This window comes from Schistocerca nitens, chromosome 4 (genome assembly GCF_023898315.1).
Source record: "Schistocerca nitens isolate TAMUIC-IGC-003100 chromosome 4, iqSchNite1.1, whole genome shotgun sequence".
NCBI lineage: Eukaryota > Metazoa > Arthropoda > Insecta > Orthoptera > Acrididae > Schistocerca > Schistocerca nitens.
This window is the reverse complement of record NC_064617.1, coordinates 467,344,067-467,416,155: the sequence shown is the minus strand read 5'-3', so window position 1 is coordinate 467,416,155 and position 72,089 is coordinate 467,344,067.

Genomic DNA, 72,089 nt, shown 5'->3' with positions numbered 1-72,089 from the left:
TTGAAATGGAGCCAAGTGTAACCTCCCAACAAAGATAATGTTTAATAATAATGCAAAATGGAGCCAAGCTTAAACTCCCCACAAAATTGATAAATGAAAATTAACCAAAAACACACAATAATATCAATTAATTAATGAACCATGAACGAAATGTAACCTCCCAAAAGAAATAATAATATATGGTAAATTTTATAAGGACAGCAGCGCTGACCTTCGGCCCTGTATTCTGAATAACAAAAGCAAAATTTCTTACCTCAATAAACTGCAACTATATCTGCTCTTATTTATCGACACAGCTTCGTGCAATGCTGGCGTATATATATATATATATATATATATATATATATATATATATATATATATATATATAATTCTTGGAAGGAATGCATTGGAAATATTCTTTAAATTGAAATGAATGCTTTTTCTTCAAAAGAGTGGAAAAATTCTTTAAATTGAAATGAATACATTTCTTTAAAAGAGTTACTTTATAAAAAAATTATTATTGGGACATTTTTCTGGACAAATTAAATTACAATTAACATACAGTATTAAATATGCGCAAGGCTGCTTCTTTACCTTCTACAACAATACTCATCCTCCAGAGTCCTGACCATAGTCGCGACCAGAGCACACAGCCGACGCATGCCGACTCCCTACTACCGTATCCGACTGACTACTCCTGTCGACTCGCTACTAAAGCTGACCGACTACTACTGCAGACGACTGACTACTCTCGACTCGCGCAGACTAGCGCAGACTGACTTCTACTGTCGACTCGCGCAGACTAGCGCAGACTCGCGACAAGCAACAACTAACGATAAACTACTCTCTCGTCAGAGATTTTGACATGCTTCGCCCATCGCCGGCGAAGCATACACCTTACATAACCCTCCACTGGGGGGGCAAAAATTTGGCAGTGATGGTGAGTCAATTGGACTTGCCCTGAGCAACAAATTTTTCATAATTAATTAACTTTACAATCACAGAATATTTACAGATATACAAGTGCAGAACATGAAATAAAATATAGTGCACACGCACTGAGTACAGACATATCAAGCAATGGCAAAATGTATACACAATGAGTACAAAACATATTAACAAATGGCAAAACTGCACACGCACTGTAGTAGTGAACATATCAGGAAATCACAAATGTATAGGCAACGAGTACAAATCATATTGAGAAATGACAAAAATGCACACGCACTGTAGTTCAGAACATATCAGCAAATCACAAAATGTATAAGCAATAAATATAAATCATGTTAACAAAATGACGAAAGTGCGCGAACTGTAGTACAAAACATATCTGGGAATCACAAAATGTATACGTAATGAGTACAGATGGCATAATGTGCACACGCACTGTAAAACTCTCTAACATTTTTACATCAAATAAACATAATGAGTACAAATCATATTGACAAATGACAAAAGTGCACACGCACTGAAGTTCAGAACATATCTGGGAATCACAACATGTATACACAATGAGTACAAAACATATTAACAAATGGCAAAAGTGCACACGCACTGTAGTTCAGAACATATCAGCAAATCACAAAATGAGTACAAATCATATTAATAAATGACAAAAGTGCACACGCACTGAAGTTCAGAACATATCCGGAAATCACAAAATGAGTACAAATCATATTAACAAATGGCATAGAGTGCACACGCACTGTAAAACTCTCTAGTATTTTTCTACAACAAATGAACATCTCATGGAGTGAAATAAAGTGCACATGCACGATAGAAGTCTTTAGTATTTTTAGGACAACTGACCTTGTTAATAAATGAAATGAAGTGCACACGCACTGTATATGTCTTTTTCATTTTACAAGAATTAGGAAAGGAATGGGAAGGATTGCGTCGTGGTTGTAGCACTTTAGGTTGCACGCAGCTGCACTGAAAGTCCATATCTTTCTACAGAAGCACAACACCAAGTGAGACAATCTGAAGCTCTTTTCCTTGAAGTATTAATCAGTGTAGCCAAGACACTGAAATGTCGTAATAATATTCCATGCTATCATTTTGGTAGTACACTAGGTACACCAAACAGTGGGACCATAATAACATCTCCATCGCTCAAGGTGGTGGACAGCATGTCGTGTCAACACCATGTTCTTGTAAAGTATACCAACGTAGAATTAGTCAAAAAACTAAATATAGTGCTCCATGATCATGAGGATAGAGAGGACAAATGGATATTTCAGTAATTTCTTGTAATTAGGTCAGAAGGTGAAGGACATTAAGTCACATAGTAGTCTTCATTGAGAATGACATTAGTCTAACAACTGATTTGAGTAATTGGTGGCACTCATCGCCCAGTTACTGAACATTTCTGTACCATGTATATAGTATTACAGAATAATGTTCATAAAATTAGCTGAATATAGTAATTATTGGCACTCATTGCCCAGTTACAAACCATCAGAAGTCATCATTCAAAATAGAAGTTAATGAATGGCATAGTATTAACATAATTCACATAATTATAGTAATCATTGGCATCATGGGTAATCTTATTACAATAAACAGTGGCATTCATTGACCAGCTACAAAGCATCATTTTTCTTTGTATTATTAAGAAGTCACTATTGAAAATGAGTTACTTATTGGCATAGCATTTATACATAATTAATAATCATGGGCATCGTAAGTAATCTTATTACAATAAACAGTGGCATTCATTGTCCAGTTACAAAGCATTTTTTTTGTATTATTCAGAAGTCATTATTGAAAATGAGTTAATTATTGGCATAGCATTTATACATAATTAATCTAATTATAGTAATCATTGGCATCATAGCTAATCTTATTACAATAAACAGTGGCATTCATTGGCCAGTTACAAAGCATTTTTTTTTGTATTATTCAGAGGTCATTACTGAAGTGACATACTATTCAGAGCTGATCAGTATTATTCAGAACTCTCTTAAACTAGTAGCATTATTTGGGACTGGTAATTACTTTGTTTGCTTTTGAGTTATTGCTGCAAATGAAGAAGTGTAACGTCATTCGTCATGAGTGAGCTGTAGCAAGGTTATGAAACAAGTAGAGTATATGTGATCACATTTATAAACGACATAGGTTTAATAAACAACTATTTATACCACATTAATTTCATGAATAATTTCTCCTGAAAAATATACAAAATGGACTATGAAACTGAAAGAAGAAACGCATATTATGCTGAAAAGTAGTTAACTTCGAATTAACAGGTAGTGAAATGTGTATAAAATATATATGTTCTCTAGCTGTCCTTTCCAAAACCTTCAGTCATCATACCATACGATATAAAACATACTGTCAAAACGAACTGCAACAAATACTTAAATAACTACATAGCATCTCTTAACTAACAGTAAATATATTAACTTCATCATTATTTTCATCTGCAAAGAAAAACTTCATTATCCATATCACCATAACTCCATTATTATCATCACCTGTAAAGAAAAACTTCATTATCCATAGTAGCATACTCTTCATCATTATTCATCACCATTCATTATCAGCTGCAAAAAAGTCACTTCAATATTCATTATACAACTATTCTTTATTTCTATCACACTTCATCACTAAAACTAAGATGTGTAGTTCTGTCTGACAGTCTGCATCAATCGCATAGTATTCTGAAAGAAAAAATTAGTTAAGACTGCTATTCTACGATGTGTATAGTACTTCATATCAACCGATCAGCGATTGAACTTAACTAAACGCTACCTAGTAACTTACTCTTACATGGCATCCAAGATCAGTGACCTTAAGAGCAGGGAAGGCCTGCTGGTAGGTACATTGCGGAAAAGTGTAAAGGTCTCATTTCATAAAGGACACTTATTCACAAAGTGCAGAGTACTCCTCAAATTCATTAATCATATAACACGTAAAAAATCTTAAAACTATTTCCGTACGATCAAACGTATTAATCTTCATTATACAGCGGGTAGTAGGCTGGATAATTCATGCAACATGGACGCAGATATGGTCACATGCAAAGAGCCAAACGTTCTTGGAATCATCGAAGATGATATTCACTATTTTCTAGACAAAGTTGACCCGTCACAGCTAATTTGTGCTTGATAGTGAAAGGAATCACTACACTCAATCGGAAATAGGACGTATGAAGTGAAATTAAACAGCAGAATCAGCACTTGCGAGAGCCCCATAAAGCTTCTAACAAATGACTTTACAGTTACAGAGAGTTCCTAACCCGAAACATCTGAGCTAATTCCAGTCCAAAATCGCTGTATAAGCGCGCACGGAAGTGGCACATCATACTCATAAAAGATCATCTGAGCGATTGTTCTAATAGTTGTTAACTCTGTACAAAATCGTATCTGCATCGCCTCCGTGTACGTACGCCAGAAAACTTGGAGGGTGCCAACGGATCAATCAAAACGGAGAATTTTTCATCGCAGTCGGACGCCCCCTATAATCATATGACAGATGACGTGACGCCTGTTTACCCATACTCAGAATTTTACACCTTTTCCGTGCCTAAAATTTGAACAAATGCATCCGTCGCGTAGGTCTGAAGTAACCAATCGCAAGGGCGACCGTAACGAAAACACTGACAGATAACGCTCCTGAGTGGCGTCTCAAGCCACATTTGAGGTTTAAACGCATCTGCCGTTCTCAAGCCTCTGGTACGAAGCTGAAGTAAGCAAGTCCACCTTAACTCACTAAGTAGCATGAGTTTGCAATTACACCCACACTCATCCAATCCAGGCATCATCCATACTTAGCACAGTTGGTAACAGGTACAAGGTGTGCTGATTGGTAACAGGTACAAGGTGTGATGAATATCAAATGTAATGAAAATGAAAATTAAACAAACTAAATTTCGGTTCCCACTGTGATCTTCCTCCCTGGAATGAAAAATTATGAGAAGGCACAGGCAGACAATAGACACTCCGCGGAACATGCTAAAACCACTAGAATAACCCTCTTTAAAACATTATTATTTTCTACAAGCGCAGGAACAGAGCTTAAAATTCCTTTATGAAATTACCAAATATGCTTAAAAAGGGATACGTAATATTTTAAGAAACTGTGTACTTTATTTTCGTAATAACTTCATAACGGAAAAAATGATCGTATGGTATTCATTCATGGCTTTTAATACCCCGCCTGGGTATTTCGGCCGCCGAGTTGCACGTCTTTTCAGTTGACTCCACATTGGGCGATATGCGCGTCCTTCATTATGAAATGATGATGAGGACAACACAACACCCACTCCCTGAGGCAACAAACACTTGTTTCCCTTCATTTTGTTCGTTATTGTTCGGTGCATTTGGTCGGGGCGGACTTCACAAGACACTCGTTCAAGTTCATCGTTGGTCCCGTCACACGGGGTTTATTATTATTATTATTATTATTATTATTATTATTACAGAGGGCAGCCAGCCTTCTGACAGAACGCGCTGAGCTACTGTGCCGGATAACGCAGCAGCTTAGGGGCGGATGATAACGTTCTAAAAACATTTTAAAATGGTCCCAAAATTAGTCTTCAGTATCTGTATTCCACATTATGGCAGATGCGATATTTGAGCAGAAGTTATGACTATCGTCAGTAGTAAGACGGTTACTTGAATGGAATGCATTGGAATGTATTACAGTATACAATAAATTTAATTTTGGTTATTACATTTCCCTTGTTGTTTTGTTCAAAAATGGTTCAAATGGCTCTGAGCACTATGGGACTTAACTTGTCATCAGTCCCTAGAACTTAGAACTACTTAAACCTAACTAACCTAAGGACATCACACACATCCATGCCCGAGGCAGGATTCGAACCTGCGGCCGTAGCGGTCGCGCTGTTCCAGACTATAGCGCCTAAAACCGCTCTGCCACCCCGGCCGGCTGTTGTTTTGTATTTACCCAAGAAACATGTTGGTTTATAATTTAAATGTCTTTTGTAAAACTGATTTACTCAATATTGTGTAGACATGAAGCTCATTTTTGTTATTGTTGAAATAATATAGTACATAGCAATGTAAATAGGTCGAGTTAAATATTTTAATAATTTCAATTACTCTCAAATTTTTAATGTCAGCAATTCATGACATCGAAAGTTTTCCACGACTAAATAATAAACATACAGTGCAGCATCACTGCATCATGATGAGGAAATTTCTCGAAATGCTCCTTTCGCGTGTCAGTACTCACAAAGTTTCTCGTAGTTGCGGTCACAGGTTCATACGAGGGAGCTATAGATCTTAAATACAGCAATGCTCAGTGTGCAGATACGTCGTGAAACAGCATTAAAGGCACTGCCATCGGCACATACGGTACAACACGTTCAATGGACGACTTGCTCTAAGGCTGAGCGCCGTGCAAAACGCCCTTAGCTCGGTAATGTTCTGCGCCACAGCTACCACTCAGTTAATGTGGAATGCATGAAAGTTGCAGAGGACACCGCAGGATGAAGAGAGATCGGCCCCCACGCTGCCCTTTTCCCCGTCCTCCACCCACCCGGTCCGTCCCACACCCTCCACCCCCACTGCTGCCGAAATTTCCGGCGGCGAACATCGCGGTGACCGGTAGCGCTTAGCCGAGAGCTGGCCAGTCTTAATCAACCGTCAGCGTTAACGAACTGCGTCATTTGCCATGATATTGTTCCCGTGTAACTTTGTGGTGGCGCTACCCTTGAGGAAATTTAATACAGCGTTCAGGAAATTATGAGCGACGGGCCCTAATAACCAAAACAGGCCAGCGTCAGCAGCGAGATCTTTATCAAGCTTTACCGTGTGCCACTTTCTAAACCCTTCAGCATACCATCATCGGAGACGTTTCTCTGCTGGAGTTAAATGCTATGGTTCGGTGTAAATCGCTTCACATTTCTAGAGACAATCACGGTGCGCCAAACAACAATATTGTGATAATATACAACAAAATAAGGTTATCCTTACCACCTCTTACTCATGACATATGCAAATACTTCATTGTCTTACAACTGAGTACTCGGCGTTGCCCAGGTAAGTACACTGTCGGAAAAAAGTTGGTGCATCGAAAATTAATTAATGTAGAGTAACGAGATTTCTGGAATACATTTGTCTAGGTAAAATATTTAAGTGATTAACATTGCAAGATTGCAGTTTAATGTACGCGCAACATAAGACATTGCAAATGTGAAATGCTGGTACATTATTAATCGGTTAACCGCCAAAATGTTGAACGGAAGCATGCAATCTTGCATGTATTGTTTTGTACAGGTATTGAATTTCAGTTTGTGGGATGGAGTTCCATGTCTGTTGCATTTGGTCGGTCAATACAGAGACTGTGGATACTGTTTGTGAACGACGCTGCAGTCGTCGGTCGATGATGTCCGATATGGGCGCGATTGGGTACATGTTGGGTGAGCATGCAGGCTTGCATCAACGGCATGTGGGCCAGCGTTATTGTGTTGGAAAATACCTCCTCTGTCCATCTGCTCCTCTTATCTCTCTCTGTCCGTTTCCTCCACCCCCCTCCATCCCCTTCCCTATCTATATTCACCACTCCCTTTCTCTGTACATCTCCTCCCTGTTTGTTTCTCTGTCCATCTCCTCTCCTTTCTGCCCATTTCCCACTCCCCCTCTATATCTTGCTGACTCCCCCTCTACCTTAGATCATCATATCTGCCTCTGTCTGTCCATCTCCTTCTTCCCCTATTCTCTCTCCACGTTATTACCACCACACAAACAAAAGGTTGCCTGTTTTTATCCTAAAAGTATTTTTTAACAGGTAGTTACATGCGTACCAAGTTTGGTTGCAATCGAACCAAATATTTAGGAGCAGCTTTTCACCAGTGTCACGGACATTTCACGTATACAAGTTTATTATAAGTTATTCAAGGGAATTCATAAATTCACTGTAACTACGACGCCACAAAACTCACTACTCACAGAGTAAAACTCACGTAGTTTGTAAGGAGGCTGTTTAGGTTTTTTTTTGGTAACGCCACCTCTGTATGAAAATCACTGGCTGTGCTGTGTGCAGCCTGTGGCTGCTTTGCATTGTTGTAATACTCGCCATTGTAGTGTTAGGCAGCTGGCTGTGAACAGCGCGTAGCGTTGCGCAGTTGGAGGTGAGCCGCCAGCAGTGGTGGATGTGGGGAGAGAGATGGCGGAGTTTTGAAATTTGTCATGAACTGCTTGTTTCTTCTCTATTAATATCTTTCATTTGCTAACTATCCCTATCAGTAGTTAGTGCCTTCCATAGTTTAAATCTTGTATTTAGCTGGCAGTAGTGGCGCTTGCTGTATTGCAGTAGTGGGAGTAACCAAGATTTTTGTGAGGTAAGTGATTTGTGAAAAGTACAGGTTAATGTTAGTCAGGGTCATTCTCTTGTAGAGATTATTGAAAGTCACATTGCGTTGCGCTAAAAATATTGTGTGTCAGGTTAAGCACAGTAGTGTACTATTATTGAAAGGGGACGTTTCAAGTTCTCTATTGTTGCAGACGCACTTCAGATTTCTGCCACGAGAGTGCAGACCAGATCATCAAGCTCGCACCAACTGCGCTTTTGAACAGATTAATATAGACATACTGCACTAAACGTGGAAGCACTTGATGATCGACTTGATATCTGATAAATCAGTTGGGGAGTACGTACGGAATGGTTGTAATACGTCAACAAAAAATTTCCCAGTTTTTGTATGTGAGTGCAGAGCCCTGTGACAATATGTAAAATAAAATGGTTACACCAAATCTGTGAAATCGCTTCAATCATTTACAATGACCTTCTATTGAACATATTTAACACGTATTTGTACAGATATTTTACCCGTATCTCTTGCGAATTTCTCTCAGCTGTCTCGTTTCCATGGCGCTCAGTGCTTATGGCGTATTTCCTGCACAGTTTATCGTACAATGATATAATTCTGAAAGTACATCCAGAGAATACTTTCCGTGAAAAATGTTGTGAATAGATTTAGTATTAAGGAAGTAATGTGTTAAAAAGTATTGCTTGAAGCGATAGTCCTACTGCATGAACAGCATGGGGTATGTGAGCTACAAGATATCTCATAAGGGTTTGAAATTGTGCAAGTCACTTACTGCACTTGAGCCATGGTAGGCTTGTGTTGATGCCGTTTTTCTTTTTTCGCATTTTGTCGCCATCGAGTGGCGTCTTATTGCTCCCTCAGTTACTATCTGAATGAGTTGCTCACCTGCCTCCATCAGTGGCAGCAGCAGCATTTATCGATACTAGCACTGCAGCACTTCCTTTGGTGTGGCCGCTATATTTCCCGCCGGCCGCGGTGGTCTAGCGGTTCTAGGCGCTCAGTCAGGAACCGCGCGACTGCTACGGTCGCAGGTTCGAATCCTGCCTCGGGCATGGATGTGTGTGATGTCCTTAGGTTAGTTAGGTTTAAGTAGTTCTAAGTTCTAGGGGACTTATGACCACAGATGTTGAGTCTCATAGTGCTCAGGCCATTTGAACCATTTGAAGCTATATTTCCGTGTTGTGGTGTGTGAGAGGCAGTTGGTCGGTTGCGACGGAGCAGCGAGCAAGTCTCCGCACTGTGCGGCCAGGCCGGGGCCACTGGCGGCGCGCACACGCGGTCGGAGTTGTGTGGCACTAGCTACGAGAGCTGCAAAGTTCGTCGCCCACTGAACCCGCGTACTGGAGTTGAGTAATTAGTGAACCTGTTACGAAACCTCAAATGCTGTGACATCTCTTCGCTGATTGCTGGTTGTTGCTTCCTGGTCTGTTCCCGCAAGCGACAACGTGATGGTGTATGGGAGTCGGCAAAAGTTTGCAGCTGTCTTCCTATATTGTGTTTAACTTTTGAAATGATTATAATTTATTAGTTAAGTGCACCAGCAGTATCTTCTGCCTAATGGCTGTTAAGGTTCCAGTTACCTGCCCTGGTCGTTTGCGTAGTTTTATGGCAGTGTGTTTCCCTCGCCATGTTGATGCTGTCCAGCACAGTGTGTAGTTCGACAGCCTAGTGTAGTTATCCCTTTTTCTTTGAGTGGTTATTGTGCTTTGACTGTGTTTAGACGCCAATTATTAAGACATAGTCTTGCTGCGATCCTCGTCCTCATTGATATTTTTTGTTGTCGCGCTGTTGGTCAGGTGGAAGGGAAATTATTATGTTGTTGGTTGGTTCTTCAGCCGTCCCTGGGTCGTGCTGCCACCCGATTATTTAGTGTTACGCTTGGCTGCCTCTCTCACGTACACTCACCACTGTTTTGTTCATTGTGATTGTGTGTGATTTTATTTTGTCACAAGTACTGTGCCAGGCCTTTAGTCATATATTAATTTTGTCTGTCCTATGTTCAGTATATGGCCTTCAGTCGAACCTTATGTGAAGTATTTTAAGAGAAGGCCTTCAGCCATGTCTTATCCAAATTCTTGTTTGCTCTGTATTTAGGCCTTCAGCCACATCTGTTTTAAAATCTGTGGCTTTCAGCCGTAATTTGTGAATTCCTGTCTGAAAATTTCTCTTTAATTACCTTGAATCCTTAAAAGGGCCTTCAGCCATACTGTGTAATTGCTTATCTTAAGGTTTATCTTTAATTATTTTTAATAATTGTTCGGGCCTTCAGCCATCAAGATATTTCAAGTTTTCTTAAGATGTTTTTCTGTTGTCCTGTGTAAATGCTTGCCTTTAAAGATTGCCTTTTATTATGTTGAAAAATTGTTGGGCTTTCAGCCGAGGAATTAATTTAAATTTTCCTTAATAGGGCTTTCAGCTGAGATTTGTAAATGCTTACCTTTTAAGGACTTGCCTTTGCTGATCTTAAAAATTATTTGTTCCTTTAGCCGAGAAGGTATTTTAATTTTACTTAAGTAAGGCCTTTAGCCATTTGTCCAAAATCCTTGTGTTTTAAAAGGAATTATTTAAACTTTATTACTGAGAAGTTACTTGGGCCTTCAGCCGTGAATTGATCCTTGTTGTTTTAAAGAGAAAACTTTCCATTGGTTTTCGAGGAATAAAGTTGTGTTTTCTTGTGTAACTAACAGTAACTGATCTTGGCCCCTTTCCACAAACTGATCCGCTCTGTCCTGCGAAACACGTTTTCAGCACTCTTTCTCAAATAACTGTTGAAAGTAGTCTAGGTAGTTGTGTGTCGTGAGCTATGCTTCTTCCTGACCCCAGCCCTACCCTTTTGGAGACTAGGTGGTTCTGGCCCCTTTCGAGACATTAAGTGGTATGTGTACCAAGCTATACTAAAATCGATCCTGTGGCTTAGGAGATGTGGAATACACATACGAGGGTGTGTTGAAAAGTAATACCCCCGAATTTTTTATGTGAGAACTCTAAAGGCTTCTTAAATGAAAGAAACGTTCTTAAAATTCTAGATGATTACCTTTCATGTCTACGTATCTACAGCCCTCTGTCGCTAGAGGGTTCCAAATTGTGAAGTGTACCATGACGATGTGTAACGTATCGACGACGGTGCCTGACAGCAGAAAATTTTCATCCATACCCTGAACACCCTCTTGTTCAGCATGGAAATAAGAGAACGCACACAAACACTGCGACCTCCGCTACAATCCGATGTTTTGGCCCAGGAGACGTTTGTTGCAGATGTAATGAATACAGTCTTCCTAACCGTGTAGTATTTTCACTACTCGTCCATTGTTGGATCACATCACAATTGTGGAGGATAATCATCGTATTAGAGAGGAGCGGGATTAAATATTCACCCAGATAATATTCAATGTTTCCGGAAATTAGTTGAAGTGGAAGCCCGAGGTTTCCTTCAAAATTCATGACCCATTTCCTCCTCTATTCTAGGACAACCAGACTGTACTACAAGACAGGATCTTCAATTCTTTGTGTCCCTCCGTCCTTGCTTTTATTGTTAGAATGAATGAGGTTGTCGGCTTCCAGCATACGTATTATACATTTTTCTTATGAGAGAAACAATAATCTGAAACGGAAAAGAGGCAGGTACAACTTTCAATAGCACTGTAAACTTATAACCTCATCGGCCATGACCTTAGATTTTGGGAATGAAAAGTTGGTATCGGCGGTCATTCCTACGTTTTGAGACAAAGAAAGATGAAAATATTGTATTTAAAACTTTGCTGCGATACACCAGAACAATAGGGCTTATAGTGTACATGATGTAAAAGGATTCTAATACGCTATTTGTCCTAGTAATAACCTGTTAACAGGGATTCCTGTTACGAACATTATTTATGAAATGTTAGGGAGGTACATAAATTTACTTTCGTCAGTGCCACAGTGTGTTATTTTATTATTATATCTGAAAATTAAATTAGAAAATTCTTAATACGAGGAGGACAGCTGTGTGAAATTCATAGTCCAAAAATCTGTCATTGCTGCGAATCAGTTCCTCGATTTCTTGGACATGTTCTCCTGTGATCGATGTCGATGTCAATGGCCTTCCTTTGCGATCAGCGTCAATAGCGCCTATGCGGCTGTAGTCGATCTGTTAATACTGCTTCACTGCGGCTGGACGCGACATTACATTTGGCCCATACATCTCCAGAACTTCATAGTGATTCTGTGTCCAATTTAGACGTTTTGTCCACAAGACACATTGTCTTGCATAGTCTTTGGAGTACGTTTCGAGTAGTTGCGCTATTTCCCCCCTCACAATATGATACATTGGTTACCCGAACGGCAGAAAAGTGTGTCTACAGGACATACAGAACATGTACTCTCCTCTGGCAGTGCACTGCTCTTGTTGCTCAATGATGTTAGTATGGGGCGATATGCATAAATTTATTTTTGAAGGTAGGTATAGGCCGGATATAGTCCATTCAACTATACTTTTATAGAACTGCAAAAAGGACTTCCCTCTTTACGTGAAAGAAAGATATGTTTTGCGTGTGGTGCACTGCAAAAATGTGAAACTATTACATACGGGTAATCCACAGCGGAAAGGAATTTTCTGACTTTTATTCGTAGTCGCGGGCAAATGCGTGGCATGGTAAATCCTTGTTGCTGGTGACGCCAGTGGCTTTGGTATTCTGGGGCGTTACCTTATCACACATGCGTCATGTTTGCCATTGACATCGACATCGATCACAGGAGATCATGCCCAGGAAATCGAGGAACTGATTCGCAGCAATCATAGAGTTTTGGACTATGAATCTATGAATTTCACACAGCTGTCCTCCTCGTATCAAGAATTTTCTAATTTAATTTTCAGATATAATAATAAAATAACATACTGTGGCACTGACGTAAGTAAATTTATCTACCTCCCTAACATTTCATAAATAATGTTCGTAAAAGGTATCCCAGTAAACAGGTTATTACTAGGACAAATAGCATATTAGAATCCTTTTACGTCATGTACACTATAAGCCCTATCGTTTTGGTGTATCGGAGCATCGTTTTAAATATAATATTTTAATCTTACTTTATCTCAAAGCAAAGGAGTGACCGCCGATACAAACTTTCTCTCTTCTTGTTGTTCCGTCTTTTCTTTCTCTTGCTTTCTCTCTTGTGAGGGTGAATGCACAGATCTTTGCCGAATGTGGACCCAGTACTACATCGAAACAAAATGAATCGTGGTGTTTGTTAGCGAGCCGTGTAGGCTTGTATCGATTTCTCTTCAGGGCGACTTCCTCTGCTTCGTTTCTCATCTGGTCGTCCTGTGGCACTGCCGCTGCGTCGCGGCCGGTGAGTCGAATTTTCGCGGCGTGCGAGCGTCGTTAGGACAGCACCGGGAGGAAGTTGGGGGTGAGAGCTGATGCGTCGGGTCGACGGTTGGCTGATTGTGCAGCAATTGACCAAAGGCTCCCATCCGCGAGAGGCTGACAGCTACTGGTTTTCCATCGAAAGTGTGTTGCCGCCGCCGTCATTGTATGCCGTCCGTCGAAATGACCTCTTGGTAACAAGCTGTGAGCTGGCGATTCACTGGCAACCTTTTCATTTGCCTGTGTTTTCATTGGGAACGACCGTTGTAGGTCGGTCGGTCGTTCCAGTGAACAACGTGTATTGATTTTTTGGCCGCTTCTCGGTTCTGATTACTTGCAGATCCTCCCCGTTGTTGTACAATGGCTGGTTCAAAAATGGTTCAAATGACTGAGCACTATGAGACTTAACATCTGAGGTCATCAGTCCTCTAGAACTTAGAACTACTTAAACCTAACTAACCTAAGGACATCACACAACTCCATGCCCAAGGCGGGATTCGAAACTGCGACCGTAGCAGTCGCGCGGTTTCGTACAATGACTAGTTTAGTATTGTTTCAGCTGCTTGTGGTATTGTTTTTTGGTGAATCTGTGAACGGCTCCTACTAATAGGAGCCCTTATGGGACAAACGGGGCAATTATTGCGCCGAGTTGCTGAACACTTATTTTATTTGCGTTTTAGAATTACGTTGGCCATCAAATGTGGTGTCCGTTAGCCCTAGCCTCACGGGGAGACGGCTGTCGTGTAGAGGACACTGTCGGACTGTTGAAGAATGCCCTATATTGGTAAGGTACAGTAATTGTATCAAGTGAAATTTCTGAATGAACAGTCAGTCTTCAGGCGGTCCGAGTACTCGATTTGTGGAGGCAACTTATTGTAATTAACTTGGATTAATCTTGCATTTAAATAATACCCTCTTGCTTATTTGTTAGAGGCCTGGGAACAAATAATAGTTTTATTGCAGTTATCTTTGATTATTTCTTGGTCTTAAGTGTTATAATCTTGATTCAGTGTTTGTCATTTTCCTTTAGAAAAAATAGAGGAAACAATTTGCAGAAGGCTCAAGTGGTGCATTATTCTTGTGTTTTACGTGTTTACTGTCCAAGTTGATCTAACACTAATCTCACCGTTGTCACTTCTGCAAGCTGGGCTAGTTGGCAATATTGTATGCTGGCCCAGCTATTGGTTGTCCGATCGGCCAACAACTTGTTTCGGCGTGCCTCATAACTCGGCCGACTTGACGACGGAAGAGAGAGCGGGGGCGGTTCTGAGCAGAGGCCGGTACTAGGACCTCAACTGGACCGCTATTTGGTGCCGAGTTGCGGTTGCAAGTCTTCGGGCACTTAGGTTAAATTCTTATGCTTATTGCGACTCTCTGTCCGCGGTAACTTCCTAATTTTTCATTCCTCGTCAAATTTGCCCTTGCCTCCCTCCCCCTCCCTGAATCAATCCTGTGCGAATACGATGGTTTCAAGCTTCAGACGATTAATAAATTTCACCAAATAGTGTGAGTCAGGAGGAAAGGTACATGCTTTGAGGGGTGATAGTATTAATGATTCTGAACAAAAAACTTCATATGGACGTATGCCCTAAGCCGAATGGTTTCAGAAATAGAACACATTTAATATCACTTTTGTACGTTTTTCTTGAATAACTCGAAAACGGCACCCTCCACAGAAAACGTGTTGCAGTACAAAATTAAATATATTATATTTCCTTCAAAAAGGGCGTTTTTCATTTTCTCTTTTGTCTAGAAATACTGGTTTGTGCGAAGAGAGCCCGAGAATGTTGAAAAACTAGCTCGACTCGCATGCGCTGTAGCTTACGTATTATTGTTGGAGAATTTGAGGTAGCATATTGAGGCAGCAAGTTGAGACGAACAGTTTGATACTGGACACTTGTGGGCTATCAAGTCGGGAAACTGCCTCAAATTGGCCTAAAATACCACGTAAGCCACAGCGCATGCGCGTCGAGTGAGAGTTTCAACATTCTCGCGCTCTCTTCGCTCAAGCCGTTAGTTCTAGAGGAAAAAAAATGAACAGGACCGTTATGTAGGAAATTTAATACAGTTTAATTTTGTACTGTGACACATATTCGCTGGGGGGTTTGGTTTTCGACTTATTCAAGAAAAATGTACAAAAGTGATATTAAAATTGTTCTATAACGGAAACCATTCGGAATAGGGCATACGTCCGTATGAAGGTTTTTGTTCAGAATAACTAATACTATCACCTCTCAAGGCATGTACCTTTCCTCCTGACTCACCCTATGTATATGTTTTGCATCACCCCGGTTGCCAGAACTCCTGAAGACTGACGTTGATTGAGGATGTTGTATCACAGACACGGTTAATTTGACTGCTCAGAGATGTCACTAACGCAGCCCAAAGATTTAAACCATCATGCATGAACAAAGCCTATTAGACTGAGGGGGTTCGACAGCCGATCAGTTCCAGTCATTCCATCAGCAAGGAGATACATGGGTCGTGTTGTCTGTAGTTCAACCATGCCTAGATGGTCAATACCGCGGTTCAATACCATTGTTACATTGTGCCAGGAATGGCTCTCAACAAGGGAAGTGTCCAGGCGTTTCGGAGTGAACCAAAGCGATGTTGTTCAGAGGTGGAGGAGATACAGAGAGACAAGAACTGTCGATGATATGCCTCTCTCAGGCCGCCCCAGGGCTACTACTGTAGCGGATAACCCCTACCAACGGATTATGGCTCGGAGGAACCCTGACAGCAACGCCACCATGTTGAATAATGCTTTTCGTGCAGCCACAGGAAGTCCCGTGTTACGACTCAAACTGTGCGCAATAGGCTGTATGATGCGCAACTTCACTCCCGACGTCCATGGCGAGGTCCATCTTTGCAACCACGATACCATGCAGCGCGGTACAGATGGGCCCAACAACATTCCGAATGGATCGCTCAGGATTGGCATCACGTTCACTTCACCGACAAGTGTCGCATAGGCCCACAACCAGACAATCGTCGGAGACGTGTTTGGAGACAACCCGGTCAGGCTAAACGCCTTAGACACACTCTCCAGCGAGTACAGCAAGGTGGAGGTTCCCTGCTGTCTTGGGGTGGTATTATGTGGGACCGACGTACGCCACTGGTGGTCGTGGAAGGCGACGTAACGGCTGTACGATACGTGAATGCCATCCTCCGACCGATACTGCAACCATATCGCCAGGATATTGGCGAGGCATTCGTCTTCATGGACGACAGTTCGCGCCCCCATCTTGCACATCCTGTGAATTACTTCCTACAGGATACCGACAACGTTCGACTAGCGGCCAGCATGTTCTCCAGAAATGAAGCCCATCGAACATGCCTACAGCAGATTTAAAAGTGCTGTTTATGGACGACGTGACGCACCAATCAATTTGCGGGATCTGCTCCGAATCGCTGTTGAGGAGTAGGACAATATGGACCAAGAGTGCCTTGATGAACTTGTGGTTAGTATGCCACGACGAATACAGGCATTCTTCAGTGTAAGAGGACGTGCTACTGGGTATTAGAAATTACCAATTCATCAAACGTTCAAGCGCCTACAGGTGTGCTTACTGCCACTGTTTTTACATTTGTTGCGTTCCTGGTAGCAAGTACCACGGCCTACCTGTTTTTAAAGGGAGAATGTACTCTCTTAAATTTTTTGGAAGAAAATATCTTGATCTATATCTGGCAGTTTTTTTTTCTTTTAATTTTATTAAAAGGAGATATTTCTGTGCCTTCTGGGCCTCTGTATTGATCTTGACCTTGTTGTAATGCTTAAAAATTTCGAGGTGATTCCTAAGCCTTCGGACAGTCTGTGTTTATTGATTTCATCTTGTAGTGCTCTTTTTTTAAGGTGGATAATTTTTAAAGCAAATCTGAAGCCCTTCAGCCACTCTGTCGTTACTGGTTGTTGTTAACTGCCTTTCCACTTCACTCCGTTGTAAAGGAAAGGTTTAAATGTTCTCACGAAATAAATCTAGATATTGTCAATGACATGTGATACTGAGCTTCAATCTTGGCCCTTCCATGAATTACTGCCGCCACGAAATAAATATTTCAGTTACAAGCAAATAAACAATCACCGAGTCGATAGTGCAGCGTGTATTAGCATATTAAAGAAGGTGATAAAAATACTCAGGCTCAAGTTTACTAGAAACATGCAGAAAGTACTTTCTTTCTCTCAAGCATTGTAACATTGCGCTCAGCAGTATTCTTTAGCCAAGTGCTAACGTCTAGTGAGAACTTGAAATATCGAAAACGATTAACATGCAGAAAGCACACGGTATAAAGAACTTGCCACAATCACGTGTAGTTAATTCCCAGAGATAATATAACGTATACGCTGGATCTGGCATATATGGACCATCAGGACTTACCAGGGTATGAGAACTCTTCGCGAGTTAATATGCTGAGTGGCTGCAAACTGCAAAGCAGCTAACCAACATAAGTGTGATACGAAATATAAGATAATATACTTATTTCGCACGTTCGTTGAATTATGATCAGTCATTTATTTCACACTATCAGCTGACTGTGACATTATCAGCCGGCCGCAGTGGCCGTGCGGTTAAAGGTGCTGCAGTCTGGAAGCGCAAGACCGCTACGGCCGCAGGTTCGAATCCTGCCTCGGGCATGGATGTTTGTGGTGTCCTTGGGTTAGTTAGGTTTAACTAGTTCTAAGTTCTAGGGGACTAATGACCTCAGCAGTTGAGTCCCATAGTGCTCAGAGCCATTTGAACCATTTTTTTTTTTGTGACATTATCAAGTGACTAGTTCTACCATCGTAGTTTTCGCAATCACCCTGCGATGTTGGACTGTCGGTCTCTCTCTCTCTCTCTCTCTCTCTCTCTCTCTCTCTCTCTCTCTCACACACACACACACACACACTTTTTTTCTATTTTCCCACTCCATCTCTGAGGGAGAATGTGGGCTGCGGCAGCTGTAGTTAATACAGCTGTGACACTGGATATTTTTATATTTTGGTTAACGCTTAGTGTGTAGAATGACGAAAAACCTTCCCACGATAAGATATTTGTTGAGACTGTTTAAGACAAGGTACTTTATCCTGTTTTATTTTCTGGCTGGTATATTGATAAATCCTGGTATCATGGAGTCGTATTTTTTTGTGCTGGCTTATGTAATTGTAGTTGATCCGTGAAGAATATAATTAATTATGTCATTAGTTAAAACAGAGTGGTGGAATAAATCTGCTGCAGCTTCTACGCTGAATCGCCAAAGAACGTTGTATAGGCATGTGTATTCAAATACAGATATGTGAACAAGGGGAATACTGCAGTGCTGTCGGCAACGCCTATACAGGGTGTCCCATTTATCTTGACCACCATAAATAACGGTTGGTCCAGATGCAAATTACAGAATGTTTCAAGCAAATGTTCTTTAACCGTCAGGGGGACATCAATCAGCATGATTGCATTACAAAGACGTGAACAGCGGTATGGCTTCTTTAAACCGCACCCTGGATATTTTATTCGGTAGTTCATTTCCTCTCCTATAGACCTACTCAAAAATGTATCACAGTGTACCATTCACTGGAACACAACGTTATTAATTACATAACACAACACTGACATTGAGCCCAGGATCACAGACTCGTCCATTTGCTGTTGTTGTCAGAAAACAAAATGAAAACCATGTAAAAATATAACAAAAAATTGACTTTGACTCTTCTGTACAATTACGTAGGAGTAGAACATTCAAAAGTGCTCATAGTGGTGACCCTGGACACCGATACACTGGAACACTCGTTGAATGAAAGTATTATTTACTGCTTCAAGTGTTGCCTGCTGAAGAGAACTACAAGCCAGCACGATACGTTCCTGCATGTCTTCTGGAGTTGTTGGAATATCGCGATAGGCAACGTCCTTAATGCATCCCCACAGAAAAAAGTCCATGGGATTTAAATCAGGAGACCTAGCAGACCAAGTAACTCTTCCTCCTAGACCAATCTATCTGGCAGGATACCTTCGGTTCAGAACATGACGTGCACGCAAGGCATTATGTGCTGGATATCCATCATGTTGATACCACATAAGTTTTCTGGTTTTTAATGGCACTTCATCCAGAAGAGGAGGAAGAATTCGTCTGGGGAAGTTGGCATACGCTGTGCCGATTAGACTGCAATTGATGAAATAAGGGCCAATAATTGTAGTACCAAGCATCCCATAAAAGACGTTAATTCTCTTACTGACGCTGATGTTCCACCTGCCTAAGCCATCGTTGGCTGTCGCTGGACCAATAATGCATGTTCCTTGTATTTACCTGTCCTTTGTTTGAGAAAGAACAGTCATCGGTAAAGAAGTTCGAGTTGGCGAGGATTTGCTGCTGTGCCCACTGACAGAACTGTACACAATTCTGGAAATCAATCCCATGCCAATCTTGATGCAGGTGTAAATGGTAAGGATGGAACCAGTGACGTGTAAGAATGCGATGTACACAGGGTTTAGGAATGCCAATCTCGTGTTCAAGCTGTCGTGTGCTCACATGTGAATTCATAACAACGGAAGCGAGAACAGTAACTTCGGCAGCCTCGTCTGTGCGAGTGCTACGACGATTGCGTTGCCGTGGGTTGAAACTTCCCGTTTCCTGGAGCGTGCAACCAGACGAGGAAACACCCGTTGGAACGTGGATTCTTGTCAGGATATCACTCTCTGTACAGTTCCGCTGCCTGCGTAGCATTCCGTCTACCTTCAGCAACAACAAATGGTTCAAATGGCTCTGAGCACTATGGGACTTAACATCTGTGGACTTAGAACTACTTAAACCTAACTAGCCTAAGGACATCACACACATCCATGCCCGAGGCAGGATTCGAACCTGCGACCGTAGCGGTCACGCGGTTCCAGACTGAAGCGCCTAGAACCGCACGGCCACACCGACCGGCTCAGCAACAACAACAACAACAACAGCAACAACAACAATAAAAGAAACGTTATGTCGATGCAGTTTGTAGGATGGACAGCCTTTACCGTATGCCTGCTCTACAGATCAGTAATTAAAAGGACTAAACTACTGTATTAAATCTACCTGTGCATGAGGTAACAGTATTGCAGTTACTGTTCTGATAACTTACATTCCACATAGATGAGTAGCAGCTCTACTTTCTCTTCGTTGGTGTACATTCTACTCACACAACTCTTCAACTGACGATAGTTGACGGAATGACGGGTGTGCATTCCACTTATGTTTACATTTGTCCTCTCTCAAAGTCAGCATGTGGAAGTGTCCCATTACCCCGAGTACCTGCACAAAGCGCTGCGAGCGTCAACGTCAATGTTCTGTTATGTAATTAATGACGTTGTGTTTCAGTGAATGATATACTGTGATACATTTTTGAATAGGTCTTTAGGACAGGAAATGCAGTAACGAATATAAAATACAGGGTCCCATTTAAAAATATCATACCGCTGTTAATATCTTTGTAAAAAACAAAGCTACAACGAAGGCAATCATAGTGATTGATGTCCCCCTCATGGCTAAAGAACGTTTTCTTGAAACATTTTGTAAGTTGCATCTGGATAAACAGTTATTTAGGGTGGTCAAGATAAATAGGACATGCTATATAAGACAACAAATGTCTGGCGCAGTTTTTACATCGGTTAGTGCTGCTACAGTGGCAGATTATCAAGATTTAAGTGAGTTTGAAAGTGGTTTTATAGTCGGCACACGAGCGATGGGACACAGCATCTCCGAGGTAGTGATGAAGTGGGGATTTTTCCGGACGACCATTTCACGAGTGTGCCGCGAATATCAGGAATCCGGTTAAACATCAAATCTCAGACATCACCAAGGCCGGCAAAAGATCCTGCAAGAACGGGACCAACGAGGACTGAAAGAATCGTTCAGCGTGACAGAAGTTCAACCCTTCCTCCATTTGCTGCAGATTTCAGTGCTGGGCCATTAACAAGTGTCAGCGTGCGAACCATTTAACTAGGCATCATCGATGTGGGCTTTCGGAGCCGAAGGCCCACTCGTGCACCTTTGATGACAGCACGACAATAAGCTTTACGCCTCGCCTGGGCTAGTCAACACCGACACTGCACCGTTTATGACTGGAAACATGTTGCCTGGGTGGACGAGTCTCGTTTCAGATTGTATCGAACGAATGGACGTGTACCCCCCCGTATGGAGACAACCTCATGAATCCATGGAGCTGCATGTCAGCAGGGGACCGTTCAAGCTGGTGGAAGCTCTGTAATAGTGTGTGGCGTATGCAGCTGGAGTGACATGCATCCCCTGATGCGTCTAGATACGACTCTGACAGGTAACACGTACGTAAGCATCCTGTCTCATCAACTGCATTCATTCCTGTCCCTTGTGCATTCTGCTGGCCACCAAACTCCCCTGACAGGAACTTACAGAGCATAACTGTGATGCCTTGCGAAGTTCTGTTCAGAAGAGATCTCCACCCCCTCATACTCTGATTGAACTTATGGGCAGTTCTGCGAGATTCATGGTTTCAGTTCCCTCCAACACAACTTCGGACATTACTCGAGTCTATACTACGTCGTGTTGCGGCACATCTACATGCTCCCGGGGACCCTACACGATATTAGGCACGTGTACCAGTTTCTTTTGTTCTTCACTGTAGAATGACGTGACCTGGGTATATGTTTCAGGAATTCGGAGTATGCCAGTCGTAACAGACTCGAACGAGATCAATTTTCGACGCTCTTGACTCTTTTAATAATGTTGTATGATTGTAAGTCCTCCTAAACTACTTATCTGATTTCCAAGAGCAAAACCTGGTTGAATTTGTCCGTCTCGCAGCAAAAGGCTGCTATAGCTCCATTTGAAAAATCTTACACCAATATCCCTGCAACTTGTATAAATGGTTCAAATGGCTCTGAGCACTGTGGGACTTAACTTCTGAGGTCATCAGTGCCCTAGAACATAGAACTACTTAAACCTAACTAACCTAAGGACATCACAAACATCCATGCCTGAGACAGGATTCGAACCTGCGACCATAGCGATCGCGCGGTTCCAGACTGTAGCGCCTAGAACCGCTCGGCCACTTCAGCCAGCGCAATTTGTATAGCTATTGAAAGAGACTAAACATCGTTTAGTGAGTACTTACTCTCAGTTCATGTGGAAGAAAACAATGTCAAACGCTTCCGGAAATATTTGATGCGAATAGCTTAGCTGATTGTCTCTCTTTCTGTCACGCTCTCTCTTTGTCTCTCTCATACGCGCACATGCACACACACACACACACACACACACACACACACACACACACACACACAACCGGCCGGTGTGGCCGAGCGGTTCTAGGCGCTTCAGTCTGGAACCGCGCGACCGCTACGGTCGCAGGTTCGAATCCTGCCTCGGGCATGGATGTGTGTGATGTCCTTAGGTTAGTTGGACTTAAGTAGTTCTAAGTTCTAGGAAATGATGACCTCAGATGTCAAGCCCCATAGTGCTCAGAGTCATTTGAACCATTTGAGCCCCCCCCCCCCCCCACACACACACACTCACTCACACAGTATGAGCTATAACTTTATGAATACCTGCTTAGTAGCGTGTTGGTCATCTTCGGAACACAAGAACGCATTACAGTAACAATTCTGTATGTTTCCGGAAGTATGTGGCTGTACCTGGGTACAGCATGTTTGCCTTCGTCATTTTCTATGCTGCCGTTCCCTGAACTGGGTATTTAAAATTGATACATTTGTGTCATCCCACAGAGTTACTATCGTTGTAGCGGAAACACCACGTATATTACATCGTGACTGAACTAAGTGTATGAAACAAAGGTTATTGCCATTGTTAGTGTGATGAATGCAATAGTAAGTACTTTATCGAGCCAGCGGGAAGAGGGGCCATCGTTGGAGGAAACTCTAAAATGTAAGAAAAAGGTACGGGATCGTCACAGTCGGTGTACGACGGACCATCCCACTCTCAGTGACTAGTGCCCAGTATCCTGACGGTCTACGTAAATGAGTGCTTTAGCGACCTTGCGTCAGGTTGGTGTGATTTCACCCAGTCTTCCTGCAGGACAACAGCTGTCGCTCCGCCAGCCGCTACCGAGTAGAGCGAAATTGGCCCTTTGTTTTTCTGCCACGCGCGTGGGCTACAAGTACCCACGCAGCTGCGCGGTGAGCCAGTGTAACGGGCTGCGCTGTTGCTGCGTCCCAGTCCTGCAGAAGCCCAGCACCCGCCCGCGTTTCATTCCACGAAAAGTCAGCAGCACGTGGTGCAAGGATGTAAACTGCACGATATCGTCCACTGGAAAACTAGCAGGCTGACCGAGACAGGCGCCAGCAAAACGTACTGTGAACTGGACATTATGGAGGAGCGGAATTTGTGTCGATCGGTAGCAGACTGCTTTACAAATTTGCAGCATGATCAATAGAGTCACACCAAACCATTGTGATGCAACAATATTCGCGGCACCAGACACTGAGCCTTCCTTGCATGCAAGAAATCAGCCGTCACACAAATAGTCGCCCGCTCAGCGCCAACCTGTCACACCGGAAATCAAAATTCCTAACATTATTACACAATCAACATGAAAAAAATCAAAAGCACCAAAAACGTAAAGAAATCTTCACGATGTTCCTAATCATAGCATTAGGCACAGCTGGCCTTTAAACTGTTTAACAACACCACCAAACCAACGGTCTCGTATCAACATCAAGACACAGAAATTCAGCGTGTTAATGCTTGGGAAGGAAGCTGCAGCAACTGCACGGAGGAGACGTCCCTCTCCAACGAGTCGGCTTCCCAGGGATATTCAGCCACTGTGAACCTTCATCTGTAATACCATCAATGGACAATAATAATAAATACGGGTGTTGACACACTTACGAGGAAAAAAATTTAAATAAACGTGTTTTCGGAATTACGAATTTCTCTGTTTGTTTTATCTGTTTCAGTTTTTCTCAAGCGCCATTTCTGTGTCAAAATTGTTGCTAATGCGTGGTTTAAAAATGTTACATTAACTGTCTAAATGTGATAACAGTAAAAAATGAGAGCTAGCAAAAAACAACATTCAACATTGCACCAATAACATGTCATACATGGTTTTACCTAATCTATAATCTACTCATCTATTACACAATGCTGTCTCATACAACAACGCAATTGTGTCTTATCCTGACACAGAGATCAACAATTAAAAAGTTGGTTAATGCATATATAAATCCGTTTTATTTCCGACGGTTTTGTTGCTAGAAAATTTGTTTGTTACCTATAATGATTACTTATCCAAATGCATGATGTTTTTTAATTCAAAATATTCCAGATACAATCTTCATTTATCCTATTTCATTGGCCACTGTATGAACTGATCAACTGCACAAAATCTGACATGAATCACTATCTGATACCTCTCTGGTGGACTGTTTAATTCAGATCAACCTTAGAAAACTTCTCATCGCAGAACTATTAATTTCGGTGGGCACCAAAACTCCAGTTCATGTCCACAGTGCTGAGTGCTTAGTAACGGGGCGGAGAGGAATTGGGTCAGGTTCTCAATGTTAATTACTAGTTCCGTTTTTAATTTTTTGCTGATACAAAAATTTTCGGTCACTGTTAATCAGCGCTGAAAACGACAATGTATAATAAGTAAATGTAGCGTTAGAAAACATTGTTTTACCAGTCACCTTATTAACTGCCTTCTGTGTTCCACGCTAGCTGAAGGGACGGAGATATCAGCTGCTTAGTGTTGATGAAAGACATTCCTTTCTGTCACTCATATTTGGGGATCATCGCTTCGAATCTAGATAGATTCACCTCCAAGTGGATTTTAAATTTTGCTGGCTACGATAATGAATTACCCCATGTACTACACGTAAGTGTAAGTGTAACACTGCATGAGTTGCGACTGTTGTAGCCATATACCTCCCTCCCTTTTCGATCTCATTACTATTTACATTTGACCATGTATATGATCAGATTTCGGAATAGAAATCAACGTTAGTTACAACAGGAATAGTTGTTGAAAAACAAATTATTTTGCTTTGTCGCAGTCTGCTAGCATGTTTCAATACATTTAAAAACTACAAAAATTATGGCCACAATGTGGGAAAGACCTACATCTATAATCAATTCTCTGTAGTTATAAAACGTAGACGAACGTTAGTGCGATTTCCACACATTTACCGTTTAGCCAACTGTTACTCTCCAAAGCTCCCTCTATTACCATGGAAGTTATTCTCTGACGTCTTGACCCTTCTTCTTGACAGTGTGTTCCAGACATTTCTTTCCTCGCAGATTCTGCTGAGAGCCTTCTCATTTCCTGTCCACCTAATTTTCAAAATTCCTCCATAGTAATGCGTCTCAGACATTCCGAGTTTCTACTATTTCTCTTTTTCTACGGTTTATAACTAACTTCCATTCAGCGTTATGTTCAGGTGGACAGTACCAAAAATTTCTTCGCTAAATTAAGGCCACTGTTTTACTCTAGTAGACTTCTTCTAGTCAGAAATTCCTTCTTTGGCTGTGCTAGTCTACTTTCAATGTCCTTCTTGCTTCCTCTGTTACACGTTCTTTTGATACCAAGTAACAAAATTGTTTCACTTCGTCTGCTTCGCGGTCCCTAATTTTGACTTTAAGTTAGTCGCCAATTTCATTTCTGCTATTTCTCATTACTTTCGTCTATTCAGTTTACTCTCGATTCCTATTCTGTATTCATTAGACTGTTCATTCCAGTCGACACATCCTGTAACTCCTCTTCTGCTTCACTGAGGATATTAATGTCATCCGCAGATCTTATTGTTGACATGATTTCAGCCTTAGTTTTAATCTACTGCTGAATCCATATTTTATTTCCGTCATTCCTTCTGCGATTTTCAGACTGAACGGTAGGGAAGGAAGACTGCTTCCTCGTATCTCTGTTTTACATCCTTTATAATCATATCACTCTGATGTTGGTCTTCTATTCTTATTGTTCCTTCTCGGTTCTTTACGTAATGTATATTACTCAATATTCCTTACAGCTAACAGTTTACTTCCATTTTTCTGAGAATTTCGAACATCATTTTACATCAGAAATATTCTCTGCCTAACTTTGCATAAATGTTGTGTTATCGATCTTCCATTACATTTAATAACAAATCGATTTTACAGGAAATTATTTACAACTTTAAACATCCGTTTTCAACAAAGTTATGACTAAATCGGATTCGATGCATTCACATGAAAATTTCAAGTAAGTTACACATACAGTTACAAACGATAACTACGAAAAGGTGAAAAAAATTATGCTGCTAATGTGTTTCTGACACTGAGTTGTAGTGTTACAGCTCGATAGTACGCACGAATCAATCGAGTCTACAACCTGTAGTGTCTAATGGATACCCGCGATACACACTCTTGATCTGCATGTATCAGTTGTGCCTGAAAATTAAGACAACTGCTCGGAGAACCTCAGACAAATAGTTGACCAGTGCGAGTCGTTGCAAAGATTGCGATATAGAGACCATTGGAAATTTTTCTGCTACATGAAGCCAGAGAAATATTTTGTTTAGTGTCTATGTTGCTGGCAGAACATAGAATCTGATGGAAGATGGGACAAACATGCCTATGAAGTATGAAATTGATGTATACACTTTAATAACACCTGTTACAAGATGAAAGTCGTTCATGAGTACTTCACAATCTTTATTGAAAAGTGCTTCGAATCTAACATCCTCTTTTGCAGATCAGAAAATTTTATGCAAACTTCAGTTGGTTGCAAAACATAATATTGTATAACATTCACATACCGTGCTAGAAATATTAGTTGCTTTACATATTCGTCTCAACTGATTTTGAGGTAGAAAGAATAATGGTAAAAGTGCAGTTACAAACTCGAGATAGCAGAAATACCTTCATTCTTTTTGCATTCAGCAATTTCACTTACTTGTTTGTTCTTCCCCTAAACATTTACTGCGACTACGATATATCGATGGAGCTCCTGTTCGGAATGAAACGTCCGTAGTGATTTTTTTAATGTCCTCAAAGCATAGAAAATTTAAAGTATTAACTAGTCTTAGGTGTAATTTAATTACTTAGTCATGATATTTCGCTATTTATTTTCTACTTTTGATTCTCTTTTACTTTTTACAAAATACATACGAAATTACTAACTGCGACAAGGCACATTCGCTTAGATCTGCTTCCCTCAGAAAAAAAGTGACTATTAAAATACTTCTGCCTTTCCTGCATCGTCTTGCACCCGTATTTGCGTTGGTACGAAAGTTATCTGAGTAGACCAAGTCAGTCCGCAATTGAAAATACATGTGTTCTTGTAATCCCACAGTGTGGAGATTGGTGTAGAAAGCAAGCAAGCAAGAAGGTAGGGACCACAAACGGTGATGCCTTTGTGCCAAGGGGAACCAATTCAACCTTTGTACACAAGTCTTTACAGTATGTGTGTGAATGTCTCGCGAAAATGGCTTGATAGTCTGGCAAACCATGTGAAATTACATATTTTCTTGTAATCCTAGAGTCTGGAGATGGGTTTAACAAGCAAGTAAGCAAGCAGGTAGGGGCCAGAAACAGTAACGCCTATGTGCCGAGGGGAGCTGACCCCGACTTTGCACTACAGTTCAGAGAGTGACTTCGGTCCACTGAGGGCACTCTGGTTATGTTTCGGGAGTGGATGACTGCCTGACCTAGTGGGAAACATCTAGTGTAGCGAGGAGTATATCTACAGTGCATGTGCTGATGCTATCTGTATTCGCCATATATCTACAATTGTCTGGAGATCGATAGCTACATGCATGATTCAAAAGGAATGATTTTGTATGGTAATATGGATTAAATGTTTAGTACATCGATACGGTACAAGGTGATATACGGCAATGTTGTTGATCAGTTTCACACTTTAATATTCAAGCTTCTATTCTCAGTGGCAAAGCAGCGTAATTGAGCAATTGTCTTCCATATTTAACAATATGTAGGTCACTTCTGCAGGATTTAACTGTCAGTGCAATATGGCGATCTGCACAAAATAGTTATGCCACTGAAAGTATCTCCTGCAAATAGAAAGAAGGAGGTGAACAGGGCTTCCACTCTGACAGCATCAGTAATTTCACAGGTAAATTCAGTAAGGGCCAATCAGAATGCTGCATCCATTCACAAGACATCCTTCGTACCAGGAGGTAGGAAGCTCTACATAGCGGTGAGAGCATTTGCGCTTCTGCGACTTATTTGATAGCACGACATCATGATTTCCAGGAAGGGTAACACGTGATGGACGGGGCGCCATTTTAGGACCATCAGGAGGAATTCATTCGGCATTATTCTGTGCTGTATTCGTGAACAGGTTCTGTGAGGACACAAATTTCCATGTGGACAATCTGAGACATCACGAAAGCTCCAACAAAAGCGACTATTAACTATTTATGCAGCACTTTACAATTTTCTGAGAAGTCGACTCGGTTTTAATTTACATAGCCATGTGATGAGAGTATAACATTGAGAATCTTTTAGATGGTGAGTCGCCACATGAACATTTTGCTGTGATGCATCAGCCACACTCGGGAGGTAAACGCGTGCACTGGTAGACACAACTCTCATGTCCTGTTAGGATCGCTAGGAACAATGCATCCTGTGCTATTTTGGGAAGCAATGGAACAGATTTCTATAGCGCGATCTGTGACATAAGTATCCACAAGTAGAGAGGTATCGTGCCAACAAGGGTGAACATGCTCACACAGTGCAGACGGTGACTTGGCTCTTATTTACATATACATGTGATATCAAATGGTTCAAATGGCTCTGAGCACTATGGGACTTAACTGCTGAGGTCATTAGTCCCCTGGACGTAGAACTACTTAAACCTAACTAACATAAGGCTCTGAGCACTATGGGACTTAACTGCTGAGGTCATCAGTCCCCTAGAACTTAGAACTACTTAAACCTAACTAACCTAAAGACATTACACACATCCATGCCCGAGGCAGGATTCGAACCTGCGACCGTAACGGTCAAGCGGTTCCAGACTGAAGTGCCTAGAAGCCCTCGGCACTAGTTCAACCGGACTGATGACGTCAGATTTAAGTCCCATAGTGTTCAGAGCCATTTTTGGAGCATTAGACGTATTATTTTGACCATTTTCCAGTTGTTTGCGTTTCTGTACGTCAGTGTACTGCATTATTTCGACGATATAGGAGTGGTTTTCAGGTCTGTATGCTGTGTACTGCTCTATTTCGGTAATTTACGAGTTGTTTGCGTGTCTGTACATCAGTTTACAGCATTATTTCGACAGTTTACAAATAGCATTGAGGTCTTTAAACTGTGTATTGTGAGCCCAAGCGCATCAGAGGGAGTGTTTTGTATCAGCGGTATAAATACACTACATCAAATTCATCCCAAAATAAATAACGTACAGTCGTTCCTATCCAGAATCCCAGAATAGTCTGAGTCATTTCCTCACCAATTCCTAGGAAGAGGTGGTGGTCAAATGACTTAGGTTAGTGGAGGTAGCCCAAGTGACCTTTTTTTCCTCCATTTTCTTGGGTTAGTGGAGGTAGCTCTGGTGTGTTGCATTGTTCTGCTGGAATTGGAACTTCCCACCATTTTCTGGGGGAGCGGAGAGGGGGATTGGAGGGAGGGGTTAGGTTAGAGGAGGTAGCCCAATTGACCTATTTTCCCATCAAAATTTGAACTTCCCACCATGACGTAATTTCGACATTGCCATATCTGCCGCCTCCATCTTTGAATCGCTATCTTGAATAAATGTAGCAACAATGTAACGTGGGGCCGTACCAAATCTGTTCCGCTACTGCCGAGTGTTCATCAGAGACAAGGGTATCGTCTGGAGTGCCCCAGGGAAGTGTGATGGGACTGCTGTTGTTGTCCAGATACATAAATGGTTTGGTGGGCAGGGTGGGCAGCAATCTACTGTTGTTTACTGATGACGCTGTGGTCTATGGTAAGGAGTCGCAGTTGGGTGAAGATACAAGACGACTTACACAACATTTCAAGCTGATGTAATGAATGGCAGCTAGCTCTAGATGTGGAAAAATGTAAATTAATCCTGATGGGTAGGAAGAACAAATCCGCAATGTTTGTATACATTATTAGTTCTGTCCTGCTTGACGTAGTGAAGTCGTTTAAATATCTGGGCGTTACACAAAATGGACCGAAAATGTGAGTGCTGTGGTAGGCAAGACGAATGGTCGTCTTCGGTTTGTTGTAAGAATTTTAGGGAAGTGTGGTTCAAATGGGTCTGAGCACTATGGGACTTAACATCTGTGGTCATTAGTCCCCTAGAACTTAGAACTACTTAAACCTAACTAACCTAAGGACATCACACACATCCATGCCCGAGGCAGGATTCGAACCTGCGACCGTAGCGGTCGCGCGGCTCCGGACTGAGCGCCTAGAACCGCTAGACCACCGCGGCCGGCTAGGGAAGTGTGGTTCACATTAGAGGAGACCGCGTATTAGGACTCTGGTGCGACCTATTCTTGAGTACTGCTCCAGTGATGGGTATCCGTACCAGGCCGGATTGAGAGAGGACATCGAGGCATTTCAGAGGCGGGCTGCTCAATTGGTTACTGGTAGGTTCGAACAATACATGTCACGCACATGCTTTGGGAACCCAGATGGGGATCCCTGGAGGGAAGGCAAAGTTCATTTCGAGAAACACCGTCGAAAAAATGTAGAAATAAGACATTTGAAGCGGAGTGCCGAACGATTCTACTGCCGCCAACATGCACTGCACGTAAGGACCACGAAGATAAGAGAAATTAGGGCCCGTACGGTCGAACGTAGACAGTCGTTTTTCCCACTCTCCATTTACGTGTGGAATAGGAGAAGGAATCACTAGTAGAGGTATTGTGTTCAATAGAATAATGTACAAAGCCACTAAAATATTCACTGTAGTAATTCAAATGATACTTAGGTTACAAGGTTATCCTTATGACGAATGTTTATTTAAATGAAAAATAAAGTATCTGTAATAGGAGAGTGCCTACGTAAGGGCAAATAAGCAACATATTACTCATTCTGGACCCTGAAATGGTCTGTCCTTATTTTCTGTCCTATGTCACAATGAAGCAGTATGGAAATGTGACATTTCAAAAATAAAATAAATCAATTTACCTAATAGTTTTTCGATATAACTACTAGTAACACTGTCACGAAACGGCTAAAAATTTATCCTTCAGCGAGACTGGATTCTGGAACCAAAGCAGCCCCCACATTACAGGCATAAGAATAACATGTAGTTACAAAATCAAGAAAAACTGCTATGGAGGAAATCATAAGACATCACAGAAAACGTAGGCTCAAAATTCCGTTGAAAATGAAAGTATCGAATGTATGAAGCGCTGCTTGCCGATTCCAGCTTCTGCTAACGCGGAATACGAAGCAGTTGTTATTAGAAAGTGGAACAAGGAATACGAAACACTGACAGTAACGTCTAGAATAAATCACCTTCATGTAAAAATGTCAGTCAGTCCATAAATACTAAAAGAAAGGTAAGTATCATCTACTCGTTATAATTAGAATTTGTTGGCTGCTGATGCTGCGTCAATAAAAGCGAAAAACGACTATATTGAAGAGGTTCTCTACGTGCTGTACACTTAAGACGGAGAGAACCCGAAATAACAACAGGTTCATTAAGATGAGTGTGGTGCTGAGTTTGTATGCATCCTTTTTAATATTAACGATGCTGCTTGGCTACCACAACAGTCATACAAGAATTACTCAGTTCTAATGCGGCATCACAAATGGACAAATTGCGTAGATTTTCCAGAGACTTTCCACAAGCTGCTGAATCATAACGCCAAATTACCACTACATCAGATTATACGCCAAATTAATTTCTATCTGTGAAAGAATTGTTCAACAGTGTGTGAATATCAGCAACAGCATTAACATTCACCCTACACACAACGCAGTTCTAATTTACACCAGTTAAAAAACAGGTTTCCCACAAGGTAATTGACGACAGACACTGAAGTTTTCCCATTAAATTATCTTCTTGCAATGAAAAACAAAGTTTCCTAGCTGTGTTACGTTTTACGCAAGAATTTTTCAGAATTGTTTCATCAAATTTACAAGTAAATATCAAATGAACTGAGCAGGGTAATTTAGTTCCAGTCCCGGAAGTCTGTCGACTGTCACTGAGTCGCCAAATATTTTTCGGATGGCATTTTATATACAAGTGTTTTCTGAGAAAATACAAGTGACTTGTGAAGGTATGTTTTGCTATCTGTGTAACGGGGTTTAATAGAATCATTTCCTTAATCATTGTTTTGTGATGGCGCTAAAACATGCCAAGTACATGTGACACATGTGCCTATTTACTGAAGTAATTAAGGATCGGTATATTTCAGAGCATTGGAAAAAATAATGAAAAAGCTTAATTCCCGAGCAACAATTACATATAGAACCTGTGTAGTGGCTGTGCTTTCAGTTGCGTAGCAGACGATTATTTGTTAAGCAAATACCTGCAGAATTTATGTATTTATCGCAAGAATGAATTCTGTGCCTGTTGCGATGCTAATGAGCTAGCTGTTACATATACTAGACTGAGCAGATCGACATGTTTCTCCCTTATAATGTTAGGAGTTTTTGGCTTCATAAATAGTTTGCTCTTAGGGCTTGTGAAGCAGGATGATACTGGCAGAGCTTAATCGGAATTGTTGGTCATTAGAAGCGACATCGCCACAGCGCCATCTTTACGTAGGTGGACAACATTACTACCACTAATGTCATTCATAACAGGTGGCTAGTCTACCACCACCACATTTTCTGAGCGTCCATGCCATTCTGATCATACAGTTGTAACTATCTTCTACTCGCGATGATTACGATATAATTGCTGCTGACTCTTTGCTACGAAAAGCACCTTCCGATTGAGAACTTCCCTTTCCAGTACGATTCGAATTGTATTATGTACTATTTTCTGCTTGACAATAAAAGAAAATCATATCTGTCTTGCGCTGTCGTCGACATTGCCGTCCCGCCATCATATAAATAAAAACAACACAAATTAATATGACTCTTTTTCTCGACGTAAAGCAACTAAATACCCTGTCTTTGGTGCCTTCATCGGCACTGATTTGTGCCACTTGACAAAGAAAAATAGTTTCATGTTTGTCTAAATATTTTAACCAAATGACGTAAAACTATTAATAGCAGAATTTAGATAAAACTAAATTCTGCTCTCCTTTTTTTCCCTTCGAGAAAGAACAAGACACTCACTTTTCATAAACATTTTCCCCCTAAAAACATGGTAATTCAGTACCGTGTCCAGTTCCCGTCATCCTCTACCACTCCATTTAGCCGCCGGAGAATGTACCAAGTTTCCGAATGAATCTGTTATTCTAAAACTCTTCTCATGCGTCATTAACTGTTTCGGACAGCGCTGTCTTGTTTATCGGTGAAGATCTTCTACAGCTAATAATATTGTCCATCTCTACCCATACGTGGTCTATCGGACTGAGTGCAGCACCGTTGGGAGTCAAGTCCAAGTGCTCAACGTCTCCGTTTGAAACAAGTGTTTTACGTAGTTCGATGTATGGACGGGAGAACGGTTATGACGGAAGACTTCCACCTCCCGAAAGTCTGACGAACAGAAGGACACAATACGTTCTCTAGTATTTCGTAATAATAATAACTAGCTAAAGAACGGTACAGTTGGCATAGAACGGCGCAACCATTTCTGCGAACAAAGTATGTCCCTGAATTTGGACCACTGCTTCTACTAATCAACAAGAAGCATTATAAGTTTTCTTCATCTACCCATGTAGCAGCAACATAATGAGGACGTTAATGGCGATAATGGGAGCCATAATCGCAGTATTTGGTAACTTCACGTTCCTCAATGATATTTATCAAGAAATTTCTTGAAATAGTTAAAATTTCTAAATAGCTTCCTACTGAGGCAGTGATGGCTAATAGCATCTTTACGTTCCACTGACATGTGACTAGCATAATATCCGTGTCAGAAGGCCGCTGATAATTGATCTGTTAATAGAGAACTGAATTTTTGCACCGTGTCTAATTTGTAAGGTAAACGCATCATACGTTCCGACATAATAATGAATATTGCAAATGTGGGCGTCAGTGGTGTGGTTGGTTGATCCCGGGTTTTTAGCTGTGAGCTATGGGTCCGATTCCCACTTCTGACATGTATTTAAAACACTCAACAACAGATCTCCTCCACCTCTTTACTGCCAACTGAAGAACATCAGGTTGCAGCGTAGTTCAGAATCTGCTTTATAAACATTATGTCCATCGCTACCAAATGGGGCAGGTCCGGCTTAGCTTTGGTCATAGCAGAGGCAGAAATCGTCACTAACAGAATCTTTGTCGCCAGTCAGCTTCTTTCACCAGAAACTTTATTTTATTTAATGAGCCAATGGTCAATTAAGGTCACAGGAATCTTATTTTATTTTAACTTGAGACGCTGAAAAATTTAGTACTGGACTGGGATTCGATTCGTATCTCCTCTCTCCTGGTATCTGACTCAAACGGTACCATATAGTTCTATTATTTCGTTGTTCTCCTCTAGGTTCCACGAATGGCACTTACGTAGGTTCGAATCCTGGTGCAGCACAAAAATATCCATGGTTTCATTTCAAGTTCCACCATTTACACGCCGAATTACAAGTGACAAATGATTTTCATTTTCTCATTTTCAATGTGTCTTGACGTGTTGTCAGCAATAACGATAGGTGTCATTATTTGTAGTCAAACATGCACACGTCTTACTACCGGTGAAAAACAATTTGGGGATAGAAAGCAGCGGCGGTAGTTGCCGGGTTCATTCTCGGTCAGGCAAACAAGCTGTATCCTACTTTTAAATTCAGACATCTCACTGATGGTGAAAGAATTCGATTTCTAACGTCGGATTTTACTTAATTAACAATTTCATTACGTAGTGGCGTCCAGTCACCATCACAAATCTTTTTCACTTGAAATTAAGTTAAACGTTTTTAGTGGATATTTAACTGGAAGATAAGAGTCTTGACAGGATTTCAGGCAGAGCACAAAAATTTTCAAGATCAGATTTGCTAACTAATACTGATCAAAACTTCGGTATTTCTCGACTCTTTATGCCCAGTCACCAATGACGAACATTGCTGTGATCTAGTCTCGGTCAAGAACGAAAGCTTTGTTTAGTTACAACGTCTATAGATGTTTGGTTTCAACAGAAATCGAAAAAAAGGTCATCACGTAGAAAGGTCTCGAGTTCGATTCTCGGTCCGGCACATAGTTTTAATCTGCCAGAAGTTTCATGTCAGCTTACAGTCCGCTGCAGAGTTAAAATTTCATTCTGAAAACATCCCCCAGGCTGTGGCTAAGCCATGTATCCGCAGTATCCTTTCTTCCAGGACTTCTAGTTCTGCAAGGTCCGCAGAAGAGCTTCTGTGAAGTTTGGAAGGTAGGAAACGAGGTACTGGCAGAATGGAAGATGTGAGGACTGGTCGTGAGTCATGCTTGGGCAGCTCATATGGTAGAGCACTTGCCCGCGGTAGGCAAAGGTCCCGAGTTCGAGTCTCAGTCCGGCACACAGTTTTAATCTGCCAGGAAGTTTCGGTCATCACGTAGTTTAAATTTCCAACCTGTGCACAGATAGTTGCTCAATCATGAATACAGTGAGATTACTGGTAATACGATGTTCATTTTGAGATTTCCGTAGAGCGCTTGCTGCTGTAAGTTGCATTGCTTTTAACTGTTTAGTTCAATACCTAATTTATGACAAACCACTCGTATTAGGAATGACGTTTTACAGGCGTGGGGAAACCTTTTAAAGAGCAAAAGTACGTCGAATTGTCATGGAAATTCGTGAGTCCAGATACTATCTCAAAATGTCTTGTTATTAAAAATATTTAATTTTGCCTAAAGATTGCTGGAATGATTTATATGACAGAGTTAATTAACTCAAATTCTAATGAGTGTAGTAGTGATTTTGAAATGCCACTTACTGTATAAAATTAGGTTTACAAGCACTAAGGACTGTTTCATCTCTAACGATGCATTTCCTAGTATTTACGACATCATGGTGTTGGTTTACATCTGGATTGAATATCTTAAAGAGCAGTGTTCTCTAGTGACCTCATGTGGTAACCACTTTGTATAGTCACACGATCGCAATGCAGAGAAATTAGAGGCTCTGTAACTACGTTTTGTAGGCTACTTGCAGGTGAGGCGAAACGCAGATCAAGCCGCTTTAGTACTTTTGGGTATGATAATACATTTTGCGAAAAGACCAGAAGCAAAAGATAAGAGAAATTAAGGCTCGCAAAATTAGGATTCGTACGAAGGTACACTACTGGCCATTAAAATTGCTACACCACGAAAATGACGAGCTACAGACACGAAATTTAAGTGACGGAAAGGAGATGCTGTGATATGCAAATGACTAGCTTTTCAGAGCATTCACACAAGGTTAGCGCCGGTGGCGACACCTATAACGTGCTGACATGAGGAAAGTTTCCAACCGATTTCTTATACACAAACAGCAGTTGACCGGCGTTGCCCGGTGAAACGTTGTTGTGATTCCTCGTGTAAGGAGGGAAATACGTACCATCACGTTTCCGACTTCGATAAAGGTCGGATTGTAGACTATCGCGATTGCGGTTTATCGTATCACGACATTGCTGCTCGCGTTGGTCGATTTACAATGACTGTTAGCAGAATTTGTAATCGGTGGGTTCAGGAGGGTGATACGGAACGCCGTGCTGGATCCCAACGGCCTCGTATCACTAACAATCGAGATGACAGGCATCTTATCCGCATGGCTGTAACGGATCGTGCAGCCCCGTCTCGATCCCTGAGTCAACATATGGGAACGTTTGCAAGACAAGAACCATCAGCACGGACAGTTCGACGACGTTTGCAGCAGTATGGGCTATCAGCTCGGAGACCATGGCTGCGGTTAACCTTGACGCTGCATCACAGACAGGAACGCCTGCTATGGTGTACTCAACTACGAACCTGGGTGCACGAATGGCAGAACGTCATTTTTTCTGATGAATCCTGGTTCTGTTTACAGCATCCTGATGGTCACATCCGTGTTTGGCGACATCGCGGTGAACGCACATTGGAATCGTGTATTCGTCATCGCCACTCCAGATCTCTTACCAATTGAAGACGTCTGGTCAATTGTGGCCGAGCAACTGGCTCGTTACAATACGCCAGTCACTACTCTTGATGACCTGTGGTATCTTGTTGAAGCTGCATGGTCAGCTGTACCTGTACACGCCATCCAAGCTCTGTTTGACTCAATGCCCAGGTGTATCAAGGGCGTTATTATGGCTAGAGATGGTTGTTCTGGGTACTGATTTCTCAGGATCTATGCACCCAAATTGCATGAAAATGTAACCACATGTCAGTTCTTGTATAATATATTTGTCCGATGAATACCCGTTTATCATCTGCATTTCTTCTTGGTGTAGCAATTTTAATGGTCAGTAGAGTAAATAGACAGCCGTTTTATTCTCACTCTTTTTGCATGTGGAACAGGAAGGGTAAAGTAGTGGTCCAAGATATCCTCCGCCACTCGCCGTATGATAGGTTGCGGAGTATGTATGTAAATGTAGATGTAGATGCAGGAAATTTTTCTGTGTCTTGGACGTCCCAATACTGTATGGTCTGATGTTGGATGGCGTCTGACATTTAGGGTATTTGTGAATCTCTGCTGTCAATGAATGGTGAAACAATAAAGCAGAGACAGCTTTGTGATTCGTTGCCCAATTTTATTTGCTGAGCAATGTGTCCTGGATTTTGAGTGATTTTGAAGAATAAAGTCTTGTTCCAAAAGGGGCTATACACGCAATTCCCCTATAGAGATTTTGTGCGGAAGAACTGCGAAAAAGAATCTTCTAGCATGATAAAGATACTTCCGATATATGAAGTCATGGAGAAAAAGACCTCTCAGATTTTAAAAAAATTTTAAATGGCATTGATTGTAATATGATATTCACTGTAAAAAAGAGACACAGTAGGTAAAATTTCACTTTTGCATTTAAAGGCACTCGGAAATCCTGACACAACTACAGAAAGCTCACACAAACGTTCACCAGAATTCCAGTCATCATTACAAACGGAAAACAGGAGAGATCAGATTATTGGAGGGCCGTGCTAAAAGAATTCTGGGAGGGTGAGCTGGATAATTTCAGAGAAAACAGCTACTTTCATAGATAATATCTGGAGCTTCTAGTGAAAACAACGAAGTTATCCACCCATTCGTGGAAACAGTCACAGATCGCGTCATCGCGTACCAAGAAGACACGGTATCGACACAGTGTTTAAACCAACAAGAAAGGTGCGTTACTATTTGAGCACTGAAACGGCTCTACGCAAGTCTCTTGCCACGGAAAGAGTATATGAAACTCTAAGCTCATGCGGTTACGTGTACGTAGGACCAAAGAAAACCCTTAACACTGGACTTAACGTCCACAAGAGAAACTGTCATCTGGGAAACACGGATATAAGGGCAGTAGTATATCTCTCACTGAAAGCATAGAACCTTTAAATATATTTCTCCGTCTCTGTGAGTTTAACAAGATCCAATCTTACTGTGTTAACATCTTGACCGAGGCTATAGAAATTGAAAAGCACAAACACAACTTTAAAGGGAAAGTAGAATGATTGGAATTAGAAAAGTTGAGTCTTTGTAGTGCTCTTCTGCACTACAAGTTTCATAACTCATGTTGACACGAATCTCCGATCTTGGCTGTGGGCTGATGCCATCACGAACCGAAGGTTTCGTGGTAGCTGGGCTTGTTGAGGTTGTTTCTGTTTGAACTGATATGTTATTGTGTACAGCCTCTGATGATTCTTTTAGTATTGTAAGGCGAAACGGTTGGCAGCGAAATGTGCCTTGGACCACAGCCAGATGTCCACAAAACAAAAACAGCCTAGGACGCAAACGCCGGCCCTGAGCGCCTACATTGTTTGGTAGGTAGTGATGCAGATTCTTTCCATCATTTGCTTGACCTCCGCCACACATGATTGCATTTTATTCCTGAGTGATTAGTTTTGCAGTGGTCAACGCTCCGTGGTTTTTATCTGGGAATGAGCAACTTCGCTAGATCATATCAATTTCGTTATTATCAACAAGCGTCGGTGAAAGTGAGAAGAGAAAGTAAATTGAATGGAACTAGGAAAAGGAGTAAGACAAGGCTGCAGTGTGTGTCTTACCCTTTTCAATCTATACTTGGAAAGTATGACTGACGACTGCGCAATAGATGATAAGGGGGTAAAAATTTGGGGACGAAGAATGCGGTGTTTGTAGTTTGCAGACGACTAGGTCTTCGTAGCAAAGGATTAAAAAGACGTATGGGGTATAGTGAATAACAATGAAGTTAAAGGAAAGATTTACTGAATGAAATGGTACTATGAGGAAATAAAGACATAAGATACTGCTGAATGAAAAATAACGAGAACATGAGAAAAGCTTTATATACGTCGGAAGCAGGATAGAAATCGACAGGAAGAGCAACAGAGGAATTAAAACCAGAATAGCAAATACAAAACAGGCATTTTATCAGAAAAAGAGAATGTTCTGAGGGAATATGAGCAAATATTTGAGTGAAACGCTGTATGGTGCTGAAACGTGGACACTCAAGAAGAAAGACAGACCACGGCTGAAGGCTTTTGAAATATGGAAATGGTAGAGGATGTAAAGAATTAGTTGGATGGGTAGACAGAAAAATGAAGAGGTACTGAGATGCGTGGAAGGGCAAAGACAATCGTCGTCTTGTGTGACTAGGGCCTCCCGTCAGGTAGACCGTTCGCCGGGTGGAAGTCTTTCGATTTCACGCCACTTCGGCGACTTGCGCGTCGATGGGAATGAAATGATAATGATTGGGACAACTCAACACCCAGTCCCTGAGAGAAAAAAATCTCCGACCTAGCCGGAAATCGAACCCGGGCCCTTAGGATTGACATTCTGTCGAGTTGACCACTCAGCTACCGGGGGCGGACGGCAAAGCCAATAATTGGGTGTAATGAAAAGAAGGTACAACACTGGATCGGACGTAATTATAATGAAAAAGATGGAGGGAATTTCGAAAACAGTCTTACAATTACGGGGAAAGAGGAAGTGAGGGAGGAAAGAATTCCAGATCGTGGATGATGTGATGGACAGCAGCACAAATAGAAACAGTAAGAAGGAAGCACTGGATCGCAAGGAGTGAAACGCAAAAGGCCTGCTAAAAATGCAGAAAACTGATTATGATGACCACCATAAAAGGTGATTTTCAAGACTTTCCTGACATATTAAATACCGAAGGGATGGCTCCAAGCCAAAAGAAGGTGATCATGTATTAGTTAATCGAAAATCAATCTCTAAGTTATACATATACATGAAATCGTCAGATACACGATTTCTGCAATCTTCCTAGGAAAATTAACCGTCCCAATACATAGGCTAAAACCGAAACATCCGTGATGAGCTATTAAACCGTTTTGTATTTTAAATATGCATCTAATCAAATAACTGTTTTAGGAGCTGTTACTAATAAAAAACTAAAGAGAAATTGTCGATTACACGTTTACGAGGGTGCAAAGTAATCTTCCTTAGTCAACATGATTGCTGTGGTATTCATCACCCTGTGGATTTTTGACACTGTGATGATTGGTGCTCCATTGGTATCTTGAGCAACACAATCCAGTGAAAATTTACTGGTGCATGGAAACACCATTTAAATTTTTCATTGTATTGCCGTTCTCAGCTTCACGCATCCACGTTTTTGTTATCCGGTGTCATCCAGACTTCTTCCATTACCTTCTCGTCTCAATGTCCTCTGATCATCAGCAAAGAACTTCCCTGGTCTATTGCCACTCAGTCTCTTCTCTGTACTGTCACCTCTATTATATCTTAGGTGCAGTAATAATCACGTCTTTCACGTCAGAAGTTTCAGTCGTTTATTTCTGTTCTGTCTCTCCAAGTAATCTGACACATCTTTATGTTTTATGTCCAACCATAAGATTCTGAAATGCTTTTGTATTAAAATTCCACAGTATAGTACAGAATCAGGTAAAATTGCCGTGAGTATTGAGATAACCATCCCACCGACACACCAGTTTGAAAATACCCACAATGTTGTGCTGCGTGAAGAAGTCCGTAATTGCCTCCTGCACACACTCGTCCGACAGGGATCATCGACACTTCAAGGCATTTTTAAAGGACCGATGGCATGACAGTAGCTTAAGGAGAGATCAGGACTATAGGGCGGGTGCTCGGGTGTCACCCACTTGTGTCTCCCAGTTGAGGCTGGCCTCGCATATCAGCTGGTGTTTTGTGTCGAATCGTGACCAGGAGCACCATTCCAAAATGGTGGTTTTCAGCAGACCTGCTGCCTCAAATACATTATTCACTCTCCAAAGTATGTCTATTGGTGTTTGTCTATCGGCAACCACCAACCCAGTGGTCCTGGGTTGGGTTGTTTGCGGGAGGAGACCAGACAGCGAGGTTATCGTTCTCATCGGATTAGTGAAGGACGGGGAAGGAAGTCGGCCGTGCCCTTTCAAAGGAACCATCCCGGCATTTGCCTCGAGTGATTTAGGGATATTACGGAAACCTACATCAGGATGGCCGGACGCGGGATTGAACCGTCGTCCTCCCGAATGCGAGTCCAGTGTGCTACCACTGCGCCACCTCGCTCGGTCCCAGTGGTTCTGTTTGGACCCATTTGCTAAGGGGACCTGGACGTGAACGGGCTGCATTTTTATACCTCGCTCTCAACGCACATTACTCTTGATCTACAATGAGGAGGAGGTCGTGGTTTTTTACCAACAATGAATGATATTAACTCAAGTTGTAAAAGGAAATTTATTGAAATATATGTTATAGTTTAAGAATTGCAGTATTTTGCCTAATAGATGTTTTTATAATACACGTTCTCATTCTGGTACAATTTTCTGGTCCATCATCAGTCTAATAGAATTCAGACTGTAGCAGGTTGCTGTTCTGAGGAATCAGAAATACCACTATTATACCACATTACAATGTTGTCTAAAAAATACCGCTAAAATTATATACATAATGACATAGATCATTTCTGCGATGTATTAGGCATAATACAAAGATACTATCCCATTCTTCACTTGAGAGAAATTTGGTGAACATGGATAGAACCATTGTGAAGTTATATGTACCAAATATTCTGAAAATGTAGTGTCTGTCTCTTTCAGAACATTCCAGCAGCAGAGTCTTGCTGGCCAGCTGCTTCTTGATATATGGCAGTCAGAGCAGCTGTCATATTATTTCCTGGCTGGATGCCCAATTGGTCCATTACTTTTGTCCTGCTGATCACACCATCATTGAAACAGATGACAGCATCCATCACACCCATTTTGAGTACTGTACATCCAACAAATACTGTTTTTGGTACTCGTTGCCACACGCAGCTGTTGAAACTCTCATTAGGGTTTTGTGTACGGCCATGTAGACATTTGCTAAGTAATTCTGTATCTGCAGGTTCCCTGTATATTGGCTTTATTGTTTGCATGTCTGTTCAAAAATGGCACTGAGCACTATGGGACCTAACATCTGTGGTCATCAGTCCCCTAGAACTTAGAGCTACTTAAACCTAACTAACCTAAGGACATCACACACATCCATGCCCGAGGCAGGATTCGAACCTGCGACCGTATCAGTCGCGCGGTTCCGGACTGAGCGCCTATAACCGCTAGACCACCGCGGCCGGCTGCATGTCTGTGGCAGGCAAGAAATGTTTATGGTGATATTCCTTGCCTGTCACATGAGCGTGGCTGGTTTGCAGACATTTGTTCAACGAGCGGTTAAGACCAAATCAACAACTGAAAAGTATATAAAAGTACATGTTTTGAAACGAGATAAATAAGTCTTTCAGATGGTGACAAAAATGTTTTCCAAAATTTCAGTCATTTCACGTGAAGGTCCCCTTAATAAAGACTTATAGTTCACATTTCTGCATTTCCCGCACGCACGTCGGAAAGGCACTAATGCCCCACTGATTCCTTGGCTAAATGTCGCTGCTCATATAGCCGCATCGGAGTCGTGCTACGTCTACGCACATATACTGCAGCTCCAAACGAAAACTTTGTGATAGCACGTTACAGTTATCCAGTCTGAATATAACCTTTGATTTCAGATGGATTGGGAGCTTACATTTTGCAATGTTAATAAGAGTATAATTATCAGTTCTGTCGATTTTAAATCTTTTATTTCCTCTTCATTTCACTGCGTTGTTGTTATCTACAATCCTAAACATAAAACTTATAAATTTTTGCTGTTAATCCATTATTTATCTGTACCGTTTTGTGTTAAATAAAACGTACATTGCTCTAATCTATATTTAATTCATTTTCCATTAAACCTATTGAAACTAAATTCTTTGTTTTGCTGACATTTACCTACACCACACCCTACGAGTACAATTTTCTCAGCTAAACGAGGGTGTTTTAAATATGTTTCACTATACGGATTCCTTTTACACTTTTCCTGTTTAATGATCTGAAGGATATCTGCCTGAATCACATGAGCATTTCTCATGTTTTCATATTTGTGAATATCAGCACACAGAATAATCTTCTTAAAATATCTCAGGCTGAACGTTTCAGGACGTATATTTGTATTCCATTTTCTTCCCATCTTTAGTTATGAGAAATGTGTCTCAAATTTTTACAGATCTATTTGCTTCACCTGCACGGATACAAAATACTGCACTCTCATTTGTAAGTTGCATTACTTCTCGACGTTTGTTCCCGAAATGGAATGAACCCAAATACTGGGAAAATATACTTGCAGAAGCTTTCTGCCTGACTCCTGAGACACGAGAGTCGTATTTATGTCTCCTGAGAGGCTTTAGTGGCATCTGTAGGGGAACCTAGACGCCCTGCCGCTCGGTAAGCAGCTTAATGCCGCTTGAATATCCTGCTGTAATGCTATTACTACGCCGTATTTGCAGCGACGTTGCGTACTTGATATCGCACACAAATGACACTTGTTACCTCTTACTGTTCCCATCTATGGCTTTCCCGTTCTCTTAAACCAGTTTTTCTCACTTCCGTGAAAATAACGACCACAAAGTACAAGAGGTGGAAAGATATCTCCAACGTAAGCAAGCTTCAAAGAAAGTTTTCAGTAGTAGTTTCACCGATCTTCTTGTAGCATCGTTAATGCAAACTAAAGCCTTGCATATTAATCATAAAATGGGTTTCCGTGTCATAAGGTTCTATGTTACAACATTCATAGTTATCGTCTTGACAAATATCGTCATAGTAGTGGCGTTAGACCAGCTGTTGTGTTACAGAATTTTATAGTGATGTATAAACTGAGTCGCCAAAGCCGTGGGACGGGTCTCCCATTTGAAGATATTCTATATGTGTAGCTAAATGTGGGGTATGACTGAAGAGTATAAATGACATCAGAGTATGTGGATAATGAATATGACAGCACGTCGCGAGTTATTCGACATTTAATGTGGTATGATAATCGATGAAGACGCATGAGTCACAACGTATTAGAGATTGTGAATGAAATCACTGTTACCCGTGGCTGGTCTCACATATCAATTGTTATGATGTTTTATGGTGAGTAAGAAAACTATTGCCCGCATCTCGTGATCGTGCGGTAGCGTTCTCGCTTCCCACGCTCGGGTTCCCGGGTTCGATTCCCAGCGGGGTCAGGGATTTTCTCTGCCTCCTGATGGCTGGGTGTTGTGTGCTGTCCTTAGGTTAGTTAGGTTTAAGTAGTTCTAAGGTCTAGGGGACTGATTACCATAGCTGTTATGTCCCATAGTGCTCAGAACCATTTGAGCCATTTAAGAAAACTATTGTTGTGCTTGTTCGGGTAAGCACAGCTCGTGATGAGCAACAGGTTCCCAATTGCCCCTGTGCGACATGGAGACACACACATCGATGCAGCCGAGCGGTGCGTGGTTGGTTGGTTTGGGGAAGGAGACCAGACAGCGTGGTCATCGGTCTCATCAGATTAGGGAAGGATTGGGAAGGAAGTCGGCCGTGCCCTTTCAGAGGAACCATCCCGGCATTTGCCTGGAGTGATTTAGGGAAATCACGGAAAACCTAAATCAGGATGGCCGGACGCGGGATTGAACCGTCGTCCTCCCGAATGCGAGTCCAGTGTCTAACCACTGCGCCACCCAGCTCGGTTAGCGGTGCGTGCAGAGAAGCATGGGCAGGGGAGCGATCTATGCGTCATGCTACTGAAGAAGCTATACGTTATACGACGATAGTTCAGGTATACATGCCGGCATCACAACCTGAAGATGTCTAAGGGACAGAAGAAGTGTTTGAGGATGTTGAACGGGTAACTCAGTACATTAAGGGAGATTGAAATCTAACAGTCAGGTGCTTGTAATGCAGCTGATGTAGCGGAAGGATCAGAAGAAGGTTAGACAAGAATATAGGCTTGGTACTGGGAGTGAGAAAATAGAAAAACTAACTGAGTTCTGAAACAAATTTCACATAGTAATAGCGGATACTCTGTTCAAGAAACAAAAGATGGGATGTACATGGAAAAGGCCGGGAGATACGGGAAGATTTCAATTACGTTACATTCTGAAGTCAGTTATTGAATTGTAAGACATACCTAGGAGCAGATATAGACTCAGAACACAACGTAGTATTGATGAATTGCAGGCTGTAGTTCAAGAGACGAGCCGGGAAGAATCAGGCACAATGTTGTGGGACACGGAAATATTAAGGAATGTAGAGAGATGCTATAGTTATTGCGATAGTGAATAGTTTAGTAATGAGCATCATCATTTTGGCTTTAGGAAAGGAACAGCCACCTAAGATGCAATTCGCACGTTGTAGCTGATAATGTGGAGCAAGACTAAAGAAAAATCAAGACACGTTCATAAGATTTGTCGATTTGGAAAAAGCGTTCGATAATGTAAAATAATAGAAGTCGTTTGATGTTATGAGAAAAAGAGGGATAAGCCATAAGAAGGACATGTAACATATAATATGTACAAGAACAAAGCGAGAACAATAAGACTGGATGAGCACGGACCATGTACTCGGATTAAAAAGGGTCAAGGCAGGGATGTGGTCTTTTGCTCCTGCTGTTGAGGCTATAGCCAGCCCGAGTGGCCGAGCGGTTCTAAGCGCTAAAGTCTGGAACCGCACGACCGCTACAGTCGCAGGTTCGAATCCTGCCTCGGGCATGGATGTGTATGATGGCCTTAGGTTAGTTAGGTTTCAGTAGTTCTAAGTTCTAAGGGACTGATGACCTCAGAAGTTAAGTCCCATAGTGCTCAGAGGAAACAATGACGGAAATAAAAGAAGGTTCAATAATGGAATTCAAATTCAAGGTGAAGGGATATCAGTGAGAAGATTCCCTGATGACATTGCTATATAATGTTTTGACTGGAATGAACAGTCTAATGAATACAGAATATGGATTGAGAGTAAATCGAAGAAAGTCGTAAGTAATGAGCAGAAGCGGAAAGGAATTCAGTGAGAATCTTAGCATCAGGACTGATGATCACGAAGACGATGAAGTCAAGGAATTCTGTTATCTGGGCAGCTAAATAACTCACGACGGATGGAGCAAGAAGGACTAAAAGGCAGTCTAGCACTTGCAAAAAGGGCTTTCCTCGTCAAGAGAACTCTACTGGTATCAAACACAGACCTCCATTTTAGGAAGAAGTTTCTAAGAATGTACGTTAGAAGCACAGAAATGTATTGTAGAGAAACATGGACTGTGGGAGAAACGGAACAGAAGAAAATCGAAGCATCTTAGTTGTTATGTTACGGAATAACCTTGAAAATTAGGTGGAGTAATAAGGTGAAGAACGAGAAGCTTCTCCGCAGAATGATGCTAGGGGGAGTTGTAGAGGGTAAATACTGTGGAGCATTGCCGGCTACTGTGAGTCGAACTTCACGAGTGCAGCGTGTGTGGGCCGCGATCGAGCCAAGGCCCGTCCTGTCACTCGGAGTTGGTCGGTCCTTTTCAGAAGTACACGGAACAGTGCCACATTTCATTTAGCATTGCGGCGTGGTTTTTCGTGGTCGGCATAACTCTTTGAGCTCGGCATAATCGTGGTATCAGCGCTGTTTACCTTCGCTGTGTTTTCCTGGTATTAAGAACTTTCCCATTTACAGTGGCTGTTTGCGCAAAAAGGGGCAGCTAGCAATCTATCGTCACATTCCTTTAAAATGAATGGGAATGACAGAGGAGAAGGATGAGAATTCTCAATTCGCATAAGCGACGGGTACTGCTTATTTGCTTTGAAACAATATTTTTGTACCATGCAGAAAGAATTGAAACTTTTGGGTGATAATGAAAGAGCAAAAACTTACAACGATCGACATGCGCGATTTATTGTTCTGTAAATCATGAAGCACTTTCTGCTAAATTTGCAATCACGAAGAACAAGAAGAAATCGATGCTAAGAAAAATAAAATTTCTGAAGTACCACCCATTATTCCATTTTCAATTGGAACAGTTTTCAATGGAAATAGAGTATGGAGATATTATACATAACTGCAAAGTACTTCGTTTAAGTCAAGAGGCAAGCCTGGAACTATTTTTCGATTTAAATCTCACTATTGTTGAGTTTTTGAAGGAGAACAGTGTGCAGGAAACAAAACTAGAACATCTATAATAAATTGCAAACTTCACATGTTAAGTAGGCTTTACCGCGCACTGCCCACAGTAGAACACTGCAACCTAACATTTTTTGTATTGATGGAGATACATTTAGAAGGGAACTATAATAAAGACAATCCAATTCCCTAATCTCAGAGGCATTAAAGAAAGCGCGAAGTTCAAATATTTCACTGTGGCTTTGAAAGAATTAAAACAATTTTATAAACGTCTTGGCAACATTCTCAACCTTACATTTGTTTACCAGCTGTTTACGAGACTGTTTGACGTTTCAGTTGGAAGTGTCCCTCTGGATGTAACTCAATGACCTGCAAGGTAATTCCAGTTTTAATTAAAATTTTCTTTTGCGTTACAACTTTTCAGGGCGTCTACATTGCATTTCTGAGGTAGATTTCCCAGGTGTCCATTATGACGCTGTAAATTTGCTGCAATATTTCAATCGATACATTTGTGTGAAAGATCTTTTCTTTGATTACAAAACTAAATAAATCACAATAACATGGCAACTTGGGTGCGAAATTCTGCAAGATGCTTTTCGTCTGTCCCTATGCCAACAGTTTGTACAAGATAAATATTATATTATGTCATCAGGGCAACAAAAATAATTAATTAATACTGTAAACTCATTTTATTTGTGATATGTGTTCTTGATAAATGTGAAACACAAAACCAAGTCTAATGCAGTGCGACTGTACTGCCATTTACATGTGGAGCGTTTGCTGTTTTCCCCGTTTCCCCATCCTCATACTCAGACAGCACGGCATCGCGGTGGGGGAAATGTGAAGCGATGGTGAGCACTTTGGCACTCGGGCCTGGGCATTGCCCACAAGCCGAAATCTTGGTCACCGAAAAGGGGGTCGGTGGTTTTGGTTTGCGAGGCCAGCACTATACAGGGTGGATATTCACCATCGCAGAGACAATATTTCCACAAGTGCAAATAGCCACACGACGTCACGTCGTCACCCCCTGTGCCAAACAGGGCCATCGACAGTGTACTGTTGAGACAGATAGCCGCAGGATTTCAGGAACCCTGTGTTAACAGGAATGTAAGGAGACTAATGTAATGAAAAGGATTCAGAGGCCGACGACCGATTCTTGTGCTTTGATGCCACCTCGATACAGAGCTAATCGACTGAAATTGCCCCGTCAACATCGGTATTGGATGTTCGAACAGTAGTGTCGTTTATCACCGTCCAATGAACGTTTGCCTTAGTTGTAGGGAGCTGACGGAAGCGATGAGAGTGGAGCGCTTGCTTCAGGAAGCTGTTGATTATGCCCATTACCAAGTTACTATTCAGGGGGCGATAGGTCAGTTATGCTCTGGGCTGTATTCATATGGTTGCAGTAAGCCCCTGTGCACCCCCAACAAATGGAAACAACTCAGATGCAGGAGAGCAAGGTTAGGTTAGTGTAGTTCATTTAATCTGGTAGGAAAACTGTAGTATGGATCGGTCCTAATTACATAGTTACTCATAAATATCAGGCCTAATTACACAACTACATGCAAAGCGTTACACAATGACTGCCTAAAGTAGCAATATAGCTAAAAATGACGATGCCATGCAACTGGTGTTATCCTGCTGGGAAAAAATTTCACAATACCACTCAAAGCAAATAGCAGGCTACAACATACAAAGTGGTAGGAAAAGGCTGGTGTATAAGGTACTATCTTTACTTTTTTTTCTTGTTGGGAAATATATTGAACTGACGAGATGCTGGTGTTGGATAGAGAGGAGTTTAATAAGTATATTACCTGTAAGAATACAGTTGAGGACTCTATCTATCGCTGTTAGACGTTGGATTTTACTACAGGCACGTGCTCGAAAGTCACCCTGCAGCCCAGGTAGTCGAAGCCTATACATCTAACCACAACTGATGCAAAATGTGATACTGTTCTAATCACACATCGAAATCGTCATGAAGAGAAAAGAACCAGCACTCAAATTCAACAGGTCATAATGCAACACGTGTACTTTTGATTGGGAAAAAAGTTATTGAAATAACACAACTACTACAAAAACGATCCCAGAAGATTGTAGATGGTCAGCAGTTGCAGCTGTATCCTCCCCGATGGGTACTCACGAACTACCAATATGGAGGTAGCCTTAAGCCCCCCCCCCTTCAACCCCTAATCCGTCCCTCCCTCCCCTCACCGTAGGTACGCGTAGAGGTCTCTTCTATCTTGCCGCTGATGGTCCACAAAGAGATAGATCCTTCTGGTGGCGTCCATATACAGTCTCCAGCCTGCAGAAATCAGTCACAGATAGACAAAAGGTAAGAACAAGACGCTTCATGCACTATCTTAAACCTATTTCTCGAAAAGACTGGAGTCCCCCCAATGAATAACAACAGCTAGGAAAACAGAATGCCCTCTGCGTAATATGACCGCAGACCCCGCTGTATCTGGAAGCACAGTCTTCCTCAGCTGTGGCTGGAGCAGCCTTCAGGGTATTGCATGAGCTCACAGTGTCCTTGATGATAATAAAAGTCCTTTTTCCACTAAAACCGGCGCTATCCATTTTCTTTTAGTCTTACGAGCAAAATCGGTACATTTTTACCTTTAATTGCAGGATATGCACTGTTTGGGGAAGGAAACTTCCGGGTTGGTTCTATGGCTAATGTTGGACAAATACATACTGCATTAGAGTATTAAGAGAGTGGCATTCTGCACGACTAATACTTCGCAAACCATATGCCATTAATAATATAGCATTTTTACTTGTACAGCAGCGTAACCATCGAAGTTTGTGTTTATGCTCTACAATCATTTCTCTCATGCTGGTACCTTCCTGCTACTGACTCCAGACAGTGGAATAATGCTTCTGAATAGATGTTATGGTTTATTTACACGACAAGTTTCAAACTCCATCCGTATAGCATTAACATAAAGCATTTCTTAGGTACAGAACAGTGTAACCTTATGATTGTGTGTTTATGCTCAAGGATAATTTCTCTCATGCCACTACCTTCCTGGTACTGACTGCAGACTGTGGAATAATGATTCAGAATTTATATCACAGTTGATATATGTGAAATGTTTCAAACTCAATTCATCTGGAGCTCCACCACGTATAAACCACATGTTTCCTCTTAACCAACTGTTATATCACTGCAACACTCTCACGTCTACTATACACCGATGAGAGGCACTACCCTCCTCAACACGCATGCATCTGGAGAGATCTTGTGCATTTGCATGGGCGCCATGGGTAAGATTTTTGCTGCAGGGAGAGTGGTCATGGACAATGTTGGATGGATCTGTCAATCTCCGACTTTACCCTATGAATGCGAGAATTCTCTGTGACTCCCAACCACAGAGGGAAAGATGACCCGTCCTAATCATGAATTCTACACTATGACTGATGCACTGGAAATCGGTAGATAACCTAATTGCATCGGTATAGGACGCTTTCTGGTATACTTTGGCGTATGCGGACGAAATGATGTACCGCACAGTCATCTAGCTGCATTTGCAATATAGTACATTGTGCTTACAAAGTAGTGGTAGGGTGATTTACTGATGATGCAGAAATCGGAAAGCATTCTGCTGTTTCATTGACTGGCGTTGAAATTACCGACCAACTGGTAAAATTGCTAAAATTTACCATACTACCAACTGTGATGTGTATTACCATACATCGCCCCATATCTTTTACATTCTGTCCGTCCACTGGACGTTGTAGATTAGCAAGTAATGATTGACTGACACAGCTGGCTGAGATGGAGGGAGTCTTGGTGGAACACTGGATATCTGCTACTTGTCATTGTGGAGCATGGGATTAGACGTAGAGATTATTACCTTAGGATACTTGTTTGAAAGCGTTCCTTGATACTGGAGACTCATCCTGTTTCCAAGTGCTGCGATTCCTTCCACATGTTTTTTACGGTTTTATTAAATTCTTTTTTCATCAGTAAGATAACAGTGTCTCTTTTCATTTCTGTTCACTATCGCGTGTTTTGATGGGTCAACACTTTAACAGTTATCGCGTTCATGACTGCGCATTGAGGAAACAATGCTCATCGAAACGGGACACCTAGGCATCTGCTACCGTGTCGCTGTGGAAGATGAGGTTAACTGTACATGTCATCACCTTTGAATAGCTGTTGGAAACCCTCTACAATTCCGCAAACTCTTCCATTTCCCACATGTTGTGATGTCTTTCACATTTTTGTTAATGGGAAACAATCATCTGCGTTTCATTTCTAGCACCCTGTGTGTTGTGGGGGCTGTATAGTTTCCGCCAGGCAGTAGTCAGCTTTCTGTCAGAGCTAATGGATTGAAACGAGTTAATGTCGGTTTAGTACCTGACACAGACCGCGAAGTCATGCTAGAACAAGCAGTGTAAAAAACTGTAGTCGTACAATGTGCGGATGTGTTACAACTGAAAATACAATGTATTAAACTGCTTATGAAGGAACAATACGGGATCTCTCTCTTGTGTTTGATAGGCTGTTGGATATGGTCTTCTTCCAGTACAGTCGACTAAACTTTACACAGACTTGCGAAAGCGATTTCAAACACTCGCCACATGCTCCAATGGGGCAGTATATGTAATATGCTCGATGTCAACACACAGACGATTTTGTTCTTTTATCGATATAACAAAAGGGAAAGATGCTGTAAAATTTTATAGGAGGTTCTATTACAAGACAAGCATTCACGATTTGTTTAGTAAATACTGGTATGATATAGCTTGACACTGATTAAATTGGACTTGCCATAGAGTACAAAACAGCAATGTCCTCTTGAATTATAGCTTGCTATTGTTGAACGGAAAATGATTGTGTTCGTTCTGACATGTGAGCCAATGGCATGGAAGATTGTATACTCTAAAGTTATTTCATGTGTCTGAAATGTTTGTAATACACACATGCATCGCAGTTCATTTACAGACACTCATTTGAATGCAACAGACGCTCACAGGTTGTGTAATTTGTCCATAATGATAAAAGAAATTGTTTAATATAGATGTATTTTCTTGGGAGTTTAAATTCTCACTTTTTCTTTATTTTGATGATGTTTACGAAATAACGAGGACATTTTGCAGGGATCAGTAGTTGTTGCAGCAAAATAGTGGGAGATTTTATTCCCCAACTTTATGAATGGTGGACAGGTATAGGCCTCATTTGTAATCGGTGGTGGAACACTTCGCTGGATATCGCGAAATACTGAGATGCATATTGTATCCTGCAATCCACTACCAAAACTATACCGATTTTGTTCATAAAACTAAAAGAAAATGGATTGCACTTCTTTTTGTGGAAAGATAACATTTATTATCGTGGCGATTATATTCCCATTTCTAAAAGAAGCTTGATTATGAGAAATGCGTTGACATTAAATAAACGTGTTCTCCATCGCTGAACGAAGGTCACTTGCATGGGGCAGTCTGTGGGACAGTGTGTGTGTGTGTGGGGGGGGGGGTCTGTGGGTGTGGTCTGTGTGTGTGTGGGGGGGGGGGGGGGGGCGTGTGGGTTCTGTGGAAGGGACGTCATGATAGACAAATGAGCCCCGACCAGGTTGTGGTCTGACAGTGTGGGGTCCAGGCACGGCAGAGGAAGACTGAGCTCCCAGGTACAGAGCGGTCTGTGGTCGATTTACGTGAAGGGCTACCTGTTTTCGAAGTTGTTGTTGTTCCATGGATGGGGGAGGGGGGAAGGGTTCGAGTCATTCCGAGAGATGTGTTTAACAGATTGCATGAAGCGTCCTTTTCTTATCTTTTGTCTGTGACTTCTGCAGGCTAAAGAATATATATCGACACCACTAGAAGGATTTCGTTGCGGACCACCGGCGGCATAATAGAACAGGCCTCTATGCCTACCTACACTGAGGGGAGAGGGGAGATGAGGGGCTGAAGGGAGGGAGGGCGCCCATCGAGGAGGACACAGCTAAAACTGCTGGCCCTCTACAATCTTCTGGAGTCGGTTTTTGCGGTAGTTGTGTTATTTCAATCACTTTTTCCCAATCGAGAGTACATGTGTTGCATTATGACCCGTTTGTTATGAGCGATAGTTCTTTTCTTTTCCATGACAAATCCGATCTGTAATTAGAAGAGTGATGCTTTTTCCATTAGTTCTGTAGTGACCTCGATTACCTGGGCTGCAGGGTGATTGTCGAGCAGGCAGGCTAGCGAACTTTGACGTGAAACAGTGATAGATCGAGTCCTCAGCTGTATGCTTACAGGTAATAAACTTATTAAACACCTCTTTGTCCAACACTAGCATATAGTCAGCTGAATATATTACCTGCCAAAGAAAATAAAAAATAAAATTTAAAAAAAGCAAAAATAATACTTTACACCGCGGCCTTTCTCCTGCCAGTTGTAGGTGAAGGTAGATTTGGGTACGTCTGCCATTAGCTTTGAGTCATATTGTGAAATTTTTTCCCACGAGGATCACACCAGTTGTATGGCATCGTCAATTTTTGAGCTGTATTGCGATTTTAGACATTCCTTGTGCAACACTTTGCATATAGCCGTCTAATTAGGCTTGATCTTTATGACTAATTACGTAATTAGGACCGATCCTTACTTCAGTTGCCCAACGAAAATATATACAGTACCCTAACCTAACCTAACCTTCCTCTCTTGCATCTGGGTTGTTTACATTTATTGGAGCGTGCACTTGGACTTTCCATCCAGAAGGACCAGGGTTTGTGTCCCAGGAAGGGCACCGCCATTTTTAATTTCTCGCCAATTCCAGTGGGTGGGTTGGGATGTCAGCACAGCTCTGGGACAGAGAAATTACTGCGAAAATTCGAAACTCCCACCAAAATTAGAAATTCCCACATGGGAGGGGGAGAGTGGGAGGGGTGGGGAGGGTGCTGGGATCCACTTGTAAGCCGACGAAAACATACGTCGTCATCTGGGAGTGTTGGGGAAGGGTGGGAATGGTTGTGGGTGTAATTAGGTGATCAATTTAATTAATTTGCATATTACTTTGATATCAAAGCACCACCGTCTCCGTCCCACCAACTGGTCCGTCAAACACCTCTCTCAACATTTGTTAACGAGGTTGCCGGATCTCAGTATGCACAAGCAGATCACCCCGTTGCCAGCCTAACCAGGGTGGCAGTAATGAATTCTTCCAGCCAGAGAAGCTAATCTTTTAGGTTCAGAGGCTGTGGTTACTGGAGTGACAGCAATTCTGAGAAGGGCGGGACGGTCTAGGGTCCCTTCGTCGTGAAGTAGCCATGGCATGAATTTCTAAGTAACCGTTAGGCCAGCATTTGTGGAATTTCGCCATTAGCAACATATTAGAAACAATTAATCCAGAATCAATTTCTGAGTATTTAGTACAGCTATGCATCGTCAACAGTGTTTTTTTTTTGTGTGTATATGCTTGTAACAATCAATCTCGATTTGAAACAATTGCTTCTTCCCCACGATATGACAATCCTCTAACTAGTCAAGCCTACGGTGGTCTCTAATTGATGGAGAAAACTGGTTTGATACCTTAGTCTAACAATTAATTTCGTCGAATTTTGAAGTGACAATCAGTAGGCAATGTCAATCGATTCGTAACATTTTGCAACATCCGATCTGTGACTGGAAGTGTAAATTGTATTTAATTAGTATCTCTTTGTCAGCGAGCTAGGGCTGTAGTCGTTTCTTCTGCAACCGTTGTCCTAAGTTAGAGAAAAGTCTCTCCTCTACTGCTTGGCGTACGGAATTGTCCGGTCATAACACTGTTTGGACATTTATGAGATACTGTCGATTCCTGTCTAAGCTACAATAACCGAGCATCAACACACTGTTTGAGTCTTCTAACTGGTCTAATGCTGTCCTCCACGAATTCCTCTTCCGTGCCAAACTCATCATCTCAGAGAAATGTTGCTAATTTAGTGAAATGAAATGGCGTGTGGTTAGGGCCTCCCGTCGGGTAGACCAGTCGCCTGGTGCAGGTCTTTCGATTTGACGCCACGTCGGCGACCTGCGCGTCGATGGGGATGAAATGATGATTATTAGGAAACACAACACTCAGTCCCTGAGCGGAGAAAACCTCCGACCCAGCCGGGAATCGAACGCGAGCCCTTAGGATTGACAGTCTGTCACGCTGACCATTCAGCTACCGGGGGCGGACCTAATTCAGTCATTGAAAGCTTGATTTGCGATATTTAGTAATTATGAATCTACTCACAGTGAAGACGCCCTTTAACTGTTCAAGCTACGATACGCATTCTTGTAATTATAACAATAGTAATAATAATAATAATAATAGAAATAATAATAATAATAATAGAAACACCTATATGAAAACCCTAAATGACTGGGAGCAATAGAAAATGCGTGGACTGAGACTACAGTTCCGCGAACAAACTGCAACATTCTCTGACTCTTCTGACAGCAAGACACTGCACAGCAAATAGAAAACTAAATTTCAGTGCGGATTAACGGATTGTCGGAGACAGGCAGACCCAGCGAGTGACCACAGTGCGCAACCTGGCCGTACTGCTCCAGATACACCAAGGCATTGAGGACTGCTCCAGAGGGATGCACTTCGCTGTGTAGTCTGGCGAGCCAGCCGGGCTGTGTACCGCATGGGCACAGGCCTCAAGTTGCAGGCTGGGACTAGCAGGCAGCATGTAGCCGTCTACATCTACATCCACCGTAAGGTGTGTGTCAGAGGGTACCCTGCACCACTACTTGTCATTTTCCCTTCTCTTACACTCGCAAATAGAGCGAGGGATAAACGACTGCCTGTATGCTTCCGTACGAGCCCTAATTTCTCGTATTTTATCTTCGTGGTCCTTACGCGCAATGTATGTTAGCGGGAGCAGCATCGTTCGACAGTCAGCTTGAAATGCCGGTTCTCTAAATTTTCTCACTAGGTTTTCCGGTAAAAAACGCCGTCTTCCCTCCAGGGATTCTCATCTGAGTTCCCGAATCATCTCAGTAACACTGAAGTTTTGTTCTAACCTACCGGTAACAAATCTAGCAGACCCCCTCTGACGGTTCTAGGCGCTCAGTCCGGAACCGCATGACTGCTACGGTCGCAGGTTCGAATCCTGCCTCGGGCATGGATGTGTGTGATGTCCTTAAGTTAGTTAGGTTTAAGTAGTTCTAAGTTCTAGGGGACTGATGACCACAGATGTTAAGTCCCGTAGTGCTCAGGGCCAGACCCCCTCTGAATTCCTTCGATGTCTTCCTTCACTCCGACTTGCTACGGATCCCAAACAGTACTCAACAGCGTCCCATATGCGGTCTCCTTCACAGGTGAACCACTCTTTCCTAAAAATCTTCCAATAAACCGAAGTCGTCCATCTGCCTTTTCACATGCTCGTTCCACTCAATGTCGCTTTCCATCGTACCTTCGTTAACAGCCTTCAATGGGGCACCGTGTTAAATGCTTTCTGGAAATCTAGAAATATAGTCTCTGCCTGTTGCTCTTCATCCATAGTTCTTAGTATATCATGTGAGAAAAGGCCAAGCTGAGTTTCGCATGAGCGATGCTTTCTATAGAAAAAGGCTTGTGAAGAACTGATATGGTCAAATCTACTTTACGCTTATCTAACTTAATCTTGTTGTACAGAACCGTCCTCAGTGCCTTGGTGCCCATTTATACCTTACCGAGTTAGGAACACAGTAAATCAGAGGACCAGTTACCACGTAAAGAGTAGTTCTCTGGAAGAATAGTATTCCTGAAGTGGAAGCTAGGTGTAGGATTAAGTCTACTGTTCCCAGAAAGAAATTTTCACTCTGCAGCAGAGTGTACTCTGATACGGAACTTCCTGGCAGATTTAACACGGTGGAGATCGCATTTATTAAAATTCATCCACTTCCTTGCCACAGCTTACTAGTTAAGCTGCAAGAATTCCTTACAATCTGCTATATTTTTAACCTTGGTAGCAAATGTGAAACTTGTGACATGGCGGTCACTAAATGCAGGACTACAGCGCTTTCCCCTGTCACAGCAGCCATGAAGTTCTGGTCGAGTTAATATACAATGTCTGGTTTTAGGAAGCGGGTTATTCCACATTCAGTTATTCAAACCAAGATGTTTATGCGTCTCAGGTGAGGGGCATTTTCTTCGCAAGTCGCTTATGTAAATTCCTGTAGCAGTGTGCCAGAATAACAAGACAAGATTCCGGCAAGTTTGGGAGATACCAGCAAGTAAGCATGCTCCTTCCGCAGCAAGATATTTGCATTCATTTCTTGTATAAGTAATTGTGCAAGCATGAAACTGGAAATCAGGCGACCTGATGCTTCACACCGAGATTCATGCTGTATTTCCCTTACACAATGGATTTACCTTAGTCATTCTTCAATAAATTTCATTGCTTGTTATAATTATTCTTCCTTTGATATAGGCGTCTTATGGGAAATAACAACTTCTGAGTCCGCAGCTCGTGGTCGTGCGGTCGCGTTCTCGCTTTCCACGCCCGGGTTCCCGGGTTCGATTTCCGGCGGGGTCAGGGATTTTCTCTGCCTCGTGATGACTGGGTGTTGTGTGCTGTATTTAAGTTAGTTAGCTTTAAGTAGTTCTAAGTTCTAGGGGACTGATGACCATAGATGTTAAGTCCCATAGTGCTCAGAGCCATTTGAACCATTTTGAACAACTTCTGATCTAACTTCGAGTTTTAACAACTTATTTTCACTAAATCAAAGTGCTGATATTTCAGAACTGCCACCACTATGCTCCATATCTTCTTTTTACATTTTTCTCTCTAGATGGAAATTTAAAATCTTATTTTATAATTAAACCTTTTCAAAGTATTATGTTCTTCAGTCTTTACATATTCCACAACACTCCCACTTGCTTGGAACCATTCGCACCGGAGAGATGTTTTGCTACTGACATGATCATAAATTACCTTGTGTGTCCTGTTTTCAGTTATCCCATCATGGCTGGGAAACACCATTCTACGTTTTCTGATCATTGCATTTAGGTGTTAATGTTCTTTTACAGATATTAATTACACTTTTTCCAGTATTCATTGTTGTACTTTACTGGAGCACAATTTTTTCTTAGTTCTTTCTTCCCTTCCATGTTTTCTGTTGCCCCTGTTTTAATCATAGCCAGGCATTCTGCTGCATGTAAATATTCTGAATCTATAAGTGTAACTTTGCTTGAGAGGAAATAATTTCTTATTGTAAATATTTTTTGTCAACTGAATCGGCTGTCCCATTTTCCTTGATCGGAGTTTATTAGCCTTACTGTCATGGCCGTTTTTCTGCATTACCTCACCAAGATTCCCTCAATTTTCCTGTAAACTGAATTCTTTAAATTTGGAGCATATTTATATTTGTCAGGTTTTTTTCTATTTGGTATTAAATATTTGAAGTTCTACCTTTTCCACAGATCTTTCCAAAACGTTTCCTTTTTTTATGCCATTGGTGTGTCTCCGAACGGTATTCCCAGTTCGTCGACAAAAGCTAAATACTAAACTGTAATATTGTTGTTTTACACCCCAATTTTATCTCGTTACTTAATCCATTATTCTGAATTCTTCTTCCCATTGTCAGATAACCTGTTAAAAAAAAAAAGAACTAAACAAACTAGGAGATAAACTAACTCCTTGTCTAACGCTGGCTCGCATATCGAGAGCATCCGATACTCAATTCTGTGTTTCTTTAAAAGTTTTGCGAGAATTTTATCATCCACAACAAACTTTTTGAATATCTGAAACAGAGATGTGGAGTCAAGAGATTCGTAAGCTCTTTTGAAGTCCATAAACACAGCGATATGGGACTTGCATCTTGCTATTCTTTTTTGGACTGTGAGTTTAAGACTCAAAATATGTTCCACATATGACATTCTCTTCTGAAATAAACAGAGATATTCCGCAATGTTGACGTCTTCATGATTGTCTTGCCTATAACGTGTCACTTCAGAAGTGATCCTGTATTTGACTGGTAGCTGTGATATTCCTTTGCATTTGTTTGCATTAATTTCATCTCCTTTCTTACATAAATTGTGAATTTTGCGCCCTTGCTGAACTATGGAATTTCTTCTGTTAACCACATAATGTGCATTATTCGTTTTGACGTCTGCAAAAGACTTCCATCAGCGCACTTCTTCTTTGACTATTCTTCCTCCACCCCATGCATTGTTATTTTTCATGTCATGAATGACTTTTAAAAGTTCCTTCGTATCTGATGGCATCGATTCCAGAAACTTCACTTTAGCATTTTAGGTGAGAAGCCTATATTTTGGTCCGTCGTAGCTTAATAGTTTTTCTGAATATTTATTCACTTGTTGACAATTTCTTTTGCGGGTAATCGTAAGACAGCTTTCCTTATCCCTTTCGAAAAAGAACATTTGAGGGAGTATATCTTGAGAAGTTGTATTAAAACACATTTCAAGTTGACTAAGTTGGTGTTTGTCATAAACACAAGGTTCAATGCTGTTATGGCTATTGATCTTGATCAATAGCGTTGGTAGGTTTGTGGAGGAAGGTGTCATCAATGTCTACGCACAGGTCATGTAACTTGCATAAATAATGAGCCGCTGATTTGGTACGCGGTGGTGGCGCCCAATAGCGACCCAGATACGTGGAGATGGCGCCCTTTAGCGACCCAGATGGGTTCTATATGATTTACATCAGGTGAATTTTGGAGCCGAGACATCAACGTGGGTTCACTATAATTCTCCTCAAATCACTGTAGCACGGTTCTGGCTCCAAGATAAGCACAATTATATTACTGAAAGATGACATGGTGGAGGACATCAAGTATGAAGGGATTTCCACAGCTGTCAGCGTGTCTTCGATTAACACCACAGGTCCTATGCAAGCTCAGGAGAATATCTCCCACAGCATAATACTGCTCCCACCAGCTTGTGTCGGTGGCGCTCTGCACTCTCGAGACGCCGTTCACCTCGATGACGACGTTTATGGATGCGACGATCGATCTAGTGTATCAAAAATTTGATTCACCGGAAGAGCCGACAGGTTTCCATTGATCTACGGTCTCATGGCCTGAGCTTCTCTCACCAATTTCCCCATTTTCAGCCCATATCTTCGCTGGGGTGATCCGCCGTCCGTGTCTGCTCCGCTTACATACTATTGTTAGCGAGTCACGTGCCCGAAACGCCACCAGGCGCCATCCAGCGTCGCGGTGGACAGTGATCGTAGTGTTTTGGCTGATCAGTGTATGTTCAGAATGAAAAATATTATGCCGTGATACAGAATCACAACAACGATGAAACATTGCCCTAGGATAAAACATGTATTGCTTATTCAGAAAAGACCAAACCTAACTTAGTCCAATCGATTAGATTTAAATATCGGCATGTGCATGTAAATTGGTTCTCCACAAGCTACACGGTGTGTTACCCACGCTACACAGATTCGCATAAACACTTTATTACGTTTTACCGAATTCATGTTTGGTGACAGAGAATACGATGGTCGGTACGTCACCGCGTTAGCCACTATTTTGACTGACATTTTCTGCCGATAACATCAATAGAAACGAATATCATGCAGAAACGAATGCCACGTGTTTATCAAAGCGGTAATAGCCGGGGGGTACTTTGTTTACCACTTTCACATCCCTATGAGTCAGAGACTTCAAGGTTTCAGCATAGGTCAAATTCGATGACAATACGATATTAACCCACTTTCGTCAGTAGTGTGTAGCGGAGGATACTTTATGTTCCACTACTATTTCTCCCTTTTCCTTTTTCTGTTGCGAATGTTTCGTGATAAGAACAGTTTCTGGTAAGTGCGCGTGTGAGCTCGATTCTCTGTAATTTTTACCTTCGTGGTCGTTTCGTGAGATCATTATAGGAGGAAATTGAAATAATCCTGAAATTTATCACATGTCGCTGTTGTAATCTCATCAAAATGGTTAAAATCGATCGAAAAATTTTACACACACAGAAGAGCGAAAAGCAGAAAATAATTATTTAACTAAAATATTTTTGAATGTAACACGTTTTTCAAAACGAATTAAAAAGTATAAAACAATTTCTCCTTGCCCCACACAGATTTCTAACAGCATATAGAAAGTCATGAAATTCTGTGCTTCCGAATTTTTGGTAGCTGTGCTGTGCAGCTGTATAATTAAAAACGAAAAACGTGTAGTGCATGCATTACTTAACTAGTACGTAAGTAGTTACTTCCTCACTGTTATCTACCTCATGTGCCCCACGTTTTTCGTTCTAAGTTCTACAATTATTTTCATAGCTACTGCAAAATTCAGACGCACACATTTCCAGCAATATCTCTTTGGAATTAGGAATCTTTATGGGGTAGGACAAATTATTTTATTATGCTTATCCATTACGGATATTTTAGAACCGTGACTGTATATTAATGTAAATAAATTATACACAACTGCAACCAGTCACTTTTTTCATTAATAATGCTTTATTACATTAACCGGTTTTCGAACCCTTTCAGGTTCATCTTCAGATGATTTCGGGAGAATCCGGGAAGCTACATCATTATTGGTAGGAGCATAATGCTGGGTGCTGGTTCTATGGCAGAAAGATGGGTCACACTTTAATGTATCGCCATGACTATAGATTATCTGTCGATATGGGTGTGAATTTAGTTTTTACTTACTGCGACAGTATAGGCGGATTTTTTCGTATCTGTCTGCATCCATTTTGAAGTCCAGAACACTTTCACACAAACCATATTAGTTCACACTTTAACAGTGACACTTCACCAGCATCCAGCATGCGCTTTACAACTGTTGCTTATAACAAAGATCTTGACAGAGAGATATGGCATAAGCCTACTTTGTACAGAGATGAAATTTGTTGTTCTTTACATGTGTTAAAGTCGATATAAGGGCAAGTTTTTTCATCAGAATGGTGATAACATGAGAGCACTAGAGAAACTAATAATAAATTACTACAAGAATAAATTTCGGTGATCTGTTATGTTATTTCTATTTGTATGTTACAGGCAGTTTTTTTTATATTAAACATGAAAAAAATTCTTTAGCTGTTGACTAATTTTATTCTAATATTAGAGTGATCTGGGATATTGGTAAAGGCAGCTTATGTTTGTTCCAGCTAGAATTAATATGTATAAAGTACTGATTTATGTTAGCAATGGAGGGCTTTAACATTTAGAGATATGGTACATGTCTTATTCTGTGGTAGTATATTACATTGACACCAGTGTGGTTAGGATGTAAGGAGAGGCGGGGGGGGGGGGGGTCATTGGGAGGGGGTGGGGTTGGGGAGCTGGTGTATGTTTTATTGGGTGGTTACTTGTTTTGAACTAGTAGATCTTCAAAGTTCTGAAGGAAAAATTTGTTTCTCAGTTCAGTTTGATCATTAAGTAGGCAGTCAGGTGCTGTATTTGTGTAGACAAATATTTCAATTTCTTCAAGAAGGTCAAGTATTGTGCCTTTGTTGGCAAAATGTAGTATTCGGAGATTCTGTTCTATGTTGTTTGCAGAATGATTGTGTTGGGCAAGATGTGAGGCAAAGCTGGACTTGTTCAGGTTGTTAAGACGGAGTGCATCCATGTGTTCTTTATATCTTGTTGTGAAGCTTCTACCAGTTTGTCCAATGTAGAAGCTTGGACATGAGTTGCAAGTGAGCTTGTACACACCTGACTTTTGATATTTTTGTATAGTGGTTTTGGTGGTGTGTATGATTTGATTTTGTACTTTGTTGGTGGTGAATAAACTTATTTTTATGTTGTATGTCTTGAAGAGGTTGGCAATTTGGTGAGAAAACTTCCCTAGGAGAGGCAGGCTAACAAATGTGGTTTTCTTGTTTGTGGGTGGTTGTTCAGCAGTTGGTTGATTTAGTTTTGCTGTATGGATTAGTTTATCTATTATTGCAGGGTTGTACCCATTGGTGGAGGCAATTGATTTAATAATTTCTGCTTCTTTTTGTCTTTCATTTGTGTCCATTGGGATTTTCAGCATGCGATTAACCATTGTTCTGAAGAATGCTTTTTTATGTTGGTCTGGATGGCAAGAGGATTTGTGTATGGTAACATTGGTGGTTGTTGGCTTTCTGAAAATTTTAAATTTATGCTTCTGATTTTTATTTGAGATTGTTAGATCAAGATAGTTAATGCCCTCTGGTGTTTCATGTTCTACTGTGAATTGGATTTTATTGTGTATTTTATTAAGTTCTTTGGCTAGATTATTTATTTCTTCTGTTGCTCCATTGAACAGAATGAGTGTGTCATCAACATAGCGTTTGTAATAAAGCAGCTTATCTTTTAGTTGTGTTTGGGACCTGAAAAAGTTATTTTCAAGGTTATTGATATATATGTCTGCTAGCAAGCCTGCAAGACTACTACCCATTGCCAGTCCGTCTTCCTGAATGTAAAACTTGTTGTTGAACAGGAAGTAGTTGTGTGACAATATGAGTTCCAGGATCTCTATGAGTTCATAGATTTCAGCTCTCCCCCTTGTCCCATGTTTCAGTAAGTTATTTCTTATTAAACTAATTGTTTCCTTGACGGGTATGTTTGTATATAGGTTTACTATGTCAAGAGATGCAAATTTAGCTGTGACTGGGATGGGGATATCTTTTATACTATTGATGAGCTCATAACTGTTTTTAATGGAGTAGTTATTTTAAAATACATATGTCTTGCGGATAATATCATTAAGGTTTTTGGTGATTTTATAGATTGGGCTATTGATAGAGTTCACAATGTAATAAAGCATTATTAATGAAAAAAGTGATTGGTTGCAGTTGTGTGTAATTTATTTATATAAATTATTTTATATTTTTAGTCCGTTTTAAAAAGTGTTTATTTAAATAATTACGTATTTCGATATTTACATTAGCGTCACAAAGGTAAATACGTGCCGACTGACTGTGGTAGAACAGTGCACAGTTTTGTTGCAGATTATGTATGGTGAAGAAATTTTACTAATCAGTAAATTTGATAAAATAATGGAGAAGTAACAATAAAACTTTATATTGGTTGTAGCTGTACATCTTGCAGAAGGAATGTAGATGTATGAGGCCCAATGATTAAATGAGTGGTCTCATCTTTGTTGTGTGGTACGTGTTCTACTGTGAGAGCACAGGTGAGAACTACAGGCACAATTATTTGCACTGGGTGCGCATTTTAGCTTGTCACGCACGAATCGATGTCATTCACATTCCAAGTAAAAGTTCAGTTCTATGAGTTGTCGCTTCTCTAGTACAGAATTTACGTCAGTTGTAGCTTTTTCACTCTCCGAAACCAATAAAAAGAACCTCCAAGAGTTCAAGAATGGTTTTTATAGGCCAAGCGACCGGTTCCTGGAAGAACGAAATCTCTCTTCCACGTTCCAGCCTCCGTGAAATGGGAGAACCTGTCTGGACCTACCGCTCTCCTTAAGCTGAGGATCGGAGCACCTTACGACGAAACTGCCGCGGACAATGGGGCCGGAGTGGACAAAGGAGTGTTCCTGGTCGTAGCGCCGACCCGGCCGCACAAAAGCGCGGCACGCACGGCCGCAGCCTTTGGGAGCACCGACCGACACCTGCTGAGGTTGCCCATTGATCGGTGACCGGGAAGTGACGCTTCCGCGGAGCACCGCTAATGGCAGCGTGCGGCCGCAAATAACGCAACAGGCCGGCGAGCGACGCCGGCACACGAGTCCACAGCCACCTCGGTGAGCTACTGCTGCCTCTCGTTGTTCTTGCAAATAAACGACGGGCGTCCAGCAAGTAATGTAACACTTTTTTTTCTCAATGCACGATGGTTTTATTCAGAATTCCATTACAACATGTTATTGCAAACTCTTTTGCCTACAACACCATATTTTTCGATATAATCTCCGTTCAATACGACGGCTTTACATCATCTTACTAGGAGAGCCTGTATGCCCACGTGGTCTGACTCCACGCCGGAATCAATGTCTTGTTGCATCAATAATCTCCCAATTATCCACCTACTGCTTCCCGCCGAGTGCACCCTTCATTGAGCCAAACAGACGGATGTTGCGAAACCCGGGCTATGTGGTGAATGTCAAAGAACAATCCAGTGAAATTTCTCCGAGCTCCTCGAGGATTTGTAGCCTTTTGTAAGGCCTTGCGATGTCGTGGAGCAGGGGAAATTTGTTTGCATTTTTGTGGCGACGAACACGCCGAAGTGGTTTCTTCAACTTCCTGAGAGTAGTGCAATACATTTCACAGTTGATGGTTGCACGTTGAGGCAGGACATCCACCAGGATAATCCCCCCATCAGTGTCACAGAAAACTGTCGCCATGGATTTTCCAGCTGAGGACGCGCCTCTGAGCTTCTTCTTTGCAGGAGAGGGGGTGTGGCGCCAGTCCATGGATTGCCGTTTTGTTCCCGGTTCCAAGTGATGAACCCATGTTTCATGGCCTGTGACTATGTTCGACAAAACATTTACACGATCATCATCGTAAAGTACAACCAGTTCCACACAGATGATCCTTCGTTGCTCTTTGTGGTCTTCTGTTAGGTGGTGAGCAACCCAGCTGACATATAACTTTGAGTGCACCAACTGGTGTCAGGACAGCCATCAGAGGAATCCTGCCCAGCATCGTGGCAGCGTAATAGGTCCTCTGCTTTTTACGGTTTACATAAACGACCTGGTTGATGGTATTGACAGCGGGCTTAGACTGTTTGCCGATGATGCTATACTCTACAGGAAAGTAGTATCAAACGAAAGTTATGAACAAAGCAATGAGGATTTGCAGAAAATAAATGCGTGGTGTAATGACTAGCAGTTGTCTCTCAATATTAGTAAGTGTAACCTACTGTGTATAACAAGGCGAAAATCCCCATTAATGTATAAGTACAAGAGAAATGATCAGTCTTTGGAAGCGGTAACATCAGTCGAGTATCTGGGTGTGACTATTCGACATGATCTCAAATGGAATGATCAGATTACACAAGTAACGGGTAAGGCGAACTCTAGATTTCGGTTTATTGGTAGAATCCTGAAGCGATGCAGTCCTTCAACAAGGGAGATAGCTTACAATACGTTAGTTCGTCCAGTCTTATTGTTCGTCTGTATGGGACCTTTGCCAGTTGGGTCTGATTCAAGAGATTGAGAAGGTCCAAAGAAGAGCGGCAAGATTCGTGACTGGTACATTTAGCCATCGCGAGAGCGTTACAAATCTCATAGAAAGTTTGAAGTGGGACACCCTTGCAGATAGACGACGCGCTAAACAGAAGGGGCTGCACACTAAATTCCGAAATCCAATCTTCGCCGAGGATGTAGAGCATATATTATTACCACCAACTTTCAAATCACGTAATGATCATCATTCAAAGATAAGGGAAATAAGAGCTCGTACTGAGGCGTTCAGACAGTCGTTTTTCCCTCGCGCGATCCGCCAGTGGAACAGCTGGGGCGGGGGATATGACTTTGGCGTGAATTGTATCCTACGCGACACTCCGCTTGGTGGCTAGCGGAGTATATATGTAGTAGATATGTAGATGTAGAGGTGTTTCATTGTGATCTCTTGATCACCTCAAATCAGAGCATCCGTACGTTCCAACACTGCACGAGTCACAGCTGTGTGTGGCCTGCTGGCAGATGGGGGACGAAGAAGTTTGTGAGATCTTGTTGCGGTGATGACAGACGCCTCGCCCAGCGACTCACTATACTTTGGTTCACTGCCAGGTCTCGGCTGACATTCTCTACAAGCGCCAAGGAATATCTGCCATGCTCTGGTTTTCCACTAAAAAAAAAACTCAATGACAGCTCTCTGCTCGGAATGTATCTTCGTTATAGACCCCATTTTGAAGGCTACGTATCTCCAACACCTATCGGAACTTCATGAAAGTATAGGAGTTGAACAGGGATAGTCTACTATGTTCCACAACTAATTCCGCCATTTTTTCGGATGAAATTGTTCCTGATTCTCCCTCATATTTGGTTTGATTGCTGCATGGTCATAGCACGTCTGAAGAACGTTTTTTATCGTAATGATGTAGAACAAGTCACGTAACAGAAAATGGACTTATGTGACCAAAAGTATACGGACATCTTTACGAAATGCGAATTTGTTGTTATATAGAGGTCACGACGCTAGAAATTTGTTGCGAAATGCAGGAAGATCTGCAGAAGATCGATGCTTACTGCAGGCAGTGTCAATTGACCCTTAACTTAAACAAATGTAACGTAGATCCTTAACTGTATGATTACAGAATTTCAAAACAAGCAGTGGAAGCAGTTACTTCCATAAAATGTCTAGGAGTATCGTTACTGAGCGATTTAAGTAGAAGGGCAACATAAAATTAATCTAGAGTAAGGCAGATGCCAGATTCAAATTCATTGGAGGAATCCTCAGGAAATGTAGTCCATCAACAATGGAAGTGTCTTTCAAAACATTCACGAGGAGAATACTTCAGTATTGTTCGTCAGTAAGGATTCTGTACCATACAGGACTGATAGAGGAAATAGAGAAAATCCAAAGAAGAGCAGCACGTTTAGTAACAGGTTAGTGAAGTAAGCGCGAAAGCTTCGCGGGAAAAATAGGAAAAGGGGGAACTTGAAACTAGCACACATTGTACCCTCAGCCACATACCGTAAGGTGGCTTGCAGAGTATAGATGTAGATGTAGATGAATGCTGACCATCTGTATGTCATGAGAGACGTACCTGCCGGTGTAAAAGGAGGCCGATAGTACTGTAAGTAGAGAAGCAGTAACAGCAGCACGGGTTACTCGGCAGAGCTCAGTGACTTATATAACCAGGACATGTCTTTGGAAGTGACTCAAGTAAGAGCGGTTCTAGGGGCTTTCGCCTGTAACTGCGCTACCGCTACAGACGCAGGTTCGAATCCTGCCTTGGGCATGGATGTGTGTGATGTCCATAGGTTAGTTAGCTTTAAGTAGAGGACTGATGACCTCGATGTTGAGTCCCATAGTGTTCAGAGCCATTTGAACCATTTTTGTGAAGTGGAAACGTGAAGGAACAACAACTAAACCAAGACCAGACAGACCTCATGTTCTGACTGCGAGAATTAAAAAAATGGGGTACAATGTTTGAGCTGCTCCTCATTAACCACACATTTCCATATGGAGCAGTGAGTGACACTCGATTTGGTGTAAAGAGCGATGCCACTGCAAAGAGAATGAATGCAAACGAGTGAGAATGGTTTGTGGACAGTAACGTTTCTGAAATGGACTGATTTGCCCAGTTTTGACTGGAACATCTTTGATGTGAGTTTCAACGTAGACTTCGCTCCAGAATAAAGCGTCCAATATCACTAACATCTAGTTTCGTATCTTGAGAAAGAATGGGCGCTGATCCTCCACTGACATTCAGACACCTCATAGAAACTGTCCCCAGCAGTGGAAAGCCTTTATAAAGGCGAAGTGTGCATACACACAGTATTAATGTGCACTAATATGGATCCGGGTACTTTTCCTCATTTAATGGATACGTGATTAATTTCAGTGAATGGTTACATCCTGGCCATTTACGAGTATCTGCATGGCACACAGTCCTATTTTGACCTAACGAACATGTTATGTCCCATTAATCCAACTACACTAAAAATTGTTATTCACATTGTAAGAGATTTTAAGCAAAATTTCGTCTATGAACTAGAAGGAGTTGTCCAGAGTATTTTAGGTTAGACTTAAAACTTGTTTTACAGTTTACCAGACGTTCTGTGACACTTGGTAAATGATAATTTATTTTTGTTAATGCCACAGAGCCAGTGGCAGCATTAATAATGAGTAATTGCTGTCTTTTGCACAATTGGTACTTCCTTTCTAAGTGATGTGTTACGTAACAAAATTATTCCCAAAATCAGTACCGAGTTGATATATCCAAATTATATTAAGAGGATAATTCTTTTGTTTCCACGATTATCCATTATATGAAGAGCGAGAGTATCTGAACTTAATTCTTTGAGCTGCTCAGTAATGTGTTTCATTCAGGTCAATATTCCATCAGTACGTAGGCGAATATATGGGTACCATTCCAACCTGTCTACAGACTGCTGTTCATGTGCTACATCAATATTCTTAATAGACACTGTTTGTTGTACAGAACTGAATACTACATATTTCTTCAATACTAAGGAAGAGCTTGTTTTCAGAGAACCACTTAACAGTTATTTGGAAAGCATCGTTGCAATTTGCAGCGTAGTTGTTTGTCTGACTGAATTCGTTACAATATTAGTATCATCTGCAAAACGCACCAGTTCTGCTTGATGAAAGTTAAGTGGAATTTCGCTGAAAATATCTTCTTACCCTTCCTCTGTCCATATCCTCCTCTCCCTCTCTCAGTTCATCTGCTGTCTTCCATCTGCCTACTACCCTCTACACACCCCTCCCTGTCTCTTGTATCGCCCTACTTCTCCACTCTCTCTGTCCACCTCCTTCCACCCCTTTCTACGAGCATTTCCTCCTCCTATTCTCTCTATCACCTTCTTCCCCACTTCCTCTTCTAATTGTCCATTACTGCTCTACACCTTCCATCATCTCCTCCACCTGTCTGTCCACCTCCTTCCCACTCTCTCTGACAATCTCCCATTCCCCTCTGCACATTGCCTCTCCCCTCTCTCCATCGGTCACAAATTCGCTATCTCTCTCTGTCCACCATATTGTCTTCCACACACTCTTTGTTCATTTCTCATGACCTCTCTCTCTGCATCTCATCCTGACTGTTCTCTTTCCATTTCATCCTATCCCCGTCACTATCCCCCTCCTCCATATCTTTCTGTCACCTCTTTCTGAGTGTGTTTCGCCATCTACCCTCTCTGTTTATCGATCTTGTTTCCTCCACCTCTTTGCTCAGCCATGCACATCCACATGTATAGCACCTGCAAGGCATTGCCAATACTGCTAAATCAGGATGCCTCTTCCCCACTTCCTCCATTCATTTCATCCTCCCTTTGGCCATCTATCTCCTCCTCCCTCCCCTGTGCCCATCACCTTCTACCCCATCCCTGTCTCCTCCTCCTCCTATCTCTGGCCACTTCATTAACCTCCACTTTCTTTCCTCCCTCCCTCCCTGCTCAGCCACTCCCATCCACGTGTGCAGACCATGCAAGGCATACTGATATTTCCAGCACAGGGCAGCCTACATATCAGCGGTAGATTACCATTTTTCCTCCTACATCCGCTCTTATGGGAGTTAGGAGAGTATAGCTCACACAGAGCTGTTTGTCATACAGCAAACAATATGTGTATCAGATTTCGTTGTAACTGATCCATTGGATTGGGATAACATACTGGACACACACACACACACACACACACACACACACACACACACACACACACACACACACACACACACACACACAACATAAGCACTTATGCTCAAAAATAACGCTGATACATGGTGAAACAACCCTCTGGTGGGCTGTTGGAAGGTGTAAATCACCTCGGGGTATGACCACGAGTTGCATTTGACTTGCGGTCGTCGAACGGTGACTCTGGTAGCAGTCCACATAAGCAGAGCTGTGTTGGTGCATGTCAGAGTACGGTGCAGCGAGTATGTGTGCAGGCGTTTTCAGACGTGCTAATGGTGACTGTGTGTTGTAAATGGCTCAAAGAACGCCTTTTGATGACGTTATGAGGGGCAGAATACTGTTGCGACTGGAGGCTGGTCAAAAACAGCAGGTCATAGCACGGGCCCTCCGTATGCCACAAAGTGTGATCTCAAGATTATGACAACGATTCCAGCAGACAGGAAACTTGTCCAGTCGCTGCAGTACTGGACGTCCACAGCGTACAATACCACAAGAAGGCTGATATCTCACCATGAATGCCCGCAGGCGTCCATGGAGTACCGCAGGTAGCGTTGCTCGGGACCCTACTGCAGCCACTGGAACAGTTGTATCCAGGCGCCCAGTCTACAAATGACCGAACAGACATGGTTCACTCGCCCGGAGACCTGCAAGGTGCATTCCACTAACCCCTGGTCACAGGAGAGCCCGTAAAGCCTGGTGTCAAGAACACAGTACATGGTGATTAGAAGAGTGATCCCGGGTTATGTTCACGGACGTGTCCCGGTATAGTCTGAACAGTGATTCTCACCGGGTTTTCATCTGGCGTGAACCAG